Source organism: Pinus tabuliformis, chromosome X (assembly GCF_031772625.1).
Source record: "Pinus tabuliformis cultivar Carrire ecotype Pingquan chromosome X, CPIR1, whole genome shotgun sequence".
NCBI lineage: Eukaryota > Viridiplantae > Streptophyta > Pinopsida > Pinales > Pinaceae > Pinus > Pinus tabuliformis.
This window is the reverse complement of record NC_142308.1, coordinates 1,256,247,420-1,256,319,508: the sequence shown is the minus strand read 5'-3', so window position 1 is coordinate 1,256,319,508 and position 72,089 is coordinate 1,256,247,420. Positions and strand designations below refer to the sequence as shown.

The window sequence follows — 72,089 nt, the reverse complement described above, 5'->3', positions numbered from 1 at the left end:
CCTGCAAAATTTTACTGTAATAGGCCCTTTCAAAGAAATTTTTTGCAACAATTGATAACAAAATAGGTTTGGATACAATACGAAATTTACAAATTTGTTGGTCCTAGTCATTCTTAAACAAATAGCCCTCCAAATTTGGCTTTTAGACCCCATAGTCGTAATTATAGTTTAAACATTATTGTTTCCTTTCAACCACTCTCAAAAATAAAAAATCTCATTCTTTTATTTTCTATTTGTATAAATCTCCAATATAGATCATGAAATATCACAAATCATATTAGTCCTAAGTCTAAAACACTTTGAAATTATTATCATTCATTAGACTTAGTTTCTTTTATTTATTTGCCCCTGTGTCTGAGAACAATTGGTCTACAACATGTGAACAATATACTAGGGTTACACTAGGTATGACTCTTTCATTATCCCTAGGGTCTATCTTGTACCTTCCATTAGCCCTAGGGTCTGACTTGTATATATAAGGCATTGATATTTAAAGGGAGGGTTTTGGGTGGTAATACAAAGCCATAACTAGAGTGTGAAATATCAAAAAGATAAATGAAAATAGAAAGAAAGAGAGAAGAATTAGAAGATCCATACTTGTACTTGATGGTAGTCGTTGATATAGGAGATTTTTGAGACATACAAAAGATGTGAGTGTGGTAATCTCAGTGAAAAAAAACATGTTACCCATCAAAAGTGTCTGACCCCATTCGAGAAAAAATTCTCCTACATATCTCTTCATTCAACAACATGTAGCCCCTGAAAACCACCAGTATAGTTGATACATTGAGCCATTTGATCTCTGCTCCCTATATCAGTCATATGTACCATCGCCCATCTATCGAGAACATAGGTTTGAAGGTGGGGTATCCTACCCAAAAGGTACATTTTTCATTGTGCAATCGGGTGCTTATGCTTGTTTTTCCTTTGGCATCTTGGGTATGGATTATTGAGTGACTTGGAAAAAAGGGATGGATTTGGCTGTAGTTTTGTTTCCTCACCTCAAATGGGGGGGGGGGGGGGGGGGGGGGGTGTTAATCCAAATACTTAGTCTCATGGGATCTTCCCTCTTGCACTCTCGCTTTGGAAAGGGCACTACTTGGGAAACCCTGAATTTCGTAGTGCGGTCCCATTTTCCCCATCCACATTTTTCACTCCCCTCCACACATTACAACACCTATTTATTCATATTCCTTCTCTAGGTCCACAACGCATTAACACAACCCCTCCCCTTGTCCACATGTCTGGGTCAGGCCTAGAAATGTTTCCTCGGAGGTTGATGTAGTTAAAAGAATGTTAAAACATTATCATGGCAGCAAGCAAGAAACAAAAGAAAAATAACATAGTAAAATGCAAAAGATGGTCGAGACATTTAATATAGCACACGAGAAAAAATTGAGCATGAGATCTACCACTTATTATGGCCATCACCCTGGTTCTAAGGGTGCTATGAGTGCCCCCAAACAATTGAGGAACCCATGCACATCCCAACCCCTGGTGGGCAATGAACTGCCCCAACTTAAGGGGGTAATAACTGCTTAAATCTTACATAACATGCTCTCATTTCCTAGAATCGCGACCACTAATACATATAAAATCATTTATCATCATTCACATGACAAATATCAATTAAAGGATGTACCAAGGACCTGCCTTCCCCTTAGGGACTGCGAACACCTAATAGGGTTGTTTATTACCAACTACTACCTAGGGACGGAACACTAAATTTGAAAAGGAATCCCACTATGAAGTCTCAATGTGCCCTTGATAAAAAAGTTTGGTTCACTTAGATGTACCAATGAATTAATGTACCCAATTGAGAGGATGTGAATTGGATACTATAGGTAATTGGTAGGCGGTTTCATCAGGGCTTGTGCAACTTAAGTAGGGCCCATGTCCACAATAGGATCATATTGACACTCATGGGTGAAGCATTGAGTGTAACAGGACCCCCATCATATGTAGAGCTTCATTCCATGACATGGGCACCCTCAACACCTTCAGCAGACTACTCATTGCCCTACATTATTCACGAGATGATGTGCTTGGACCAGTGTCCCCCGACCGGCTTAGCATTATATGGTAGTTAATCCAAGGCCCAGAGGTGGTTTATCTGCTCCCTTGAGACATGGGAGGGAGAGGACCATTGTCAAAGCCCTTAGTACTGGAGCATCACAGGCTATTCTATCAAGAAGAGACCCATGAGAACAATTTTGGTGCCCCAAAGTCAATTTGTGGCCACACATGATGACTTGTATGGAGAGTAAGGAGCCATCCCCTTGTTCATGATTTATTGAGGCCTCTCACACAAGTGGCACCAAGAGGACTCAATATGTCCCTCCTGTTGATTTGGGGTAGCATCGGATGTGCTCTATCCATGAAAATGGGTGGAGAGGCTAAAGCACATGAGATCTCCAAGACCCAGAAATGGTTTGGGGAAATTCTACCCGATTAAGGAGATATTAAAATAATTAATATTTTTAATGGAGTTCCTAAGTCTAAACTTAGGAAAATAAAAATATTAATGGGTATTAATATAAAACTGGGTTAGAAGGTTCTAAATGACATGGATCAAGCCAAATCTAATCTTAGTCGTTGAAGAGTCAATAGAAAAATTATAAGAGGAGGCTTGGTTCGTTGGAGATACACTAGATTGATCAGTCAGTTCGATTTTCTAGAGCGGGGTTTGGTAAGAGAAATCGAACCAGTGATCAGTAGTGCAGCTAGGGGCAGTGAGTGTGAGGCAGAGAGGCAGAGATAGTGCCGGAAGACCAGCGCAGAGGCAGAGAGGCTGACGCAGAGCCAGAGGGAGCCACACAGAGGCTAGCAGTGACTGCCCAAAGGCCAAAAGGGCCTGCATGACCCACGCAGAGGCTGCAGAAGTGATGTAGAGGGCTAGAGATGTTGCACAAAGCTTCAGAGGGCTGACACAAAGGGTTTCAGGCTGATGCAGAGGCAAGGAGGGTTGACGCAGTGCTTCAGATTGTGCTGGAGAGGGTTTCATGGGGCAGACTTTTAGAATATATGCTTCCGAAGAGAGGCATTACTGCCAAATTTTTTATCTCTATCAAGTGAGCCAGTTTGGCACCTAGTGTACTCAAGAAAAGTTGCTTAATAATAAAACCCTCAGAAATGTTGCACCATTTTCCCAGGTTGGGTTTTTCTGGGGACAATTGTCCAAAAATAATGGTGTCCCTTGTGTGTTTGTCTATTTCTTTCAGTTTTTGATCCGTAGATGGTTGAGATTGTATTGTGTTTATTTCAGTATTTATATGGTTAAATAACTTGTTAGTAATTAAACAAGTAGGCGAAATAAACCAGAGAATAAAGGAAACTTTCTAACATGTAATACTTAGAAATTTCAACATCGTATCAGAACGTTGCAGATCATAGGAGAGTTGAAGGCACCAGTTGAATCAAAGAATTTGCAGCAGAAACAGTTGTCCAGAGTGAAAGAAGTTGTTCCTACGAAGAAAGAAACAGAGAAGGGTTGACGTAGAGGTCTTGCGTCATCAGTTCGAGCTAGAGAAGGGGCCAGCACAAAAGCAGTGAGAGGCTCACAAAGAGCCACGTCATCCTGCTCAGGCAAGTAGGAGCGACGCAGTTAGCTAGTGGAACAATTCAACCACTACCAGGATTGTGCACAACCTAAAGGCTCAATTCTTCAGTTGTTGGGGCATAGGAAGCTGTGGGAAGATTGCGGGGAGTGAAGCTAGTGGGGTGTTGTTGTTGTTGAGACAGAACAATACCTAATGGGATAGAACCAAGGTAGAGGGCGTCACATACCTAGGTGGATTTCTAGCCAAAGAATTCTAGATCAGTGTTGAAGGAGCATAGGAGATCAGAGAGGTGCGATTCGACTATTGGCAGAAGAATTTCTAGGAGGGAAATCGAGACTCAAAGGGAGTCTAGAGGAGAACCTCCAGGAGGGAAGTAGAGACTCAGAGGGAGTCACAGAGAGAACTTCCAGGAGGGAAGTAAAGACTTAGAGGAATCGAAAAGAAGAGCAGATATGGCCATGAACAGACTAAGGGATCAGGACAGGTTGGATAAGGTGTCCAACTTTGTGATCTGGGAGGCCAGGATCCTGTCTGTTCTGGATAGACATCGAATCAAGGCCTTCACCTTAAGAACCGTGGCTATCCCAGTCGACCTAGCTAATAAGGAAAGGTATGAGGATGCGATGGCCAAGGCGAAATGCATAATCCTTGATGGGGTCAATGATCATGTGGTTCAACATATTGCTGAGAAGAATACGACAAAGGAAATGTGGGACACCTTGACAACATTGTATGAGGGCATTTTTGTGCAGAGGAAGATGCTAATGGAGAATCAGTTGTGGTCATATCAGATGCAGAAGAGGGAGTAGATAGATCACTTCCACAATAGGTTGCAGGAGATCCGAGACCAACTGACTTCCATAAGGGCCACACCGAATCAGGAATTAATGGTGAGGACCGCCATAAACGTGGTCTCCAAGGAGTGGGAGACATTCGTCCAAAGCATTTTGGGTAGAGAGAATCTTCCAGGATGGGAAGAATTATGGGCAAACCTTCGCCAAGAAGAGATTAGGTGGCTGACCAAGGTGAGAAGTAGCGGTAAAGGAGCCCGGGTCAAGAAAGAGGAGGAAGAGGATGTAGAAAGGGAAGAGGAAGAAAAAGGACATCTCTAAGATAAATTGCTTCAACTGTGGGGAGCTAGGCCATTATGAAACTCAATGTCCCAGGAAGAAGAATAAGGGAGAGGTGTCTAACTCCAAGGCAGCGCCAGCGAAGGCAGAGAAGGAGGTAAAAGATGATGACGATTATGCCATGAGTGCTCATGTACCTCTAGAGAAGAGGTGGGGAGACATTGAGCTGTAGTCAGGAAGATTACAGGAGATGAGGGACAAGATCCTTGAGGTACCCAAACTCTTGAATCAGATTCGGCTATGGGAGGCCCAAAGTGACAGTAGCAGGCTGGTGGATGTCGGTAGAAGTTGATGCAGATGAAGCAGCAAAGAGTGCTAAAGTGCAGGGATCTGTAATAGCAAAGTGGGGATTGCAGCAATGCGAGAGGCATAGAGGAGGTTGCAGTAGTGCAGGAAGGCACAGAGGGGTTTGCAGTGGTGCGACAGGCACAGAGTTGTTGCAACAACGTAGAGATAACAGAGGGAGCACGAGATAGAACAAAGAGAGCTTTAACATCAGGAGTGTTTCTAACCTGAAAAGGATGTTAGTTGTTGGGTATATCATTTACCATCGTCTAAGTAACTGAGTTGTAGTGTAGCAGTGGTAGCAGCAGTGCTATGGGTAGCACGGTGTAGCATGAGGAGAGAGGGCTACAGTGTAGATGCAGTGTTCAGAGAAAGGACCAGCAACACCACAGATGCAGAGGAGCTGCCGTACATATGTAAAAGTGGCAGTGGTAGAGCCATGGAAAGTCATACAAGATGTAGTAGTGTAAAGGATCTTGTGTAGGAAGGCCAAGCATCAGCACAGGTACTGATATCGTATGATCAGAGTGATGCTCAGTTGTGGAGCATTACTAGAGCACATTCCTCGCTAAGAGGGAGTGTTGAGGGAGTGTTGATTTCGGGTAGCATCGAATGTGATCTAGCCATGACAATTGGTGGAAAGGCTAAAGCACATGAGATATCCAAGACCCAAAAATGGTTTGGGGAAATTCTACCTGGTTAAGGAGATATTAAAATAATTAATATTTTTAATAGAGTTCCTAAGTCTAAACTTAGGAAAATAAAAATATTAATGGGTATTAATATAAAATTGGGTTAGAAGGTTCTAAATGACATGGATCAAGACAAATCTAATCTTAGCCATTGATTAGAGATGTAATCTCGGTCGTTGAAGACTCAACATAAAAAGTATAAGAGGAGGCTTGAGGGTTAGTTGGAGATACACCAGATTGATTAGTCAGTTCGATTTTATAGAGCGGGGTTTGCTAAGAGAAATCAAACCAATGATCAGTATTGCAATGAGGGTAAGTGAGTACAAGGCAGAGAGGTAGAGATAGTGTCAGAAGACCAGCGCAGAGGCAGAGAGGTAGACGCAGAGCCAGAGGGAGCCACGCAAAGGCCAGCGATGACTGCGCAGAGGCCAGAAACTTGCGTCACCCCACGCAGAGGCTGCAGAAGTGACGCAGAGGGCCAGAGAGGCTGCACAGAGCCTAAGAGGATTAACGCAGATGGTTTCAGGATGACACAAAGGCCAAGAGGGTTGACGCAATGCTTCATATTGTGCTAGAGAGGGTTTCGCGGGGCAAACTTTCAGAATATCTACTTCCGAAGAGAGGTATTACTACCATATTTTTTTATCTCGGTCGGGTGAGCCAGTTTGGTACCTAGTGTACTCAAGAAAAGTTTCTTAATAATAAAACCCTCAGAATTGTTGCATCGGTTTTCCCAAGTTGGGTTTTTCCGGGTACGATTGTCCAAAAATAACGGTGTCCCTTGTGTGTTTTTCTATTTCTTTAAGTTGTTGATCTGTAAGTGGTTGAAACTGTATTGTGTTTATTTCAGTATTTATATGGTTAAATAACTTGTTATTAATTAAACAAGTAGGCAAAATAAACCAGAGAATATAGAAAAATTTCTAACGGGTAATACTTAGGAATTTCAACACCTCCAATGACCCTACTTCAGAAAGATGCCATCAATACGACTAGCAGTTAGATGGTTATCTCATAATTTGAAAAAGCTACTTGGTTCGATACTGGGATCATAGAATTCAAGCTTAGGGACTTAGCTACAAGACTTCAGAGTTTCACAAGCATCTCGTGTTTTCATCCATAAAAACCCTTGCCTGAGGTGTGCCTGAGAAGGGAAACCCTAGTTTGCATTTCCTTGGCTTGGGGACTTCTTCGAGGGTTCTATGAGCTTAGTATTCACTGGAATAAATCATAAGAATCCCTTTCTTCCCCTTGCCTTGATCTAGGGAGTACCTTTAACCATGATAATTTACAAAACCCTAGGATCACATGCAGGTTTCTTCTAGGTCTCTTATAGGGAGCTAAAACCCTTCTGAAGTGCCATATTATCACATTGAGCTTCCCTCAAACCCTAGAACATCAATTAAAGATGATTGTTTATCTACTGGGACTCCTCACATCATGAAAAGTCCATAAAGAGCATGGGACACTGGTTGTTGTGACTATGGGACACTATCCCATTGTTATCACTTAGTTTACCTCTTTGACCCATATCGTTTCCCACGTTAGGGCCTGCTAGATTCTAGTAACACAACCTACAATATAAAAGTAAATATCTTGCCACATACAAGGAGACAATAATAACAACAAATCTCAATGAGGTTTAGAAGCTCTTGAAGGTGAGAAGAGGAAAAGGAAGGATAGGTGGCAAAGGTAGGGATCAACTAGTGGAGGAAAGAGAGATCAATTTTACTGAAGCCAGGACCAAAAAATTGAACGAAATACGCAAGAGGGACAACAATAGAGATGAAAAATTGAAGCCAAGATATAATAGGTGGCAACATTATTTGAGATAGCAAATGAAAGAGGGGAGATTTGAGAACTCCCGAGCACAAATAGTGAAGGAAAGAAGAAAAAGCTGACAATCTTAGTGTTGAACTAGGGAATGCAATAGACGAGTGGAAGAAAGCATTGCAGCTTGGTTTCAAAACTTGTACTTGATTAGGCGAAAGCTCATTTAACTTATGGGGTTTGTAGTGCCCTGCTCTAGTTGACTGGCAATGATATGTCATTAACATTTATTTAGCCCTAAGGCCCACACTTTATTCTTTGAGGACCTTAGGTTGAGGATCTGGACATATGACTCTATTATTAGTGGTTGTGATGTTTATGTATGTTCTCCATTGATATTATGATGAAGATAGCATTAATGGTTATGTATGTATCTATTGGTATTATGATGATTGTAGCATTTATGGATATGTATGCTCTCTATTGATATCATGATGATAATAGCTTTGATGGATAGGTATGTTTCCATTGATGTTATGATGATGATAACCATGATGAATGTGCCCCCATGTTACCTACTTGCATTAGTTCTGGTTCACAATGAGCAATGATTGTGAATGACTAGGTGATGTTAGTGATGCTATTATGACCATGACTAACACTGAGAAACCTAGTTACTGATGATTATTGAGAATGGCAGGAAACCAGCAGAGGCACTTGCATATGACAAGTTGGTGACACCTGGTTTGATGAAAACCTATATTATTTTATCTTTGAAATTCTAAGTCGATTTTGAAACTTGCTATATATGTTTATCTATATTCTGATGATATGTTAATCGTTGTATGCACAGATTAGTTGCTTGGCAGAATGACTCACATATGGTGATGGGGTTGTACAAGTGGATGGAACTACATGGGAGGGGTGGGACAGTGTCCCTGATCTCACCCACTAGCACTCTCGTCGTGACTTGGGCTGGAAAGGTTGAAACACCTTCTCCTTGAAGATCACGATACCATGAGGGTAGGTCCCAAAGTTGGGTCGCTCATGAGGATTTTATCGGGGGGCATGCGTCAAGGCGGATTCCTTGATCCCCGACACCATTAGTCTCACTATAGCAGGCAACATAAGAGATGATAGTGGTCCATGTCGTTGCACCTGTTATCTCAAAATCAGACCCTGATAGGCTACTGGTCAGGTTGATTCTAAGTAACTATTTCAAACCTACTTTAGGCTGAGACTTAGTCTCATCAACCTGAGAGGGCTCTCTCTGGGTGTAATAATGATTTTGATTAAAAATAAGATGGCTAACTCTTGTAGAACAACTGTGACAAATATGAATGCTGGAAATACATTAAACAAGTATCCATTGGGCCTATGGAGTCAACAACACTTCAATATAGCAAAGATCTGGACCTTACATGGAAGTCAGGGCATTCATCATTTGAATATTCAGAACATACACTCATATGGAACCACACAATTTATAGATGCATACAGGAAATCAGAGCACATTCAGTGAATTCTGAGTGATTATACATCCATACCACTGTAAACAAAACTAAGAAAAGGACAACATCACACATTCTGAATATAAGAAATCCTTCATGAATCCTGAGAAGTAAAATCAAAATTATATTACTGAAAGTGAGTCTTTACATAAGCCAAATACTATGCTTTGTTATAAAGTTTTCCAACCCTTTGTACAATAGATATTCTTCTATATATATAGCTCTTTACATAGCTGAAATTCCTCCTCCAGCATGAGGGGAATTCGAATTCATCTACTATGACACCTATTGATACATAAAACTAATTATTAAATGCAAATGACACCTAACTAGCAGTCCTAGAGACCTAATACAACTAGGAGTGTAACTCCTTATCATGATTCAACAACCTTATCTAAGCATTTAAAGCATTATTTGACAACTTGCAACCTCAAGAAGTCGAATTTGATGAAGCCTCCCACGTGGTCATCTGACTGCTGAAGACAAACCCTAGAAATTAGGGAACATGTTTCCCTGTTTTTAGGTTTAGATCCTTGAAAATTGGCACGTGGAACAGAGCCTTTATCTCTTCATCCATGACACATTTTACAAAAATGAAGGAGGTTTTTGTATCCCATGTTGTCCAAAACAAAAACCTCTCCTGGTTTTTGAAAACATTACTCCAGCTGTCCAGAAACTGTCCTTGAAAAACACGTGGCAAACAGGAAAAATCCGTTTTCTGAAATTAGGGTTTCAAAGAAAGCTTATTATCTCCCAACTGAAAACACTTATGAAGAAATTTAGATAGGTTATTGTATTAGGAGAGTTGATGAAGATAAACCTCCTTCAGAATTCCAAAATACCCTTTCATGTGACCAGAAACTGATTTTGAAAAAACAGGTGTAAAACAGAGAAATATGCCTGTGGAAAACTTGCACCTACAGTAGTTTCGTAGCGCAAGTTTGATCATAAATTCCTCCCATCTTAGAATGGATTTGAAGAAAATGAAAGAGGTTTTTGTAGTTTGGTATGTTAGAAATAAAAGCCTCTTTCAGTTTTCAAAATTAAGTTTTCAGCTGCTCAGAACCCCTTCTGGAAATTTACTAGTAAACGCAGAAAACAGAGTTTTTTCTACTGAAACAGGCTGCTACAGGGGTTTCGTAGCGCGCTACGAAAACGCCTAGTTCAGTGATTTCGTAGCTACTTTCAAAATTTCTCCAAAGTAATGTGAGATATGACTTCTAAACACATGGTGAGGCTTCTAGGACATGGAATGAGGCTGTCAAACTTTGATGGAAAAGAGATATGACCTTGAAAGACTTCTAACACCATGACTAAAAGAAGAAATGACCTAGAGACCCTTTAACACCATGACTAAAAGAAGGGTTTGTAAATGAGAATGACACTAATTGTGATGAGCTGACTCAAAACTTATAAGACTATGATTAGAAACAAGGCAACTTACCAAAGCTTAGAGACAAAGATTTTAGGGTGATAACAGTGGCTCCACTAGGGATAGTGTGCCCTTGTGGTATACTAAGAACTTGCAGCTCCAGTGCCGCTATCCATCCTTTAGAATAAAACTCTGAACCTCTGCCCAATTTTCTCCTCAAGCCTTTATGTTTTCTGAACGAAGAATTCAAACTGCACCTACTGAAATAGATGCTCAGTCAACCTACCCTGAGCTTATTTGCACATTCCTACCTACCCTATCAGCTGCATTCTCCAATTGTAGCTCAAGGAACATGAAACTTCCAATGAAGCCAATCATCAATCTGATCTGAAACTTGGATCTCCTTACTGTGCTTGAAGCATAAATAAACCAGATACTGAAATAACCAAGGAAGCATGAGGTGTAACTGTTCTTCAAGATGAACATATAATTGGAAGCCTGAACAGTAAATATTTTCCATGTAGTCAGTTATAGGGTCAAAAAACACATGGTTAGTTTGATGATTCTCATAACATTCTGGTTGTGCAAACTGATCTTCAACAACAGTGTACAGTTCCTCAATCGTGAAAGAGAAAGGAAGCAACACTCTCTCCTTGTGTTCTGCCATAGAAAGCTTCTGAAAATAATGATCATGATTATGAAGACTATATGCCTGAATTTGACCTTGTAAACCTTCAATGTCTTTCTCAATGTCTTTAGCAACTTCATCCAAAAATTTCATCTTATCCTCTGCCTTACACTCAAATGATTTTAGATAAGAAGACAAGGACAAAGAAAAATTTTCATCTATTTCTTCATTAATATGATCATCATTCCATTGTTTGAAACCTTGAATTGAAGGAAATTTTGCCACCAAATCTGATCTATCTATCTAAAAACATAAACCAAAAGTCTTCAAATGACTTAATGGATTTGGGAGGAAAGCTTTCAATCCATTTTTTACATTTCCCTTGAAATGAATCATAGAACAACATAATGCAAACATCCTCATGCTTAACTCTAAGAAGCTCTGTAAAATCACAAAAATCTGATATATGCTTCAAAGTTAAACTCAAATCTTCTCCATTGAATTTTGGACCATTCCTTAGAAAATATGCATCCTTGGGAAAATGATTTGGGAAACCATGAATTCCTGAAAAATTTATGCATGCATAACTTGAAATAAGAATGGTAGCATCTGGGTCCTTCATAACTCCAGTGAAATCACCATGAATGTATGAATTTCAAATTCTTCAACAATGGAGTCGCCAAGGTAGATTGCAGCCTCAAAAATTCTTCTGAGCTCCTGCTACCTTCAGAAGTTCAGTCTCTTGATTTCGGGAAGGAATAATCTTCAGACTCCCGGCAGACGCACCAAAATGTTATCTCAAAATCAGACCCTGATAGGCTGCTGGTCAGGTTGATTCTAAGTAACTATTTCAAACCTACTTTAGGCTGAGGCTTAGCCTCCTCAACCTGAGAGGGCTCTCTCTGGGTGTAATAATGATTTTGATTAAAAATAAGATGGCTAACTCTTGTAGAACAACTGTGACAAATATGAATGTTGGAAATACATTAAACAAGTATCCATTGGGTCTATGGAGTCAACAACACTTCAATATAGCAAAGATCTGGACCTTACATGGAAGTCAGGGCATTCAGCATTTGAATATTCAGAACATACACTCATATGGAACCACACAGTTTATAGATGCATACAGGAAATCAGAGCACATTCAGTGAATTCTGAGTGATTATGCATCCATACCACTGTAAACAAAACTAAGAAAAGGGCAACATCACACATTCTGAATATAAGAAATCCTTCATGAATCCTGAGAAGTAAAATCAAAATTATATTACTGAAAGTGAGTCTTTACATAAGCCAAATACTATGCTTTGTTATAAAGTTTTCCAACCCTTTGTACAATAGATCTTCTTCTATATATATAGCTCTTTACATAGCTGAAATTCCTCCTCCAGCATGAGGGGAATTCGAATTCATCTACTATGACACCTATTGATACATAAAACTAATTATTAAATGCAAATGACACCTAACTAGCAGTCCTAGAGACCTAATACAACTAGGAGTGTAACTCCTTATCATGATTCAACAACCTTATCTAAGCATTTAAAGCATTATTAGACAACTTGCAACCTCAAGAAGTCGAATTTGATGAAGCCTCCCACGTGGTCATCTGACTGCTGAAGACAAACCCTAGAAATTAGGGAACATGTTTCCCTGTTTTTAGGTTTAGATCCCTGAAAATTGGCACGTGGGACAAAGCCTTTATCTCTTCATCCATGACCCATTTTACGAAACTGAAGGAGGTTTTTGTAGCGCATGTTGTCCAAAACAAAAACCTCTCCTGGTTTTTGAAAATATTACTCCAGCTGTCCAGAAACTGTCCTTGAAAAACACGTGGTAAACAGGAAAAATCCGTTTTCTGAAATTAGGGTTTCAAAGAAAGCTTATTATCTCCCAACTGAAAACACTTATGAAGAAATTGAGATAGATTATTGTATTAAGATATTTGATGAAGATAAACCTCCTTCAGAATTCCAAAATACCCTTTCATGTGACCAGAAACTGATTTTGAAAAAACAGGTGTAAAATAGAGAAATATGCCTGTGGAAAACTTGCACCTACAGCAGTTTCGTAGCGCAAGTTTGATCATAAATTCCTCCCACCTCAGAATGGATTTGAAGAAAATGAAAGAGGTTTTTGTAGTTTGGTATGTTAGGAATAAAAGCCTCTTTCAGTTTTCAAAATTAAGTTTTCAGCTGCTCAGAACCCCTTCTGGAAATTTACTAGTAAATGCAGAAAACAGAGTTTTTTCTGCTGAAACAGGCTGCTACAGGGGTTTCGTAGCACGCTACGAAAACGCCTAGTTCAGTGATTTCGTAGCTACTTTCAAAATTTCTCCAAAGTAATGTGAGATATGACTTCTAAACACATGGTGAGGCTTCTAGGACATGGAATGAGGCTGTCAAACTTTGATGGAAAAGAGATATGACCTTGAAAGACTTCTAACACCATGACTAAAAGAAGAAATGACCTAGAGACCCTTTAACACCATGACTAAAAGAAGGGTTTGTAAATGAGAATGACACTAATTGTGATGAGCTGACTCAAAACTTATAAGACTATGATTAGAAACAAGGCAACTTACCAAAGGTTAGAGACAAAGATTTTAGGGTGATAACAACACCTATACTTTCCCCTCGTAATCACTGAATGCTTGAAGGGCAAGTGGTGTGGCACCCTTGGAATCACAAATAAACTATTAGGCGTAGCACCCTTGTAACTTCAAGGGAAGTTCTTGAAGGGCATGACCAAAATTGGCACCCTTGGAATCATTAAAAATAAATTAATTAATAAATATAATCAAGAAATGAAAACTAGGTAAATTTACATCAAGGGAAAATGATGTTAGAAACTGAGGTAATTAAATCAAAAATAAAACTTGGGTTAAGAGGATCATGGGAAGAAATAAAATATTTTATCTTAAAAACTCTACCCTCCCCAAGTTGGAAAATATTAGGTAGATTATGTAGTTTAATTAGGTAAAAAGGGGAAGAGGGACATAATTGTAATGATAAAGATTAATCCTAAAATAGTTAAACATAGTTAAGAGAAGAGGACGGTGAATTGAAATAAGATTAATAAATTAAATTTTAGAGAAATGTAGAGAACCTCCATGTGGCAACAACCAACATAAGAATATCCATATAGGAGATAACTTGAGTTAAATTAGGGAGTAGATAGGGGATCAAATCTTGACTCATTAATTGACTTTAGTAATGAATAGAAGTTAAGGAGTAACAAGGGGGATCAAGAGGAAACTAGGAGAAGAAATAGGAATCTTGTTGAGGTGAGGAAATATTAGTTTTAAATTAAAATTTAAGTAAATAATTTTGGAGACCCTTGATGAGAGAGTGACACATGGTTGGGTGAATAATCAAACAATTGAATTATAAAAAAATAATTAATTATGCATGACATGCCAAGTGTCACCTATGAGGACTCCTATAAAAGAAGGGGCAAGCCATGGGAGAAGGGACTTTTGGGAACCCTATGGTTGGATGGATGAGACGATGCCAGAGCAGTGATTACAAAAATATAGTGAGTTTGGTGAGGTAGAGGATTTTAGAGAGGGGAATCTTGAGCCAAGGAGTGCTCTACTCTACCAGCTAGTGCATTCCTCCATTGTACAACCTCATTGTAGCTCGGGGGTCTGCAGGGAAGAAAAGTACCCAAGGAGTAGGCTGGGAGGTTAACCGGTGAGTCATCGCATTCGGATCAAGTACGTCACCATTCACTCTTGGAGGTGACCGACAACAAGGGAATACAAGTAACAACAAATCAAGTGGAGTCTCGTCTTCTGGTGAATGGTACATATGTGTTGCAATATTATTTTGTATGATTGCTTTATGGTCTTAGTTAAATGTATGAATATTTTATGATATGTTCAGTGAAATGAATTTTAGGAATGTGTTAGACAGTGCTGAATAAATTTGAATTCCCAACGTTTTTCTCTTCTGGTTGTATTTTATTGTGAATTATTTAAGAAAAAAAAGTATATAGTATAGAAACTGGTCCTTACACTTGGTATCAAAGCTATGTTGATCCCTTAAGACCTATGGGCCCTTGCATGCATGACTAGTTTTGTTAATTATCTTCTTTTGATCAACTATGGCATGGGGAATTTGGGTAAATTGTATGAAAAACAAGCCAACACCACAATTTCTCGCATGTTAATGTCCCAACACCATAACAATTTCTCGCATGTTAATGTCCCATGGCCTGTCATTAAATTTTTCAATTAACAAGAGCAGCAGTCAAGTTGAATATTAGGAAGCCTATTTTAATGTTGCATACTTGGTTGCAAAGGAAGCATAATTGTATCCACTAATATTGGCTTTTCAAAAAGAGTAAGAGACTATTGAATCTTTGACATTTTATTTTTAGACAAGTTTTGAAGATAAACAAAATTAGCTATCATATAAAGAAGGTTCGTCCCTGCAACCGAATACAAGCAGTGCAATATAGGAACCCATTTCACAAGACATATTTCATTATTTTTAACACTCAATCTATTTATAACTTTCTTAAAGTTTGAGTTTATATGTCCATTCTTTTGTTAGTGGTTGAACATCCCTTGAATATTAGTACTGCATCATCATGAAATATTGCCTATAGATCATTTGCAAACCACTGATCTTCCATTATTGTGTTACTATTTTGTTATAACTTATGTATTATATTGACAGTCATGGGTGAAGCATTGAGTGTAAAGGGACCCCCAAGATATGTAGAGCTTCATTCCATGACATGGGTACCCTCAACACCTTCAGCAGACTACTCATTGCCCTACATTATTCACGAGATGATGTGCTTGGACCAGTGTCCCCCGACCGGCTTAGCATTATATGGTAGTTAATCCAAGGCCCAGAGGTGGTTTATCTGCTCCCTTGAGACATGGGAGGGAGAGGACCATTGTCAAAGCCCTTAGTACTGGAGCATCACAGGCTATTCTATCAAGAAGAGACCCATGAGAACAATTTTGGTGCCCCAAAATCAATTTGTGGCCACACATGATGACTTGTATGGAGAATAAGGAGCCATCCCCTTGTTCATGATTTATTGAGGCCTCTCACACAAGTGGCACCAAGAGGACTCAATATGTCCCTCCTGTTGATTTGGGGTAGCATCGGATGTGCTCTATCCATGAAAATGGGAGCTGGAGAGGCTAAAGCACATGAGATCTCCAAGACCCAGAAATGGTTTGGGGAAATTCTACCCGATTAAGGAGATATTAAAATAATTAATATTTTTAATGGAGTTCCTAAGTCTAAACTTAGGAAAATAAAAATATTAATGGGTATTAATATAAAACTGGGTTAGAAGGTTCTAAATGACATGGATCAAGCCAAATCTAATCTTAGTCGTTGAAGAGTCAATAGAAAAAGTATAAGAGGAGGCTTGGTTCGTTGGAGATACACTAGATTGATCAGTCAGTTCGATTTTCTATAGCGGGGTTTGGTAAGAGAAATCGAACCAGTGATCAGTAGTGCAGCGAGGGGCAGTGAGTGTGAGGCAGAGAGGCAGAGATAGTGCCGGAAGACCAGTGCAGAGGCAGAGAGGCTGACGCAGAGCCAGAGGGAGCCACACAGAGGCTAGCAGTGACTGCCCAAAGGCCAAAAGGGCCTGCATGACCCACGCAGAGGCTGCAGAAGTGATGTAGAGGGCTAGAGATGTTGCACAAAGCTTCAGAGGGCTAACACAAAGGGTTTCAGGCTGACGCAGAGGCAAGGAGGGTTGACGCAGTGCTTCAGATTATGCTGGAGAGGGTTTCATGGGGCAGACTTTTAGAATATATGCTTCCGAAGAGAGGCATTACTGCCAAATTTTTTATCTCTATCAAGTGAGCCAGTTTGGCACCTAGTGTACTCAAGAAAAGTTGCTTAATAATAAAACCCTCATAAATGTTGCACCATTTTCCCAGGTTGGGTTTTTCTGGGGACAATTGTCCAAAAATAATGGTGTCCCTTGTGTGTTTGTCTATTTCTTTCAGTTTTTGATCCGTAGATGGTTGAGATTGTATTGTGTTTATTTCAGTATTTATATGGTTAAATAACTTGTTAGTAATTAAACAAGTAGGCGAAATAAAACAGAGAATAAAGGAAACTTTCTAACGGGTAATACTTAGAAATTTCAACATCGTATCAGAACGTTGCAAATCACAGGAGAGCTGAAGGCACCAGTTGAATCAAAGAATTTGCAGCAGAAACAATTGTCCAGAGTGAAAGAAGTTGTTCCTACGAAGAAAGAAACAGAGAAGGGTTGACGTAGAGGTCTTGCGTCATCAGTTCGAGCTAGAGAAGGGGCCAACACAAAAGCAATGAGAGGCTCACAAAGAGCCACGTCATCCTGCTCAGGCAAGTAGGAGTGACGCAGTTAGCTAGTGGAACAATTCAGCCACTACCGGGATTTGCACAACCTAAAGGCTCAATTCTTCAGTTGTTGGGGCATAAGAAGCTGTGGGAAGATTGCGGGGAGTGAAGCTAGTGGGGTGTTGTTGTTGTCGAGACAGAACAATACCTAATGGGATAGAACCAAGGTAGAGGGCGTCACATACCTAGGTGGATTTCTAGCCAAAGAATTCCAGATCAGTTTTGAAGGAGCATAGGAGATCAGAGAGGTGCGATTCGACTATTGGCAGAAGAATTTCTAGGAGGGAAATCGAGACTCAAAGGGAGTCTAGAGGAGAACCTCCAGGAGGGAAGTAGAGACTCAGAGGGAGTCACAGAGAGAACTTCCAGGAGGGAAGTAAAGACTCAGAGGAATCGAAAAGAAGAGCAGATATGGCCATGAACAGACTAAGGGATCAGGACAGGTTGGATAGGGTGTCCAACTTTGTGATATGGGAGGCCAGGATCCTGTCTGTTCTGGATAGACATCGCATCAAGGCCTTCACCTTAAGAACCGTGGCTATCCCAGTCGACCTAGCTGATAAGGAAAGGTATGAGGATGCGATGGCCAAGGCGAAATGCATAATCCTTGATGGGGTCAAGGATCATGTGGTTCAACATATTGCTGAGAAGAATACGACAAAGGAAATGTGGGACACCTTGACAACATTGTATGAGGGCATTTTTGTGCAGAGGAAGATGCTAATGGAGAATCAGTTGTGGTCATACCAGATGCAGAAGAGGGAGCAGATAGATCACTTCCACAATAGGTTGCAGGAGATCCGAGACCAACTGACTTCCATAGGGGCCATGCCGAATCAGGAATTAATGGTGAGGACCGCCATAAACGTGGTCTCCAAGGAGTGGGAGACATTCTTCCAAAGCATTTTGGGTAGAGAGAATCTTCCAGGATGGGAAGAATTATGGGCAAACCTTCGCCAAGAATAGATTAGGTGGCTGACCAAGGTGAGAAGTAGCGGTAAAGGAGCCCGGGTCAAGAAAGAGGAGGAAGAGGATGCAGCAAGGGAAGAGGAAGAAAAAGGAAATCTCTAAGATAAATTGCTTCAACTGTGGGGAGCTAGGCCATTATGAAACTCAATGTCCCAGGAAGAAGAATAAGGGAGAGGTGTCTAACTCCAAGGCAGTGCCAGCGAAGGCAGAGAAGGAGGTAAAAGATGATGACGATTGTGCCATGAGTGCTCATGTACCTCTAGAGAAGAGGTGGGGAGACATTGAGCTGTAGTCAGGAAGACTACAGGAGATGAGGGGCAGGATCCTTGAGGTACCCAAACTCTTGAATCAGATTTGGCTACGGGAGGCCCAAAGTGACAGTAGCAGGCTGGTGGATGTCGGTAGAAGTTGATGCAGATGAAGCGGCAAAGAGTGCTAAAGTGCAGGGATTTGTAACAGCAAAGTGGGGATTGCAGCAATGCGAGAGGCATAGAGGAGGTTGCAGTAGTGCAGGAAGGCACAGAGGGGTTTTCAGTGGTGCGACAGGCACAGAGTTGTTGCAACAACGTAGAGATAACAGAGGGAGCACGAGATAGAACAAAGAGAGCTTTAGCATCAGGAGTGTTTCTAACCTGACAAGGATGTTAGTTGTTGGGTATATCATTTACCATCGTCTAAGTAACTGAGTTGTAGTGTAGCAGTGGTAGCAGCAGTGCTATGGGTAGCACGGTGTAGCATGAGGAGAGAGGGCTATAGTGTAGATGCAGTGTTCAGAGAAAGGACCAGCAGCACCACAGATGCAGAGGAGCTGCCGTACATATGTAGAAATGGCAGTGGTAGAGCCATGGAAAGTCATACAAGATGCAGCAGTGTAAAGGATCTTGTGTAGGAAGGCAAAGCATCAGCACAGGTACTGATGTCGTATTATCAGAGTGATGCTCAGTTGTGGAGCATTACTAGAGCACATTCCTTGCTAAGAGGGAGTGTTGATTTCGGGTAGCATCGAATGTGATCTAGCCATGACAATTGGTGGAAAGGCTAAAGCACATGAGATATCCAAGACCCAAAATGGTTTGGGGAAATTCTACCCGGTTAAGGAGATATTAAAATAATTAATATTTTTAATAGAGTTCCTAAGTCTAAACTTAGGAAAATAAAAATATTAATGGGTATTAATATAAAATTGGGTTAGAAGGTTCTAAATGACATGGATCAAGCCAAATCTAATCTTAGCCATTGATTAGAGATGTAATCTCGGTCGTTGAAGACTCAACATAAAAAGTATAAGAGGAGGCTTGAGGGTTAGTTGGAGATACACCAGATTGATTAGTCAGTTCGATTTTCTAGAGCGGGGTTTGCTAAGAGAAATCAAACCAATGATCAGTATTGCAATGAGGGTAAGTGAGTACAAGGCAGAGAGGTAGAGATAGTGTCAGAAGACCAGCGCAGAGGCAGAGAGGTAGACGCAGAGCTAGAGGGAGCCACGCAAAGGCCAGCGATGACTGTGCAGAGGCCAGAAACTTGCGTCACCCCACGCAGAGGCTGCAGAAGTGACGCAGAGGGAAAGAGAGGCTGCACAGAGCCTAAGAGGATTAACGCAGATGGTTTCAGGATGACACAAAGGCCAAGAGGGTTGACGCAATGCTTCATATTATGCTAGAGAGGGTTTCGCGGGGAAAACTTTCAGAATATCTACTTCCGAAGAGAGGTATTACTACCATATTTTTTATCTCGGTCGGGTGAGCCAGTTTGGTACCTAGTGTACTCAAGAAAAGTTTCTTAATAATAAAACCCTCAGAATTGTTGCATCGGTTTTCCCAAGTTGGGTTTTTCCGGGTACGATTGTCCAAAAATAACGGTGTCCCTTGTGTGTTTTTCTATTTCTTTAAGTTGTTGATCTGTAAGTGGTTGAAACTGTATTGTGTTTATTTCAGTATTTATATGGTTAAATAACTTGTTATTAATTAAACAAGTAGGCAAAATAAACGAGAGAATACAGAAAAATTTGTAACGGGTAATACTTAGAAATTTCAACACCTCCAATGACCCTACTTCAGAAAGATGCCATCAATATGACTAGCAGTTAGATGGTTATCTCATAATTTGCAAAAGCTACTTGGTTCAATACTGGGATCATAGAATTCAAGCTTAGGGACTTAGCTACAAGACTTCAAAGTTTCACAAGCATCTCGTGTTTTCATCCATAAAAACCCTTGCCTGAGGTGTGCCTGAGATGGGAAACCCTAGTTTGCATTTCCTTGGCTTGGGGACTTCTTCGAGGGTTCTATGAGCTTAGTATTCATTGGAATAAATCATAAGAATCCCTTTCTTCCCCTTGCCTTGATCTAGGGAGTACCTTTAACCATGATAATTTACAAAACCCTAGGATCACATGCAGGTTTCTTCTAGGTCTCTTATAGGGAGCTAAAACCCTTCTGAAGTGCCATATTATCACATTGAGCTTCCCTCAAACCCTAGAAAATCAATTAAAGATGATTGTTTATCTACTGGGACTCCTCACATCATGAAAAGTCCATAAAGAGCATGGGAAAATGGTTGTTGTGACTATGGGACACTATCCCATTGTTATCACTTAGTTTACCTCTTTGACCCATATCGTTTCCCGCGTTAGGGCCTGCTAGATTCTAGTAACACAACCTACAATATAAAAGTAAATATCTTGCCACATACAAGGAGACAATAATAACAACAAATCTCAGTGAGGTTGAGAAGTTCTTTAAGGTGAGAAGAGCAAAAGGAAGGATAGGTGGCAAAGGTAGGGATCAACTAGTGGAGGAAAGAGAGATCAATTTTACTGAATCCAGGACCAAAAAATTGAACCAAATACGCAAGAGGGGACAACAATAGAGATGAAAAATTGAAGCCGAGATATAAGAGGTGGCAACATTATTTGAGATAGCAAATGAAAGAGGGGAGAATTGAGAACTCTCGAGCACAAATAGTGAAGGAAAGAAGAAAAAGCTGACAATCTTAGTGTTGAACTAGGGAATGCAATAGACGAGTGGAAGAAAGCATTGCAGCTTGGTTTCAAAACTTGTACTTGATTAGGCGAAAGCTCATTTAACTTATGGGGTTTGTAGTGCCCTGCTCTAGTTGACTGGCAATGATATGTCATTAACATTTATTTAGCCCTAAGGCCCACACTTTATTCTTTGAGGACCTTAGGTTGAGGATCTGGACATATGACTCTATTATTAGTGGTTGTGATGTTTATGTATGTTCTCCATTGATATTATGATGAAGATAGCATTAATGGTTATGTATGTATCTATTGGTATTATGATGATTGTAGCATTTATGGATATGTATGCTCTCTATTGATATCATGATGATAATAGCTTTGATGGATAGGTATGTTTCCATTGATGTTATGATGATGATAACCATGATGAATGTGCCCCCATGTTACCTACTTGCATTAGTTCTGGTTCACAATGAGCAATGATTGTGAATGACTAGGTGATGTTAGTGATGCTATTATGACCATGACTAACACTGAGAAACCTAGTTACTGATGATTATTGAGTATGGCAGGAAACCAGCAGAGGCACTTGCATATGACGAGTTGGTGACACCTGGTTTGATGAAAACCTATATTATTTTATCTTTGAAATTCTAAGTCGATTTTGAAACCTGCTATATATGTTTATCTATATTTTGATGATATGTTAATCGTTGTAGGCACAGATTAGTTGCTTGGCCGAATGACTCACATATGGTGATGGGGTTGTACAAGTGGATGGAACTACATGGGAGGGGTGGGACAGTGTCCCTGATCTCACCCACTAGCACTCTCGTCGTGACTTGGGCTGGAAAGGTTGAAACACCTTCTCCTTGAAGATCACGATACCATGAGGGTAGGTCCCAAAGTTGGGTCGCTCATGAGGATTTTATCGGGGGGCATGCGTCAAGGCGGATTCCTTGATCCCTGACACCATTAGTCTCACTATAGCAGGCAACATAAGAGATGATAGTGGTCCATGTCGTTGCACCTATACTTTCCCCTCGTAATCACTGAATGCTTGAAGGGCAAGTGGTGTGGCACCCTTGGAATCACAAATAAACTATTAGGCGTAGCACCCTTGTAACTTCAAGGGAAGTTCTTGAAGGGCATGACCAAAATTGGCACCCTTGGAATCATTAAAAATAAATTAATTAATAAATATAATCAAGAAATGAAAACTAGGTAAATTTACATCAAGGGAAAATGATGTTAGAAATTGAGGTAATTAAATCAAAAATAAAACTTGGGTTAAGAGGATCATGGGAAGAAATAAAATATTTTATCTTAAAAACTCTACCCTCCCCATGTTGGAAAATATTAGGTAGATTATGTAGTTTAATTAGGTAAAAAGGGGAAGAGGGACATAATTGTAATGATAAAGATTAATCCTAAAATAGTTAAACATAATTAAGAGAAGAGGACGGTGAATTGAAATAAGATTAATAAATTAAATTTTAGAGAAATGTAGAGAACCTCCATGTGGCAACAACCAACATAAGAATATCCATATAGGAGATAACTTGAGTTAAATTAGGGAGTAGATAGGGGATCAAATCTTGACTCATTAATTGACTTTAGTAATGAACAGAAGTTAAGGAGTAACAAGGGGGATCAAGAGGAAACTAGGAGAAGAAATAGGAATCTTGTTGAGGTGAGGAAATATTAGTTTTAAATTAAAATTTAAGTAAATAATTTTGGAGACCCTTGATGAGAGAGTGACACATGGTTGGGTGAATAATCAAACAATTGAATTATAAAAAAATAATTAATTATGCATGACATGCCAAGTGTCACCTATGAGGACTCCTATAAAAGAAGGGGCAAGCCATGGGAGAAGGGACTTTTGGGAACCCTATGGTTGGATGGATGAGACGATGCCAGAGCAGTGATTACAAAACTATAGTGAGTTTGGTGAGATAGAGGATTTTAGAGAGGGGACTCTTGAGCCAAGGAGTGCTCTACTCTACCAGCTAGTGCATTCCTCCATTGTACAACCTCATTGTAGCTCGGGGGTCTGCAGGGAAGAAGAGTACCCAAGGAGTAGGCTGGGAGGTTAACCGGTGAGTCATCGCATTCAGATCAAGTACGTCACCATTCACTCTCGGAGGTGACCGACAACAAGGGAATACAAGTAACAGCAAATCAAGTGGAGTCTCGTCTTCTGGTGAATGGTACATATGTGTTGCAATATTATTTTGTATGATTGCTTTATGGTCTTAGTTAAATGTATGTAAATTTTATGATATGTTCAGTGAAATGAATTTTAGGAATGTGTTAGACAGTGCTGAATAAATTTGAATTCCCAACGTTTTTCTCTTCTGGTTGTATTTTATTGTGAATTATTTATAAAAAAAAAAAGTATATAGTATAGAAATTGGTCCTTACACTTGGTATCAAAGCTATGTTGATCCCTTAAGACCTATGGGCCCTTGCATGCATGACTAGTTTTGTTAATTATCTTCTTTTGATCAACTATGGCATGGGGAATTTGGGTAAATTGTATGAAAAACAAGCCAACACCACAATTTCTCGCATGTTAATGTCCCAACACCATAACAATTTCTCGCATGTTAATTTCCCATGGCCTGTCATTAAATTTTTCAATTAACAAGAGCAGCAGTCAAGTTGAATATTAGGAAGCCTATTTTAATGTTGCATACTTGGTTGCAAAGGAAGCATAATTGTATCCACTAAGATTGGCTTTTCAAAAAGAGTAAGAGACTATTGAATCTTTGACATTTTATTTTTAGACAAGTTTTGAAGATAAACAAAATCAGCTATCATATAAAGAAGGTTCGTCCTTGCAACCGAATACAAGCAGTGCAATATAGGAACCCATTTCACAAGACATATTTCATTATTTTTAACACTCAATCTATTTATAACTTTCTTAAAGTTTGAGTTTATATGTCCATTCTTTTGTTAGTGGTTGAACATCCCTTGAATATTAGTACTGCATCATCATGAAATATTGCCTATAGATCATTTGCAGACCACTGATCTTCCATTATTGTGTTACTATTTTGTTATAACTTATGTATTATAGCATTTCGTTTTTTTTTAAAGCAGAACATTCAGTAGCATCTGAGTTCATGTCCTTTAGCAATTTGAGATGAAAACAATTGATGATTCCTAGAATCCCAATGCAGATGTGTTCCATTTCTTTTATGATTTACTTGCTAGTGATTTTATCCTTAGTAGGAATGTAGAAAAGCCCACACAGCTAAAACTAAGAGCTTGCTTTAGAATGATTGCAAGTTTGACTAGAATTGTACAAAACTTAAGCAGAAAATTGCTAAGTAAAGTGTTCCAAGGGAACACGTCTCACTTGTGATATATATATATATATATATATATATATATATATATATATATATATATATATATATATATATATATAAAAGGTTGGTCCATTTGTGGGTGTATAAAAGAGGCAGGTCAACTGTTTGACAAATTTCCTCAACGAAATTTCACTGCATGGAATGCGATGATTATAGGATATGCACAACATGGGCTAACAAAGGAGGCCCTTGAGCTCTATTCAGAAATTGAAATGACAGGAATGAAACCAAAGACATAAATAGGCATGGATTTTTTGACAATTTGGACCTTTCTGGTTTTACAAAAACATTTCCGAATGGGGATATTATCTGGGAAAGTGTTCCATTGGGAATTCTCAGTTTACATAAGATTTACACCTCAAACCTTTGAAGGTGTTTTCTCTTGTCAAAATTATCTGCCATAATCACATCCTCAACATTCCTTGAAGCAGAATGATACATATGTGCACCCAGCCTGCCCACAAAATATATGAATCAAATCCAGATTTTAAGCTGAGACAGTAAACCTACCTGCCTTGATCAAGCGCCGTTATATTCGCACAAACCGAAAGAACAGTCGGGAAAGTAAAATCATTTGGCCTCAACCCCATCATCAACACTTGCCAAAACACCTTGAGAGCCTCTTCATCTTTCCCATTCAGAGCATACCCTGCAATCATTCCTTTCAGGCATATAGTCAAACACTTGTCCCGCTTCCTCGACAACACGACATTTAGAATACATGTCAATAAGAGCACTACCTACTAAGATATCTGAATCAAACCTTGTCTTGAGAATAGAAGCATGAACATGTCTGCCCTCTTCTAGAGCCACAATTCTGGTGCCTACCTTGACCACGCTAGCAAATGTGAATCATTCAATCTCATTCGTGCTCTTTGCATCCACCCAAATAGTTTTAAGGCTTCCTCTTCGGGTCCATTCTGAGCATACCCAGTGACTATGGTGGTCCATGTGATTACTTCCCTTGATATAAAATAAAAATATATAGTATAGATCCGGTCTTTAGAAAAAGGCTAAGATCTTACCAAATGCCAGCTTACAAGGCAAGCATAAAAAGTAGTTGTGCCTTTAGATCGATCAAAGATCGAGCCTTGCAACAATGAAGTTGAAAAGTAGTTAATCACCAACTTATGACATGTAAAGACAATGTCAACATGCAACAAAATGAAGACAGATCACCAAATCTTCTTAGCTCCAATATGCTTTTCTCTTATGCAACGTTACAGTTTTTCGTAAGCACGAAACCTGTTGCACAATTTCTGGAGAGATGCAACTGAATGTTGCATTGCATTCAGTTTCAAGTCCCTTGACATAGCCTGGTAGTCATTTTCGTGCATCTTAATCAGTCGACCAACATAGACATGCTGCATAGTTGTGAGCCTTTGTAAAGGTGCAGTTTTTCTATCCCTCTGTCTTTTGCCAAATGCAGATTTCAGATCATCCTCTTCTAAGTCACTGCCACTGTCGATAACTTGAAACTCGAGATCCTTAATTTCACCATTGTCTTCATTGGGCAGATTCGGCTCCGGCGGCTTCTGCAAGCTTTCAACCTTGACAATGTTCTCACAACGGCTTACTGCCCCAATCAAATTTGGATTAGAGGCCACCCCGAACGAATGATAGATTCAAATAACGGTGCTAATCTCGTCCCAATTTCCACTTGTCAGTTCTCTGAGCTTTAGAGAGGCGGGCTTGAAAACACGCGGCTTAACCCTTGGAAGACACCTATGCTTTCATCAAATCTAGTAGTGATATTAGATATTCAAGATAAAGGGTTTCTTGAACTGATGTTGAACTGGAAGTGAAAGAATGAGTGGCCTACAAAATAGCATCAAATCTGCCTTTGTGTAACCCACGTTGATTGATACATATAACCCATTTGCAACATATTTTTATTTGTTCTTTTAAAAAGAAACAATTCCCAGATTCATTTTTCTGTTCTCAAAAACATAAAATAATGTCCATTTTCAATAATGCTCCGGGCGAATTCAGCGATATGAGCAAAATTTGATTTGAGAAATCCAATATTGTCATTCTGATTTTGTTTCGTAATGGTTGTTTAGAAATTTACCTGCTTATGAATTAACATTGTCCACAATTTTCATTCTCCTTGTTACATCAAAATCTTTTCCCTTTAATGTCAATTTAGAACTTTGGTTCAGCCCAACAGTTCAGAAAGTTAGAGATGATGATGAAATATAATTATCCATTTAAATTAAGTAAATAAAAATAAGCTCACCCCCCTAATATAAAAATGAAATTATAAAATTATTTTTCAAGATAAGCATTGTATTATGGTGTGAATTCATGAGATTGATGTCATTGCATTTATGGTTTTATTTCTGTGCAACTATAAATGATTATTCACTGACGTTGTTTATATTGTTATGATTCATGCATGTTATATATGTAACTATATGTAGAACTCAGAGGTTCTATTCATAAGTTATTTCCTACGCTGCAATAAAGTGTAAATGAAGAACCCTCTGGATTTGATGTCCTATACTTTTAAAGGAATGGATAATCGGTGCATTCCATTGAAGACTAGACGTTACATAGAGAATATTTGATTATAAACATAATGTTCTACATAGTCAAATAAAATATCTTTTGAATGTTTCGAGGTCAAGACATTATTCATCTAGATGAATTTCTTAGCCATTCCAAATAATGGTTTATAGATTGATTCCAAAAGGTTACATATCAAATGTTTATGTGGTTTTCTTAGGAGGCTAAATGCAAAGCGTGAGCAAGTGCTGAGAGGAAATAGATTGAATAAAAGATACAATATAAGGAAGAAATAAAATAACCTTTGGTTGGTTTGAGACCAAACTTGGTTTGCAAATGGCTAGATGATGTTGCAGGCACATTACAAGGTTTTGAATAATGCAAGCAAAAAAAAAAAACGCATATGGAAACATGGCTAAAGCAATGAAAAAAAAAAACGCATATGGAAATGTGGCTAAAGCAACGAAGAAGACTGGATGAGGAGAGGTGGAGATATCAATATATCTCTAGATATTTTGCATTTGCATTCATGTAAGTGTATTCATGTACTCATACAATCATATATTGAACTTTAGGTCTAGATAATGTTAAAAATAGAAAAAGAGATTTTAGTGTGTCCATATAGTTAGTTTTGAAGTGCTTCAGAATTTGTCTTTCAGTATGTAGTGCAGAATCCCTAATGTGGTCAATAGAACTATTATTTAGCCCAAATTTTATTTAAAGGAAGCTTCCATAAAGGTTGTTAAATGTTTATTTAATGTTTATATGAAGGTTGTTGAAAATGATGGCTTGGAAGTTTATTTGCAGAAGTTATGGAAATTTAAGAAATATATTTGTTAGTTTAAATGCTTATTTAATGAAAGTTTACATGAACATTGTTGAACGAGAGTTGGAAGTTTATGAGCAAAAGTTATGTTTATGAAATATTTTTGTTAGTATGTAATGAGTAGTATGTTTAATTTTATTGAATGATGATAAATAAAGTGATACATGGTTATGAATTTTTTTTTTGTAATGTAATAGGAATATTGTTAAGTAATATGTTTTTTTGTTTTGTTTTGTTTAATATGTAATGTAATAGGAATATTGTTAAGTAATATGTTTAATTTTATTGAATGATGGTTTGGAGTTTTATATGTAAAAGTAATTTTATGAAATATTTTAGTATGCAAATTAATATAAATATTGTTGATTAATATGTTTAATTTTTAAAAGTCAATAAAATGTTAAACTAAAATAATAAAACATGTTTGTTTCATTTAGATTTAAAATGAAACTAAAATTCTAAGAGCAACCATGTTAGAAACATTAAATAGACAAAAGTAAAAGGAAAATGATATATATTAGACCAACTTAAAAAATAAATAAAATAAATAGAATTTAGTTATAAAGAATTATAAACAACAAGTATTGAAGAGCATGAGAATAATAAAAATATGATCAAAATCATTAGCAAGAGAAAATTCTTGGTAAGAGGTCACATTTGAGTATTTCTTGTCTAAGAAACACTAATATTGACTTGGTGGAAGACTAGTAAGTTACAAGTGAAAATGTAATTCCTTACTATGAATATCTTTGGTTTACACAAAGGCGCTGCATTGATAGCCAAATATGAGGGGTGGGGGATTTCTCTTTTTTTTAAAGAGAATCACTAGTATGGATAATGAAGGAAGAATCATTTCAAACTAGTTGTTAGTGATTCATAATTGATCAGCTATGGCTAGCATGATTCACCAACGTGAATCCTAAAACTATTTTTAAGATATAACCTATTTTTATGTGCTTTTGATATTATGTGATTACCAATCATTGTAAATTCAAATTCGAACAAGCTTGGTGTTGCAAATGACCAAAGTCAATAACATGCGAAGGATCTGAAATATAATGACGTAAAATAGAAACTTGAAACACATCATGCATACGTGCTAAAGATGGAGGTAAGGCAAGCCTATATGCCACCGACCCTTTCCTTTCTAAGATTTCAAAAGGTCCCACAAACTATGGAGACAATTTTTCTACCTTTCCAAATTTTATAGAGTTTTTTTTGGGGCCTTACTCTTAGGAACACCCTATCCCCCACTTCATAGCTTCGATCTACCCGATGAGCATAAGCATAGCTCTTTTGTCAATCTTGTGCTTCTTTTAGCATTCTCTTAATCATAGTCAATTTTTCTTCCATCTCTTGCACCACTTCTGGTCCCATTAATACTCAGTCCTCTAGTCGGTCCCAACTGAGAGGTGTTCTGCAGGGTCTTCCATATAAGAACTCAAATAGCGCCATCTTAATGGAACTCTGATAACTACTTTGGAGGATACCAAAAAGATGCATCACCATTTTCCTTACCTATTCCAAGGACTTCGAGACGAAGTCCATTATTAAGAGGGGGTGTATGTAGTGCCCCGCTCTAGTTGACTGGCAATGATATGTCACTAACATTTATTTAGCCCTAAGGCCCACACTTTATTCTTTGAGGACCTCAGGTTGAGGATCCGGACATATGACTCCATTATTAGTGGTTGTGATATTAGTGGTTGTGATGTTTATGTATGTTATCCATTGATATTATGATGAAGATAGCATTAATGGTTATGTATGTATCTATTGGTATTATGCTGATTGTAGCATTTATGGATATGTGTGCTCTCTACTGATATCATGATGATAATAGCTTTGATGGATAGGTATGTTTCCATTGATGTTATGATGATGATAGCCATGATGAATGTGCCCCCATGTTACCTACTTGCATTAGTTCTGGTTCACAATGAGCAATGATTGCGAATGACTAGGTGATGTTAGTGATTCTATTATGACCATGACTAACATTGAGAAACCTTGTTACTGATGATTATTGAGTATGGCAAGAAACCAGTAGAGGCACTCACATATGACGAGTTGGTGACACCTGGTTTGATGAAAATCTATATTATTTTATCTTTGAAATTCTAAGTCGATTTTGAAACCTGCTATATATGTTTATCTATTTTCTGATGATATATTAATCGTTGCAGGCACAGATTAGTTGCTTGGCTGAATGACTCACATATGGGTGATGGGGTTGTACAAGTGGATGGAACTACATGGGAGGGGTGGGACAGTGTCCCTAATCTCACCCATTAGCACTCCTGTCATGACTTGGGCTGGAAAGGTTGAAACACCTTCGCCTTGAAGATCACGATGCCATGAGGGCAGGTCCCAAAGTTGGGTCGCTCATTAGGATTTTACCGGGGGCGCGCATCAAGGCGGATTCCTTGATCCCCGACACCATTAGTCTCACTATAGCAGGCAACATAAGAGATGATAGTGGTCCATGTCGTTGCACCTATACTTTTCCCTCGTAATCACTGAATGCTTGAAGGGCAAGTGGTGTGGCACCCTTGGAACTTCAAGGGAATTTCTTGAATGGCACGACCAACTTGGCACCCTTGGCATCACAAATAAACTATTAGGTGTGGCACCCTTGGAACTTCATGGGAATTTCCTGAAGGGCATGACCAAACTTGGCACCCTTGGAATCATTAAAAATAAATTAATTAATAAATATAATCAAGAAATGAAAACTAGGTAAATTTACATCAAGGGAAAATGATGTTAGAAACTGAGGTAATTAAATCAAAAATAAAACTTGGGTTAAGTGGATCATGGGAAGAAATAAAATATTTTATTAGATATCATTTTGGGATTCAACTGCGTTAAGTAAGTCATTCATGTATGACCATTTCCATGAGAGGTAGTCGTAACTGACTAATTTCTCATGATTTTTGAATAGTTCACTTAGCACTCATTGCATCGGGTGATGCTCACAGGGTGAAGAAGTGGGATTGAAACTAGTGAAATGTGGAGAACGAATCACATAGCATCAATCATCACTTCCGGGGCTTGCACCCGGTAACCAGGACTTCCCAGGAGGTCACCCATCCCAGAACTCCTCTGGCTCAAGCGCGCTTAACTGTGGAGTTTTTCCCCACAATCAAGCCCACTTAGCTTGCTACCCCATTTGCAAAACCTTAGCAAGTATTGTGCCTCATGAACCATTCAAGTAGAGATCCCTTGACTCTTTTTTTGAATTTAAGTATGGGGGTTTACGCAGTGCATTATATTAGATATCATTTTGGGATTCAACTGCGTTAAGTAAGTCATTCATGTATGACCATTTCCATGAGAGGTAGTCGTAACTGACTAATTTCTCATGATTTTTGAATAGTTCACTTAGCACTCATTGCATCGGGTGATGCTCACAGGGGTGAAGAAGTGGGATTGAAACTAGTGAAATGTGGAGAACGAATCACATAGCATCAATCATCACTTCCGGGGCTTGCACCCGGTAACCAGGACTTCCCAGGAGGTCACCCATCCCAGAACTCCTCTGGCTCAAGCGCGCTTAACTGTGGAGTTTTTCCCCACAATCAAGCCCACTTAGCTTGCTACCCCATTTGCAAAACCTTAAGCGCGCTTGAGCCAGAGGAGTTCTGGGATGGGTGACCTCCTGGGAAGTCCTGGTTACCGGGTGCAAGCCCCGGAAGTGATGATTGATGCTATGTGATTCGTTCTCCACATTTCACTAGTTTCAATCCCACTTCTTCACCCTTGTGAGCATCACCCGATGCAATGAGTGCTAAGTGAACTATTCAAAAATCATGAGAAATTAGTCAGTTACGACTACCTCTCATGGAAATGGTCATACATGAATGACTTACTTAACGCAGTTGAATCCCAAAATGATATCTAATATAATGCACTGCGTAAACCCCCATACTTAAATTCAAAAAAAAAAAAAATTATCTTAAAAACTCTACCCTCCCCATCTTGGAAAATATTAGGTAGATTATGTAGTTTAATTAGGTAAAAAGGGGAAAGAGGGATATAATTGTAACGATAAAGATTAATCCTAAAATAGTTAAACCTAATTAAGGGAAGAGGATGGTGAATTAAAATAAGATTAATAAATTAAATTTTAGAGAAATGTAGAGAACCTCCACCAACATAAGAATATCCATCTAAGAGATAACTTGAGTTAAATTAGGGAGTAGATAGGGGATCAAATCTTGACTCATTAATTGACTTTAGTAATGAACACAAATTAAGGAGTAACAAGGGGGATCAAGAGGCAAATAGGAGAAGAAATAGGAATCTTGTTGAGGTGAGGAAAATATTAGTTTTAAATTAAAATTGAAGTAAATAATTTTGGAGACCCTTGATGAGAGAGTGACACATGGGTGGGTGAATAATCAAACAATTGAATTATAAAAAAATAATTAATTATGCATGACGTGCCAAGCGTCACCTATGAGGACTCCTATAAAAGAAGGAGCAAGCCATGGGAGAAGGGACTTTTAAGAACCCTATGGTTGGATGGATGAGACGATGTCAGAGCAGTGATTACGAAACTATAGTGAGTTTGGTGAGGTAGAGGATTTTAGAGAGGGGACTCTTGAGCCAAGGAGTGCATTCCTCCATTGTACAACCTCATTGTAGCTCGGGGGTCCGCGGGGAAGAAGAGTACCCAAGGAGTAGGCTAGGAGGTTAACTGGTGAGTCATCGCATTCGGATCAAGTACGTCATCATTCACTCTCAGAGGTGACCGACAACGAGGGAATACAAGTAACAACAATCAAATGGAGTCTCGTCTTCTGGTGAATGGTACATATGTGTTGCAATATTATTTTGTATGATTGCTTTATGGTATTAGTTAAATGTATGTAAATTTTATGATATGTTCAGTGAAATGAATTTTAGGAATGTGTTAGACAGTGCTGAATAAATTTGAATTCCCAACGTTTTTCTCTTTTGGTTGTATTTTATTGTGAATTATTAAAATATATATCTATCTATATATATATATATTGTATAGAAACTGGTCCTTACAGGGTTCCACCTCCGACCATAATCCACAATCATTAATCAACCAACTCAAGAGGGGCATCGATTTGACCCCATAGTCCTAGTGGAAATAAGGCACACTCCTTATTCCACCAAACGACCGTCTCTTTTACTAAATTCTACAGTTGTTCTTAATTTTTATTATTCAAAAATCCCTAAGAATAGAAAAATATTACCATCAACAATAAAAAGTAAGATAGTGAGTTTCTTTACTTTTATGTTTATATAAGATTTGATGAATCACGTTTTGATTCTAGACTTGTTTTCACGAAAGCATGCCACATTGTTTAAACCTTCCTTGTTGAATACACTCTAGGTGATCCACATATAGGGAATTCTTTCTTGTGGTGCAATATACCACTATATAGTTGGAGAAAGGTTTTTGAGGTGATATTTGTGCCCAACCTCTTGTTGCCACGACGTCTAGATCTTCCTAGTGAGGATTTGCACTAGGCCTGCAAAATTGTATTGTAGCAGACCCTTTCAAAGAAATTTTTTGCAACAATTGATAACAAGATAGGGTTGGATACAAGATGCAATTTGCAACTTTGTTGGTCCCAATCATTCTTAAACAAATAGCCCTCCAAATTTGGCTTTTAGACCCCATAGTTGTCATTCTAGTTTAAACATTATTGTTTCCTTTCAACCACTCTAAAAATAAAAGTAAAAATCTCTCTTTTATTTTCTATTTGCATAAATCTGCAATATATTTCATGAAATATCACAAATCATATTAGTCCTAAGTCTAAAACACTTTGAAATTATTATCATTCATTAGATTTAGTTTCTTTTATTTATTTTCCCCCGTGTCTAAGAACAATTGGCCTACAACGTGTGAACAAGATACTAGGGTTACACTAGGTATGACTCTTCAATTATCCCTAGGGTCTGTCTTGTACCTTCCATTAGCCCTAAGGTATTACTTGTATATATAAGGCATTGAGATTTAAAGGGAGGGTTTTAGGTGGTAATACAAATCCATAACTAGAGTTCAAAATATCAAAAAGATAAATGAAAATAGAAAGAAAGGGAGAAGAATTAGAAGATCCATACTTGTACTTGATGTTAGTTGATTATGTAGGAGCTTGTTGAGACATGGAAATAATGCGAGTGTGGTAATATCAATTCTAACAAAGCATGTTACCCATCAAAAGTGTCTGACCCCATTGGCGAAAAATTCTCCTAGATATCTCCACTCAACAACATGTAGCCCCTGAAAACCACCAGTGTAGTTGATACATTGAGCAATTTGATCTTTGCTCCTTGCTTCAGTCATATGTCCCATCACACGTCTTTCGAGAACATAGGCTTGAAGGTGGGATATCCTACCCAAAAGGTATGTTTTTCATTGTGCAATCGGGTGCTTATGCTTGTTTTTCCTTGGGCATCCTTGGTATGGATTACTGAGTGACTTGGAAAAAAGGAATGGTTTTGACAGTAGTTTTGTTCCCTCACCTAAAACTTGGGGGGTGCTAATCCTCAATCCTGGTCTCGTGGGATCTGCCCAATTTCCCTATGGCTTTGGGAAGGGCTAGTTGGGAAACCCTAAATTTGGTAGTGCGGTCCCATTTTCCCCATCCACATTTTTCACTCCCCTTTGTTGATTTTTGGTAGCATCGGATGTGCTCTAGCCTTGAAATTTGGGGAAGAGGCTAAGGCACATGAGATCTCCAAGACCCATAAATCGTTTGGACAAATTCCACCCGGATGAGAGATATAAAAATAATTAATATTTTTAATGAGACCCTAAGTCTAAACTTAGGAAAATTAAAATATTAATGTGTATTAATATAAAATGGGTGAGAAACTTCTAAATAACGAGTATCAAGCTAGATCTAATCTTAGCCGAATCTTAGCTGTTGGTTAGGGACTTAATATCGGTCGTTGAATCGCCAACGGAAAAAGTATAAAAGGGGGCTTGAGGGTTAGTTGGAGACACACAAAGAGAGATCAAGAATTCGATTTTCTGGGGTTGGGTTTGTTGAGGAAATCGAGTGAGTGATCAATTGCAGTGAGGGGCAGTTCAGCAAGAGGATTTCGATCCAAGGTTGAAGGATACATATCAAAGAGGCAGCAGAGTGTCAGAAGAGACAATGCAGAGCCTAGGAGGGCTAACGAAGAGGCAGCAAGGGTTGACGCAAAGGCTAAGGAGGCCAGTGTAGAGGACGTAGAGGGCCAAAGAAGCTAATGCAAAGGCCGTAGAGGCTGATGCAAAGCATGCAGTGAGCTTCAGAGGCCACGCTGAGGTGATTCAGTGGGACGGACTGAGAGTTGATTGGCTGACACAGAGCCAGAGAGGGTGACGCAGTTCCAGAGGAGTGTGTGGAGCAGCTTTCGTTGTCCAACACAAGGAACAGTCGGAGTCACTGTGGGATTGTTCATCTAGTTGCTGATCAGTCAAAATATCTATCTCCGAATAAAGGTATTGCTACCAAGGATATTCTCTCAAGTTTGATCCATTTCTGCCACCCTAATTGTATTCAGAATCTGTATAATAATAAAACCCTCATATATGTTGCATTAGTTTTCCCGCATTGGGTTTTTCGGGGACAATTGTCCAAAAATAACAGTGTCCCTTGTGTTGTCTTAGTTTATTTCAGTTATTGATCTGTATATTTGTGAAGGTTTCATTTTTGTTTACTTCAATATTTATGTATTTAAATAACTTGTTAATGTAAAGAACAAGTACGAGATAGTAAACCAAAAAATACAGTAGGGGTTTCTAATGTCCTAGATTCAGAAATTTTCACACCCTCCACACATTACAACCCCTAATCCACATTTTTCACTCCCCTCCACGCATTACAACCCCTATTTATTCATGTTCCTTCTCTGGGTCCACAAGGCATTAGCACACCCCCTCCCCTTGACCACATGTCCGGTTCGGGCATAGAAATGTTTCCTCAGAGATTGATGTAGTTAAAAGAATGTGAAGATATTATTATGGCCACAAGCAAGAAACAAAAGAAAAAAACGATTATAAAATGAAAGATATGGTTAGGACATTTGATATAGCACATGGGCAAAATCTGCGCATGAGATATACTCCTTATTATGGCCATCATCCCTGGTTCTGAGGGCGCTATGAGTGCCCCCAAATCATTGAGGAACCCATGCATGTCCCAACCCCTGGTGAGCGATGAATTGCGCCACCTTAAGGGGGTAATAACTACTTATATCTTACACAACATGCTCTCATTTCCTGGAGCCGCGACCAACAATACAAAGAAAAATCAAGAAAAGGCAAAAGGAACATAAAGAATGTGAAAATTCCTAACCCGAAATGCCTATTGTAGTAAACTAATGTTACTTCTCCTACTTGATTAAATCATGCAAGTTATTTACTGTCTTCTATGGTAAATTTCGAAGAAAATACAATTGTAGCCTTCACTTAATTTACATATATGCAGAAACAAAATACTAAGCAAGAAATAAAAATACAACACATAGGACACAATTATTTTTGGACAAATAGTCCCCGAAAAAACCCAATGCGGGAACACTGGTGCAACAGCTCTGAGGGTTTATTATTATGTAGGAGAAATTATGAGTACAATTCTCGGATGCTAAACTAGAAATCTGATACACAGAGAATACTAAACAAAATATTGGTGAAATGATCTCACCCCGTCACTGGAGAATCAGTGACTGATCCCACTGCTTTGGAGGCTCTGCGTCACTCTCTTCGTGGCCACTGCGCAGAACTATGTCACCTTGAGAAGCTTCTATGTCACCCCTCCTCGGTATTACGTTGCCTCTCCTCTGGATCCTCTTCTCGTTGAGAAATTGACTTTCTGCCTCCCAGACTCACATCCTGGCTTCTGGCAACTGAACTTCGCCTTCCCTTAGCATGAACTCGACTTCCTCTCAATGATTGCATTTCCTCTACGTCAGCACTACATAGGCCAGAATCAACCTTCCTTTGGATGTCTTTCTGTCCTCTCTCTCCCTCATACTCTCCGGAAATTTCTTCTCCCAGATTCTCACTGCTCCTCTGCTGCAAGATCTCCTCAATCGATTTTCCTCCTCATAACTTCTTACTTCAAAAAATCAATTTTCTCAATCTCTCTGTGTGTTTTCCAAATGACCCTCAAGCCACTTCTTATATCTTCCTATTGGAAAATCAATGGCCTAGATTACATCTTAATCAAAGGCTCATATCATTTTGGCTTGATTCGTGGATTTTTCTAGAAGTTCCACCCCTGATTAGAATAATACCCATTAATGTTTTAATGTTCCTAAGTTTAGACTTATGAACTCGATTAAAAATATTAATTATTTTAATAAAACCACTTCTGGGTGGAATTTCCCAAAAGGCTTTCTGGGTTCTTTGGAATACCTCTCCCCAAGCCTCCCTGCAAATTTCGAGGCTTAAATCACATTCGATGCTACCACAAATCAATGAAGAATGGTGGAAAAACAAATAATATGGTAACTCATGTATCCACTATTGCTCCCTCCTACATCTATACGCCAAAATAATCATCATTTCCATCCTTGAACCCATGTCATTTGGCCTTGGTACCCCCATGTCCCCATCAATTCATCATCATTCACATGACACCTATCAATTAAAGGATGTACCAGGGCCCTGTCTTTCCCCTTAGGGACTGCGAACACCTAATAGGGTTGTTTATTACCAACTCCTACCTAGGGAGGTAACACCAAATTTGGAAAGGAATCCCTCGATGAAGTCTCAATGTGCCCTTGATAAAAGGTTTGGTTCACTTAGATGTACTAATGAATTATTGTACCTAATTGCGAGGATGTGCATTGGATATTATATGTAATTGGTAGGTGGTTTCATCATGGGTTGGGCAACATAAGTAGGGCCCATGTCCACAATAGGATCATATTGACACTCCTAGGTGAAGCATTGAGAGTCATGGGACTCCCATCATGTGCAGAGCATCATTCAATGACATGGGCATCTCAACACCTTCAACAGTTTGCTCATTGACCTACATTATTCATGAGATGATGCGCTTGGACCAGTGTGCCTCGATCGTCATAGCATTATATGGCAGCTAATACAAGGCCCAGGGGTGGTTTGTCTCCTCCCTTAAGACATGGGAGGGAAAGGAACATTGTCAGAGCCCCTAGTATTGGAGTATCACAGGCTATTTTATCATCAAGAGACCCATGAGACCAATTTTCGTGCCCCAAAATCAATTTGTGGCCCCACATGATGACTTGTATGGAGAGTAAGGAGCCAACCCCTTGTTCATGATTTATGGAGCCCTCTCACATACGTTGGCACCAAGAGGACTCAATGTGGCACTCCAACAACCCTACTTCAGCATGATGTCATCAATGCGGCTAGCAGTTGGATGGTTATCTCGTGATTTGTAAAAGCTACTTGGCCAGCTTGTGACCAAGGCCTGTATTTTTCACATTCTTATAATGTTAGGGTCCTTGAGATAATAATTTGACCTACTAGGTCTCATATAAATAAAACTCAACTTCATTTATACTAGATCATCAACACACTTGGGAATTTTGGCATTCTTGGCAAATCCAAACTTTTTCTTTGGATTAGCTACTAAATGCCATGGATGCATTTATATATTTGGAGAAAAAATTCGATTTTCTTTGGAGCTATCTCTTGATTTGTGGATGGATATACCATATCGTCATCTTGTAAGTGCCCCTTGTTGAGGTTTTATTATTGAAAAATGTATAATATATGGAATTGTTGCAACTAGATTAATGCTATATTGTGCCCTAATTGTTGAAAATTTATTTCAAAATCTATTTGGTTGGCAATTGCACATGTTACTCATAGCATGCCATGTGATGCATGTTTCTAGTCGATGAAATTTTGCTTTACCTACATAAAATTTTGTTTTTCATGATCAAATCCTTTTTTCTTAATATTTTCTTCTCCCAAAGTTATGATCTTCTATTCTTCGACGGCTAAGTTAGGGCATAGAGCAATATTCTCTAGAGAGTGAAAGGGCGTATACTGGGATCATAGACTTCAAGCTTAGGGACTTAGCTACAAGACCTCAAAGTATCACAAGCATCTCTTGTGCTTTCATCCATAAAAATCCTTGCCCGAGGTGTGCCTTAGAAGGGAAACCCTAGTTTGCCTTTTCTTGGCTTAGGGACTTCTTCGAGGGTTGTATGAGCTTATTATTCATTGGAATAAATCATAAGAAGCTCTTTCTTCCCCTTGCCTTGATCTCAGGAGTAACTTTAACCACAATAATTCACAAAACCCTAGATCATGTTCAAGTTTCTTCTAGGTCTCTTATAGGGAGCTAAAACCCTTTTGAAGTTCCATATTATCACATTGAGATTAAGTTAATGTTGAAGTTTCTAATTTTACTTAGTTAGAAACCCTCCATGAACTTTATCTGATTTTTTCCTACCTACTTGTTATTTTCCTTAAAAAGTGATTTACAATGTAAATACTAAAAATAAACACTAGTGCATGCACAACATATTACAGATCAGCAACTAAAAGAAACAGAAACAAACACACCATATGACACCATTATTTTTGGACTAATGTCCCCAAAAAAACCCAATGTGGGAAAACTAGTGTAGCTATCTGAGGGTTTTCTTATTAAGCAATATCAGAGTACAATCTGGGTGCCAAATTGGCCTACCCAATAGAGAATTTCCTTGGCAGTAATACCTCTCAGTTTCTAACAAATCTCATGGCTGAAACCCTGGATAGTCTTTTCGGCAGCTACTCAGCACCAATCTACCCGAGAAACCCTAGCGTCAGCCTCTCTCGGGACTGTGTCAGCCCCTCTTTGCCTCACGTTGGCCCTGTGTCACCCTAAATGGGTTTGCGTCAACGCTGGGAGGCCCTGCGTTAACCCTCTAGCCCTTTGCGTCAACAATGCTAGCCTCTCTGAGGCTCTGCACAGATCCCGGTTACCTCTGCATGGCCCTGCATGAGCCTTGGATGGCTCTGCATCACTCTCCTTGGCTACTACGCTGCTCTCCAGGCACTATCTCTGCCTCTCTATCTCTCTGTACTTAAATTCCCCTCAGCTGCATCTCCTGATCACTAATTCTATGTTTCTTAGCAAACCCTGCTCTAGAGAATAGAATGAATGATCACTTTGGTGTATTCTCCAAGTGACCCTCAAGCCTCCTCTTATACTTTTCCTATTGACATATCAACGGCTGAGATTAAGTCCCTAATCAACGGATTAGATTAGATCTGGCTTGATCCATGTCTGTTGGACCATTCTAACACAATTTCATATTAATACACATTAATATTTTATTTTCCCTAAGTTTAAACTTAGGGACTCCATTAAAAATATTAATTATTTTAATATCTCTGAACTGTTTAGAATCCACCCAAACCCTTTCTGGGTATTGGAAATATCATGTGCCCCAACCTCTCCACCAAATTTCGTGGCTAGAGCACATCTTATGCTACCTCAAATCAACACTTACGAACTCCTACCCCATCACCTAGTACCTCATCATGGGTTGGGAAACTTAAGTAGGGCCCATGTCCACAATAGGATCATATTGACACACCTGGGTGAAGTATTGAGAGTCATGGGACTCCCATCATGTGTAGAGCATCATTCAATGGCATGGGCACCCTCAACACCTTTAGCATTCTGATCATTTCCCTACATTATTCACGAGATGATGCGCTTGGACCAGTGTGCCCTGATCGGCTTAGCATTATAAGGCAGCTAATCCAAAGCCCAGAGGTGGTTTGTGTCCTCGCTTAAGACATGGGAGGGAAATGACCATTGTCAAAGCCCTTAGTATTAGACCATCACAAGCTATTCTATCATCAAGAGACCCATGTATTAGAGCATCACAGGCTATTCTATCATCAAGAGACCAATGAGACCAATTTTCTTGCCCCAAAATCAATTTGCGATCCCACATCATGACTTGTATGGAGAATAAGGAGCCATCCCCTTGTTCATGATTTATGAAGCCCTCTCGCACACAGGGGACTCAATGTGGCGCTCCAACGACCCTACTTCAGTTTGATGTCATCATTGCAACAGTTGGATGGTTATCTCATAATTTGTAAAAGCTACTAGGGCGGCTTGTGACCAAGGCTTGTAGTTTGCACATTTTTATAATGTTAGGGTCCTTGAGATAATAATTTAGCCTACTAGGTGTTTCTGGGAAAACTAGTATTCCTAAATAATGCTAGCCCTTTAGGTTTGGTAGCTACCCTAGAAACAACAGTTTAAAGCAATTCACTGATTCCTTCTATGTGTAACAGATAAGAGAAAGATAATGGAACCAACCTGGAACTTCCGCTTAATCCCTTGCTTGATCTCTCTCCCCTTTGATAGAGCTTGCAACTCCTCCCCGTACTTAACACACTTGGAGAGTACTTGCACAAGTACAACAACAAAGAACCGTCAAAGCATCATGATCTATTACAGCATAAACATTACAGAATCAGATATATAATGAACAAATGATAGATTTCACAAATGATAACATTCACAATTGCACAATCATATGGAAGAAAACTTGAAGAGCTTTATTAATAGAAAGGAGAATTACAACCCAGTTGTCTAATCCAGCATCATCCTCCCAGCTTCAATCCCTCTTCCTCATGAAATAGCAAGATCACACCAACAATACAATGCTCTTTCCTCAATTACAACCTATCAACACTTCCTTGCAATTCACAATATTCCAGCCTCTTGATCTCTTGGACAGGAGATCCTTTTATAGATGTTTGCAAGGGTGTGAGTCATCCATGGGGATTGATTAGTGTCATTCCACTTGTTACAATTGGTTCCACAAGAGAGGGGAATTGGAGATGGTTTCCTAATTCCCTTGGTCATCTTTGGGCGAATTCAGAGAGGCAAGTGGCACAGGAGAAGTTTCTAAAAGATTCCATGAGCAACCAACTAACAAACTGTCCCAGAAATTTGTCCATCCTCGCCCATCGCACCCTATAGAAGGCCTAAACAGTATGCATCGCACCCTGATAGTGTAGCAGTCAGTATGCATCTCACCCTGACAGTGTAGCAGTCAGTATGGTTCAATTTAGGCACTTTCTGGATGATTTCTAAGATGGAACTTTTGGGGAATGATGCACTCAGATGACTAAGTTTCTTTAGGGTATGAAACAACTCTTTTAGGGGTTGATGAGCCCTAATACATCGACATATAAGTTTGGGGTTGATGTGCCCAAATATGTCTATAACAGTTTCCCCTTAAAGCATGAGGTCGTAAATATTCATGTCAGGTGAAATGCTTTATCATGAGGATCTGAAGTTTTGAACTAGAAGGTGACCTACATAAGTTACAATACAATACATCATCATAATATGATTTTTCATGAACTAGCTAAGGGAGGCATTCCCATGCTCAGCTTTATAAATTTCATTTCATGTACATTGATCAGATAGTCGTCTGCAGATACAGACTTGTGATTCTACAGATATAGAGTCGTAATCCATGATTAGGATGACCATCTGTGTAAAGTTTTTGTACATTTGATATCTTCATATCCCTGAATATATCACAGCATGGATGGATGAAACTAGATCCGGGGTCTTCAAACTCATTCAATCTTCGCTCAATGTACAAGTCAAACCATGTGAAGAGATGTTCTGAAGTTGAACATGGAAAGACATCGCCTAATTACCAGCCAATGATGTGAGCTGTTAACAGATGCGAGAGGGATCATCGATAATGATAATGATCCTCAAGGTACTACAGTACAATTCACATGGTGTGAATACATGATCTGATGTCGAACACCACACAAAATCTTTCGGTCGAAGGCCATTGATGTCAACCTATCGCCGGAAGTGAGAAACTTGCCATTGATGTATGCAAGCTTCAAAGCACTGAAAGGGTTGTTTCTAAGTCAACTTCTTGGATAATGAGCTGATGTTGACAAGAAGCAACTCGTCGTAAGAGGGCCTTGATGTATCCCACATCTATGACACGAAACAAAGCAAATGATTTCTGGAGGTGAAAATGAAGTGACAACACAAGGTTCAGGAATGGCGATCATGAAAATATGAAGGTTGGAGGTATTGCAATGTATGAGACATTAACTGGATGATTTCTCAATTGAATGACTTCTCTTGAACATGTCGGCGACACTGAGATGAATTGGTAGCGTTAACCCCAAAAGATGGATGGTATGAAAGACCATTGGTATGATGACCGGTGAACGGAATAACCCAACCCAACTCAATCAGGGAGATGAAGTGAAAGTGTCATGTTCAAGAGCGACTTGCTACCATAAATTCTTCAAGATTTTTCCCTTTTTCCCTAGTCTGTAATATCCTGTTTCCGGGATATCCCTCAAACCCAATCAATCTCTAACCTGATAATCAAACTCTAACCAGATAACACACATGTGATACCGTAGTCGGAAAGATAAAAATAACAGTGATGCAGCATACAATAATGTATACACGGAATATAAGCAGATACTCAAGGAATGCATAAAGAAATGCTAAGCCATTTTATTATACTGATTAATGGAAAGAGTACAGGAGGTGATCAGAAAGATAGCACATCGACTTGCACAAGGCAAGTGAAGAAATACACTCAGAATAGCAAGGAAATGGCCCTTCTCTGAACTGCGTCCAAGCTGTCGGAGAACTGTTGTGCTGCTGCTACTACTGGAATCAAGCGAGGATTTGGGGTTGTTCCCCTCCTCGGAAAATGCTGAAACTCTGGAATCGGCCTCTGCTCAATAAACCTAGAAAAGCCCAGAAAGATTTTCTAAAATAGCTAACCCTCAAAAATCACCCCCTTGAGGATCCACGCAATCCCTCAAGGCTCTGTGTTGCCACTGAATAGAATCCTCCAAAATTCTGCCCAAAACTCTGCCAAAATCCTCCAATATGCAAGGGCTGATCCCTTGCTCAATCTCCCAACTCAAATACTCTATAGAAACCTCAATCCGGAACTCCCACCAAAAGAACTGCATCCCTCTCTTAAGTCTGTGCAGTTATCCAAAAATGCTTAGTTCCTCCTCACTCCCAAGATCAATCCTCCTACAAAAGACTGTTGAAAACTACCTTGCTCGAGTAGGCACTTGAATTCCCCCGGGCTAAGGGTGAGATCTCCAAACGAAGACACTCGTTGCACTAAATAGTGCTACAAACAAGCTAAACAGCCAGCGTGCTCTAAGTCGAAGTGACTAGCTCAAATGCACATAATCCAATGCCAAAATGAGGAGGCTCCTCTCTCCTTTATAGCGTTGGCCCTTCTCAACCCTAAGGCCCACCTCCTCCAATGTAGCTTCCCTCTTGCCACATGTTCTTCTCCATATGCGAAGTCCCTCCAAGTGTCTACGTGGGCCCCTCCTCTACGTGGTCCTTTGGCCCCCTTGGCTCCCCTTTAAGTTACAACGTTGTGCTACTAGGGAGTGACTTTATTCTAAAAGTGAGTTATGTCCCCCTTTCCTCACCTTTTTATTTATTAATAACTATAGAAGGAAAAATTGAGAAAAAATCGAATATTCCAATTAGCCATGGCTAATTAGGAATATTACAGTCTCCCCCGGAAAAATTTTGCTTGTCCTCAAGCAACTAAAGTGATGGATGTTGCAAAATTTTCTCACTCTCCCAAGTGGCATCCTCATCCAGTAAATTCTTCCACCTCACCAAGAATTCCCGGACTATCTTGCTCCGCAGCTACCTCTCCCTGGTATCAATAATAGCCTTTGGCTGCAACACCAAATGCCCCTCGTCATCCGTGGGTGGTAGCTCATCTGTCACTCTCACATGTTATCCCAATGCCTTCTTCAGGCATGATACATGAAAGATGTTATGAATCTTGCTGCTTCGGGCAACTCCAACTGATATGCAACCTGTCCAATCCTGCGTATCACCCTGTATGGCCCATAAAAGCGGGGCTTGAGCTTCTCAGCCCCCTTCTGCTTTAGTGACGACTGTCAGTATGGCTGTAATCATAGGTAGACCAAGTCCCCTACCTCAAACTGTCTCTCCACTTGACCCCTGTCAGCATACAGCTTCTGCTGGTTCTGCACTGTAGCCATATTATCCTTGAGAGATTGGAGGATATCCTGACTCTCTTACATCCAAATCTTGGCTCTCGGAGCCTTGCTAGCACCAAACATCACGTCAGCAAAAGATAAAGGATGATATCCATACAAAGCATAGAATGGTGACATAACAATGGACATGTGATGTGTAGTGTTGTAGTAGTACCCCCCCAAAGCAGCCACTTCAACCATGCTCGCTACTGCCCACTGACATAGTTATGCAAGTAGCCCTCCAACCACTTGTTAACTATCTTTGTCTACCCATCCGTATGTGGGCGATAACTAGTACTTGGTGTCAACTCTGTCCCTACCAACCGGAAAAGATCCTGCCAAAACCCGCCCATGAAACGGCTATCCCTGTCACTGGTGATGGTCTTAGGAAGACCATGTAGCCTGAAGACCTCTCTGAAGAACAGCTCGGCCACTTGCGTTGTTGTGTAGTGTGCGCATATGGCAAAGAAATGTGGCTACTTTTTCAATCGATCAATGACGGAAAATATGCAATCCTTTCCCTATACCATGGGCAACCCTGTGATGAAGTCCATCGAAATACACTCCCATTTCCCCTTCGGAATGGGAAGAGGCTGCAATAATCCTGCGGGATGGCTAATCTCCCCCTTGTGCCTCTAGCAAACATTGCACTCCCAGACATGCTAGAGTATGTCCTCCTTGATTCCCTTCCATGAGAACCTCTCTCTAATGGCCTTGTAGGCTTTGGTAAACCCCTGATGGCCGGCCAATGGTGAATCATGTGATGCCTGAAGTATCTTCTTCTTGAGCTAAGACCCCTCAATCAAGAAGATATGGTCCCTGTAGTAGATGATCTCATCGACCACCCTGTACCTGTCATCCGCTACCTACCCATCTAGAACCTCACATGCAAATTTTTCCTTGGAGTACTCTACTAAGAGTCGAGCCCTCCAGTCTGTGTCCAAGCTCATAAGAGACAACGTGGCTGGTCTACATGAGAGTGCATATGCTACCACGTTGTTCTTACCCTTGACATACTCAATGTCAAAGTCATATGCTTGGATCTTACTGATCCACTTCTGCTGCCTCTCCTATAGCTACTTCTGCTCTAAAAAGAACCTGAGGCTGTTGTGATCAGTCTTCACCCTGAACTTGTTACCCATTAAATACTGTCGGAACTTGGCCAATGCATGCATGATGGCTAGCATCTCCTTGTCGTATATAGAATACAACCTCTCATACGGAAGGAGCTCCCGGCTCTCAAAGGCTATAGGGTGACCTCCCTACATCAACACTGCACCAATCCCCTCTCCCAACGCATCACACTCCAAAACAAATGGTTGTGTAAAATCTGGAAATGCAAGCACTGGGCAGTTGCTCATAACCTCCTTGAGCCTGTCAAAGGCTCGTTGCACTGTATCCAACCAACTGAATGCCCCCTTCCTCGTCAGATCTATCAGGGGTGCAACAAGCTGTGAGAAACTCTTGATGAACTTCCGGTAGTAAGTACAAATGCCAATGAATCCTCGAAGTTCTGTCACATTCCTTGGCTCCGGCCAATCTCTGATGGCCCTGATCTTCTCCTCATGGACCCTCACTTCGTCCACCCCTATGATGTGTCCCAAGTATAACATCTCCATCAACCCAAACTCACACTTGGAGAGCTTGGCATAGAACTGCTGCTCCTCCAAGATGCGCAATACTGTCTCAATGTGTTGGAGATGCTCCTCCCAAGTCCTGCTGTAAATGAGGATATCATCAAAGAACACCAACAAAAACTTCCTTAAGTGACTGTGAAAGATGTGATTCATGCAAGACTGGAATGTAGCTGGGGCGTTGGTTAGCACAAAGGGCATCACCAAAAACTCAAAGTGCCCATAGTGACACCTAAAGGCGGTCTTGGGAATTTCTTGTTCCCTCAAGCGAATATGATGGTACCCAGATCTCAAATCAATCTTTGAGAAGAACCGTGCTCCTATCAGCTCATCCATCAACTCATTGATCCTGGGTATGGGGTACCTGTTCTTCAGTTTCTTCTTGTTTAGGGCCCTGTAGTCAATGCACATCCTCAATGTGTCGTCCTTCTTCTTCACCAACACCACGGAAGAAGCAAAAGGACTCGTGCTCGGTCGAATGTGCCCAAGAGCCAGCAACTCATAAATGGCCCACTCAATCTCATCCTGATAGGACTTGGGATGCCTATAGGGGGTAGTAATCACTGCCTGTATGCCCTGCTCAAGCTCAGTGGTGTGCTCAAACCCCCGGTCTGGTGGCTGTCCTAGCGGAATCTCCCCAAATACTATGGCATGCCGGTAAAGGATGGACTATATCTCTGGGTGCACTGTCTGCCCTGTAGTCCCTACCTCTGATGCACACAGCTCCACTGCCGACTCTATGTCTCCCTTTCAGAAGACTGCCTCCATCCGATGAGCTGAAATAGTCTGAGGCGGATATGTGTGTTGTCCCCGTATCTTCTCATGCCTCCCTGTCTTCTCATCATCCCACTCCATCTCTAGGGCCTTCCAATCTATCGTGACCTTCCCTAGAGTGATAAGCCGCTGAACACCCAGTACTATGTTGGTGTCCGGAATATTGACCACGAAAAAGTGGTCAGTCAGTGTGTAGGTGTCCATCATCACCAATAACTCTAGGACATAACAAGCACACACCATGGTCTGATCAACTAGGACCAAAACTGAAAATCCATCGAAGCTCTCTATCTGTATACCTCTCCTCTCAACCATCTGTGCATTGATGAAGTTGTGGGTTGCCCCACTGTCAACCAGAACTGATACTCGTTGGCCACGTACTGTCCCTCGTACGCACAACATCAAATACTTGGGAACCCCTCGTAATGCTACAAGGACTCCTCCAGTAGGTGCAAAAGCTACACCACCTACTGCTAGTGGTGGAGGCGGCAAGGGACCCTGCACAACATGACTATCTCCTGCCTCCACATCATCCTCCTCATCCTCTTCCCTGTTGCTCTCAGAGAAGACCTCAATAAAGTGTGCTTTGCCAGCAGCACATCTATGTCCTGGTGCCCACAGCTCCTAACAGGTAAAGCACAACCGCTTCTTCTTCAACTCCCTCCTAGCGTCATCATCAATCTATGCTCATCCTGGATTCCCCTTTGGAGGCGGAATCTTCACGTCCTTCCCCTTAGGCTAGAAATCCTGTCTCTAGGGGTAAGGTGTCTAGGTCCTGGGTAAGGCATCCTGTAAATCCCGAGTCCTGCTGATAGCATCCTGGAGTGTGGCTGGTCTGGTGGACCTGACTAGACCCCGAATTGGCTCTGCTAACCCCTCAACAAACATGTAGATCCTCTGTGCCATGGATAGATCTGGCACCATCACTGAAATCCTCAAGAAATCTACAATGTAGATCTTTGGGCTCCCTGTCTTTTTGAGCCTCGTCAGCTCAACAAAGTGTTGTTCCGGATCCCTCCGGTCAAACCTCTCCATCAATCTCTTGGTGAACTCGGCATATGTCATCACTGTGGAATGTCCGAGTGTAACCATCCCGTGGAACCACCAATCCTGGGCCTCACCATCCAAATGTAATGTCGCCACCTTGATGGCCTCTGCCTCCAACATCTGGTTAAGCTAGAAATAAATGTCTAGCTTCTCCACCCAAGACCTTGCTGAACTGTTTGATGAACCATCAAACGTAGGCAAGTGGAATCTACTAGCTATGCAGTGGATGTCTCCATCGTGATAATGCCGGTGTCCTCTATGATGGTCGCGAGGTCTACTATCCCACTAGAGCTGAACAAAGTCTCTGAATGAGAGAGCATCCCTGAACTCCTGCCCATAGGCCTGGTACTCTGCAAAATAATCACCCATATGACCGGGCTCTGCCTCCTATTGGGCTCTGGCCCCCGTGTCTGCTCTTAGGAAAGTGGGCATGGTAGAACGTGTAGGGGCATGTGAGGCCATCTGCTGAGTAGTATCACGCTGAGTGGCAACCTTTTCTAGAAAATGGTGGGGTGTACCTATTACCTCACCAACCTGGAAAACCCGTGGGTTCTCACATTGTCTAGCCTCCACTGCTGTGAATCTTTGTCCCATCACCTCGACCTGCCTCGACAGATCCTGCATTGATTTGAGGAGCATATCCGCAAATCTCTTCCCGTCCTCATCTGCCATTGGATCCTCCCGCTCTGCGTCCACCATAGGTTCCTCCTGTTCTGCGTTCACCACAGGTTCCTCATGTTCTACGTCCACCACCCGAACACAGTCTCCCTCTCCGTAGGTGTTCTCCAACCTACGCCCAGTGTCTCTGTATCTCCTACCTCTGTGATAGATGTAGGGCTTTTCCCCTGGTGTCATAGATTGCTAGCTCCATAGGCTGAGCCAGATCTATGCTCTAATAACACTGTAATATCTCGTTTCAGGGCCCTCAAACCCAATCAATCTCTAACCAGATAATCAAACTCTAACCAGATAACACACATGTGATATAGTAGCCAGAAAGATAAAAATAACAGTGATGCACCATACAATAATGTATACACGGAATATAAGCAGATACTCAAGGAATGCAGAGAGAAATGCTAAGCGATTTTATTATACTGAGTAATGGAAAGAGTACAGGAGGTGATCAGAAAGATAGCACCTCGACTTGCACAAGGCAAGTGAAGAAATACACTCAGAATAGCAAGGAAATGGCCCCTCTCTGAACTGCGTCCAAGCTGTCGAAGAATTGTTGTGCTGCTGCTATTGCTGGAATCAAGTGAGGATTTGGGGTTGTTCCCCTCCTCAGAAAATGTTGAAACTCTGGAATCACCCTCTGCTCAATAAACCCAGAAAAGCCCAAAAAGCTTTTCTAAAATTGCTGACCCCTGAAAATCACCCCCTCGAGGAACCACGCAATCCCTCAAGGCTCTGTGCTGCCACTGAATAGAACCCTCCAAAATTATGCCCGAAACTCTGCCAAAATCCTCCAATATGTAAGGGTTGATCCCTTGCTCAATCTCCCAGCTCAAATCTTCTATAGAAACCTCAATCCAGAACTCCCACCAAAAGAACTACGTCCCTCTCTCAAGGTTGTGCAGTTATCCAAAAATGCTCAGTTCCTCCTCACTCCCAAGATCAATCCTCCTGCAAAAGACTGCTGAAAACTACCTTGCCCGAGTAGGCACTTGAATTCCCCCAGGGCTAAGGGTGAGATCTCCAAACGGAGACACTCATTGCACTAAACAGTGCTACAAACAAGCTAAACAGCCACCATTCTCTAAGTCGAAGTGACTAGCTCAAATACACATAATCCAATGCCAAAATGAGGAGGCTCCTCTCTCCTTTATAGCGTTGGCCATTCTCAACCCCTAAGGCCCACCTCCTCCAACGTAGCTTCCCTCTTGCCATGTGTTCTTCTCCATCTGCGAAGTCCCTCCAAGTGTCTACGTGGGCCCCTCCTCTACGTGGTCCTTTGGCCCCCTGGGCTCCCCTTTAAGTTACAACGTTGTGCTACTAGGGAGTGACTTTATTCTAAAATTGAGTTATGTCCCCCTTTCCTCACCTTTTTATTTATTAATAACTATAGAAGGAAAAATTGAGCAAAAATCGAATATTCCAATTAGCCATGGCTAATTAGGAATATTACACAGTCATTGCTGACCAATACCTCTTTATTTTTGTCAATCTTGAGGAGGATAACATATGCTTGATTAGTAATTTGCCCTTCAGGCAAACCTATCGCTATTTAATTTTTTAACGAGTCTAGCGACAGTGAAACTCAGTCTCGTCTAGATGGACAAGTTTGTTGCTATTATTTTAATGAGTTTAACGATAAGGATAACTCAGTCTTTTTCATGTTTAGAGAGTTTGAAAAGGGACGAAAAGAAAACTCCATAAGTTCTTTTTCGTAAAGTAATCCCTCAGGTCCGAAAAAGGATAAAATAATATAGGAGGGATGAGGTTTCTAATACTTTAACAAGTCGAAAAAGATAAGCACTCGACAATCTTTTCATGTTTAACGAGTCTGAAAAGGGTTTAAAGAGGACTCTATTTTGAGGAACGAGTGGTGTCTAAGGTAGTAACTAGTTCCGGTGATGTTTGAACTTCTCAAAACATGTTGATTTATGTGAAGAGGTTGGCTAATAAGACCACTCACTGCAACTGTTCCTCAAAAATGGTTAAAACAACCAAGTGAAAGCGTATGATCGACCAAAGTGATGGTGACAATGGGATGAAAACAACCATGGCTCATCTGATGAAAAGACTGATAGAATGGCAATCACAAGGTTTAAAAATTGAAATGGGTTCAATTTTAGACAAGCTTGAACCATAGGGAACTATGCTTGGATTTAGTTTCATGTTTACACAAGCTTGAAATGAAAAACTATGCTTGAAAATGGTTTGCATGCCCCCAGCATGATGAAAGGGAGAGTCTCCTGTAACCAAATGGAAGTCATTGCGGTGAAGCAGGACGGTTATCCAACACCTTTTTGGCCTTGTCTAGATAGACAAAGGTGAATGGGGTGATTCCCTTCACATAACCTACAGGGAAACTTAACTTTTACCATTAAGTGCATGCCCCCCAAGCTTCATTACATTCACCTAAGTAGACTACTCATGGCTATCAGGTGGATGGAATGAAGGTTCTTTTACGAGATCAAGTGAAAGACTCGACTGGGATTTTACAAGATCTAATCAAAGACTCGACATCTGATCATATATTCACACCACATGAATTGTATTGTAGTACCTTGAGGGTCATTATCATTATTGGTGATTCCTCTCGCGTCTGTTAACAGCTCACATCATTGGCTGGTAATCAGGCGATGTCTTTCCATGTTCGACTTCAGAACATCTCTTCACATGGATTGACTTGTACATCGAGTGAAGATTGAACGAGTTTGAAAACCCAAGATCTAGTTTCATTCATTCGAGCTGCAATATATTCAGGGATATAAAAACATCAAATGTACAAAGGCTCTACACAGATGGCCATCCTAACCATGGATGATGACTCTATATCTGAAGAATCACCAGTCTGTATCTGCAGACGACTATTTGATCTATGTACATGAAATGAATTTATAAAGCTGAGCATGGGAATGCCTCCCTAAGCTAGATCATGAAAATTATATTATGATGATGTATTGTATTGTAACTTATGCAAGTCACCTTCCAGTTTGAAACTTCAGATCCTCATGATAAAGCATTTCACCCGACATGAATATTTATGACCTCATGATTTAGGGGGAAACTGTTATAGACACATTTGGGCACATCAACCCCAAACTTATATGTCAAAAATTTGTTTATTGGAAAACTAGTATTCCTAAAGAATGCTAGCCCTCTAGGTTTAGCAGCTACCCTAGAAACAACAATTTAAAGCAATTCAATGATTCCTTCTATGTGTAACAGATAAGAAAAAGATAATGGAACCAACCTGGAACTTTCGCTTAACCCCTTGCTTGATCTCTCTTCCCTTTGATAGAGCTTGCAACTCCTCCCCATACTTAACACACTTGGAGAGTACCTACACAAGTACAGCAACAAAGAACCGTCAAAGCATCATGATCTATTACAACATAAACATTACAGAATCAGATATATAATGAACAAATGATAACATTCACAATTGCACAATCATATGGAAGAAAACTGGAAGAGCTTTATTAATAGAAAGGAGAATTACAACCCAGTTGTCTGATCCAGCATTATCCTCCCAGCTTCAATCCCTCTTCACCTCATGAAATAGCAAGATCACACCAACAATACAATGCTCCTTCCTCAATTACAAACTATCAGCCCTTCCTTGCAATTCACAATATTCCAGCCTCTTGATCTCTTGGATGGGAGATCCTTTTATAGATGTTTGCAAGGGTGTGAGTCATCCATGGGGATTGATTAGTGTCATTCCACTTGTTACAATTGGTTCCACAAGAGAGGGGAATTGGAGATGATTCCCTAATTCCCTTGGTCATCTTTGGGCGAATTCAGAGAGACAAGTGGCACAGGAGATGTTTCTAGAAGATTCCATGAGCAACCAACTAACAAACCATCCCGAAAATTTGTCCATCCTCTCCCATTGCACCCTATAGAAGGCCTAAACAATATGCATCACACCCTGACAGTGTAGCAGTCAGTATGGTTCAGTTTAGGCACTTTCTGGATGATTCTTGAGATGGAACTTTTGGGGAATGATGCACTCAGATGACTAAGTTTCTTTAGGGTATGAAACAACTCTTTTAGGGGTTGATGAGCCCTAATACATCGACATATAATTTTGGGGTTTATGTGACCAAATATGTCTATAACAGTAGGTCTCATATAAATAAAAATCAATTTCATTTATATTGGATCATCAACACACTTGGGAATTTTGGGATTCTTGGCAAATCTAAACTTTTTCTTTGCATTAGCTACTAAATTCCATGGATGCATTTTGATATTTGGAGCTGAAATTTGATTTCTTTGTAGCTATATCTTGATTTGTGGATGGATATATCATATTGTCATCTTGTAAGTGCCTCTTGTTGAATTTTTATTCTTGAAAAATGTATAATGTATGGAATTGTTGCAACTAGATTAATGTTATATTAGGCCCTAATTGTTGAAAATTGCACATGTTACTCATAGCATGACATCTGATGCATTTTTCTAGTCGATGAAATCTTGCTTTTCTTACATAAAATTTTGCTTTTCGTGATCAAATCCTTCTTTCTCAATATTTTCTTCTCCCAAAGTGTTCCAATCCTTTATTATTGGACGGCTAGGTTAGGGCATAGAGCGATATTCTCTAGAAAGTGAAAGGGTGGATACTGGGATCATAGGCTTCAAGCATAGGGACTTAGCTACAAGACCTCAAAGTTTCACAAGCATCTCTTGTGTTTTCACCCATAAAAACCCTTGCCCGAGGTGTGCCATAGAAGGGAAACCCTAGTTTGCAATTCCTTGCTGTGGTGACTTCTTCGAGGGTTGTATGAGCTTAGTATTCATTGCAATAAATCATAAGAATCCCTTTCTTCCCCTTGCCTTGATATGGGCAGTACCTTTAACCACGATAATTCAAAAAACCCTAGATCACGTGCAAGTTTCTTATAGGTTTTTTATAGGGAGATAAAAGCCTTTCGAAGTGCCATATTATCACATTGAGGTTCCCCTAAGAATCCCTACCTCATCACGTAGTACCTCAAACCCTAGAACATCAATTAAAGATGATTGTTTATCTACTGGGACTCCTCACATCATGAAAAATAAAAAAAGAGCAAGGGACACCGGTTGTTATGACTGTGGGACATTGTCCCATTGTTATCACTTAGTTTACCTCTTTGACCCATAGCCTTTCCCCCCTTAGGGCCTGCTAGATTCTGATAACACAGCCTACAACATAAAATTAAATGGCTTGCCACATACAAGAAGACTATAACAATAACAAATCTCAATGAGGTTGAGAAGCGAGTGAAGGTGAGAAGAGGACAAGGAAGGACAGCTTGCAAAGGTAGGGATCAACTAGTGGAGGAAAGATAGATCAAATCTACTGAAGCCAGGACCAAAAAAATAAACCAAATATGCAAGTGGGGACAACAATAGAGATGTATAATTGAAGCCAAGAAGTAAGAGGTTACAATATTATTCGAGATACCAAAGGAAAGAGGTGAGAATTGAGAACTCTAGAGCACAAACAGTGAAGGAAAGAACAAAAAGTTGACAATCTTAGTGTTGAACTGGGGGATGCAATAGACAAGTGGAAGAAAGCATTGGAGCATTGGTTAGATATGTGGTCCGATAGCTGCAGTCTATAGGATGCGACAACCAAGACCAAAGTCCTTAATAGGCAATGGAGAGGCACGATGATTGGTCCCATCTAAGAAGAAGCCATCTCAAGTCGGGCCCTACCTGAGAAGATGACCTAGAGAGACCCATTAGTGGTGATGTAGCCAAGGAAATGGGCAAGCAAAATGGGCAAGAAAAAAAAACAGAGAGAGAGGATATAGGAAAAAGGGTTCATTATTAAAAGTATGAATCGGGGTGCTATTATTTTTTTGAGAAACCTTCACCACATAAGGCCTAGGTTTCTCTCACAATGGTCCCTCCCAAAAATAGAGCATCACTCAATTTGGAAGAGCATATTAATTATAGAAATCTTATGAGGCTAGTCTAATCCACAAGCCACTAAAGAAAGGTCACTACTAGAAGGAAAGGATTTCATTCAGCATTCGATGGGTCAGGAAAAGAGAAAAATAGTATCGGAAAGAAAGCATCATGCAACATTCTTATCTCTTACGGTGATATGCGAACATCATGAGGTGGATCTACTATCGCTGATGATTTATGGGAACAATTTTAGAGTAGTGCTATAAAGGTGATCACTTATTGTACTTTCCCCCTCACTTTCCCATCATCTCAATGCAATCTTTGTTCCCCAAATCAACCATATCCATATCTATGCACACGCCTTTGACTATGACCATCATTCTTCATGGAAGTCTCAAAGTTTGTGATGCATTTGAGCTCCCTAATTCAATGACCTACATCCTCCAAGGCAATGGAAAGAGATCTTGCGACCTCCAAGTTAAGAGTAATCAAATCCAAGTCAAGGCACTCTTAGCGCCCCCTTTAATGTCCCATTTGCATCTTTAAGGTACCTTTAAAACGAGGCAACTTCCCCTGGTGCAGGCATGAGGTTAAAGGAGGTCACAAGGAAAATGTGTTGAGTAAGCAAGATGTAAAATCAATTCAGGGATGCATCATAGACTAACCCATTTTCATCTTCAAGGTACCTTCAAAACGAGGTGACTTCCCCTGGTGCAAGCATGAGGTTAAAAGAGGTAACATGGAAAATGTGTTGAGTAAGCAAGATGTAAAAGCAAGTCAAGGACACATCATAGACTAGGGGAAAATCAAGCAAGGATCCTAAAAGCATTGTTTGAATCATCTTTGCACCAAGCAGAGGGAAGTTGTCCACATTCTACTAGTCGTTGGAAAGGACAACGTCCTCATTCAAGCAAGATTGTGCAAACAAAGTGGAATTTTTTACTTCCTAAGAACTCAAGATAATTTTTCAAGCAATGTCAAGCTATTCTTGATGAAACGTTGTACCCTTAGGTCAATTCAGACCTCCTTTTGACAAATCTAACCTCTAATTGGTGGGATGTCTCACCTATTTTCAGTTTTAGGTAATGTAATGAAATAACTTGTAGTTTGACTTAATCGTCAAGCATATTGTGGAAGAAAATTCACTTGTTTTTTGAATTAAAAGGAGGAAAGACGTTGACATCCTAACCTATAAATATAGAAATATCCCTCGTTTGCAGATCATTGTGAATTGTTGAGATCGGATTTCCATAATGTGAAACATTTTCATGAAATCTTTGGCGTTCATCATGAATTATATTTCTTGGTTGATTTCACATATTTCTTAAGGGGATTTGTGGATAACTAAAGCATACTATAAAAACTAACTAGATCAACCCATTTGAAAGGAATCTTTGTCACTTGCTAAGGGATGTCTAGGGATTGAGCCATTTGACTTTTTCTCCCTACATCAGCCATATGCCCCATCGCCCATATTTTGAGAACATAGGTTTGAAGGTGGGAAATCGGGTGCTTATGTTTGTTTTTCCTTGGGCATCCTGGGTATGGATTTTTGAGTAACTTGTTAAAATAGAATGGATTTAACCGTAGTTTTGTTCCCTCTCCTCAAATGGGGGGAGGAGGGGGTTTAATCCTCAATCCTAGTCTCGTGGCATCTCCCCTATTCCCTATGGCTTTGGGAAGGGCATTACTAGGGAAACCTTGAATTTGGTAGTGTGATCCCATATTCCCCATCCACGTTTTCCACTCCCCTCCAGACATCACAACCCCTATTTATTCACATTCCTTCTCTAGGTTCACAAGGCGTTGCCACACCCCCTCCCCTTGTCCACATGTCTGGATCGAGCATGTAAATGTTTCCTCGGATGTTGATGTAGTTAAAATAATATTTAAATATTATCATGGACACAAGCAAGAAAATAAATAAATAAAAATAAATAAATAAATAAAACATTATAAAATTCAAAAGATGGTCGGGACATTTAATATAGCACATGAACAAAATATGAGCATGAGATATACTGCTTATTATGGCCATCACCCTAGTTCCGAGGGCGCCATGAGTACCCCCAAATCATTGAGGAACCCATGCATGTCCCAACCCCTAGTGAGTGATGAACTCCCCCACCTTAAGGAGTTAATAACTACTTATATCTTACACAACAACCTCTCATTTCCTCGAGCCGCGACCAATAATACAAAGAAATATCAAGAAAAGGAAAAAGGAACATAAAGAAGGGTGGCAAAACAAATGATAGGGTAACTCATGTATCCACGATTGCTCCCTCCTACATCTATACACCCAAATAATCATCATTGCCATCCTTGAACCCATGGCATTTGGCCTTGGTACCCCCATGTCCCCATCCATTCATCATCACTCACGTGACACCTATCAATTAAAGGATGTATCAGGGACCTGTCTTTCCCCTTAGGGATTGCAAACACCTAATAGGGTTTTTTATTACCAACTCCTACCTAAGGAGGTAACACTAAATGTGGAAAGGAATCCCACTATGAAGTCTCAATGTGCCCTTGATAAAAAAGTTTGGTTTGTTTAGATGTACCAATGAATTATTGTACCGAATTGTGAGCATGTGCATTGGATAAAATATGTAATTGGTAGGTGGTTTCATCATGGGTTGGGCAACTTAAGTAGGGCCCATGTACACAATAGGATCATATTGACACTCCTGGGTGAAACATTGAGAGTCGTGGGACTCCCATCATGTGTAAAGCATCATTCCATGACATGGGCACCCTCAACACCTTCAACATTTTGCTCATTGCCCCACATTATTCACGAGATGATGTGCTTGAACCATTGTGCTCTGATTGGCTTAGCATTATATGGTAGTTAATCCAAGCCCATAGGTGGTTTGTCTCCTCCCTTGAGACATGGGAGGGAAAGGACTATGAAAATTCCTAGACACTAGGAACCCCTACTACGACAAATCTGAATCTACTTCACCTACTTGATTTTTAAATTACATTCATCAAGTTTTTTCTTCTAAATACTGAAACAAATTACTTCTGCGGACTACAGTAATTAAATATTTTATCTCATGAAACATTAAACATAGAAAATCAAGATACATATGACACTTATTTTTGGACACAATAGTGCCCGGAAAAACCCAATGCGGTAAAATTGGTGCAGCAACTTTGAGGGTTTATTATTATGCAGGAGAAATATCTGAATACAAATCTAGGATGATCATATACCAATCCTTTATAGAGAAAAATACTGGCAGAAAATTTGAGTGAGTTTTATCTCACCTCATTCGGTAGAATTCTGGCTGATCCAGCACAAGACTGGCTAACCCCGGCTATTTCTGCGTTGGCCCTACATAGGCCCTGCATCACCTTCTCTACCCTCTGTGTCATCTCTTGCTGTTGTTTCGACAGTTTCGGCAATTCTGGCTATTTCAGCAGTTTCTGAATTCTGCGTGACAAACAACTTTTCTACATCAGCTCTCCCAGCTACTATGTTGCCTTTGCATTAGCTCTCCCACCTATTCCAACAGTTTCGGCAGTTCCTGACAATTTCGATTGTTCCAACAGTTCTGGATTCTGCATGACAGGAAATTTTTCTGCATCAGCTCTCCCTGCCCAATATGATGACAAAAACTTTCCATTCATCCGAGACTCCATTCAGGGCCATCCTCACCATCGCGGTTGGCTGAGGAGTGGACCCCACTACAGCAAGCTAGTTTCTAGTGTCCTAAAGACGTTGAAGATAGAGGTTCACCCCTTCTCCTTTCTGCATCAAAGTCCACTGCAACTTCTGCTCTAAATACATCTTCTGTTGTTCAGAAGAGCCTTCATATAGAAAAGACAAGGCTTCCCACATCTCTCGGGTTGTATCCTTGCCTTGCAAGTGTGAGACCACATGATCTCGAACTCCATTGAGAATGAGCCTCTTTGCCTTCCCCTGCTCATCATTGTACTTATTCTTTTGATCGTTGTCAACAGGAATGGCCACAACACTATTGACGTAGGCCTCGAGATCATATTCCTCCAGAACAACTAAGATTCTGGTCTTCCATATGACATAGTTGGAAGCTCCTTCCAGCTTGTCCTAATATTTGAGCCCATGTGATGCCATCTCACCCAATTGTCGAACTGACTCCTCTAGTCACTGCTTAGCAATGCTCAGCTGCTCAGCAAGTGAGAAATTTGAACTTTTTGGTGGAAATTTCTTTGAGGAGAAAATTCCCCTTCTATGTGTCTTCATTCATTTCCAATGATTTCTGCCCCGATAGAAACTATGCCCTTCAAGAATTGTGCTGAGGCTCTACGTCACTCCCTCTGCCTCTGCAAACTCACGAACTGGAAATCGTACCTCTCTATTGTCTCACTCAAAGAGAGATTTCCTCGGATCTGCTTCCCGGAAAGGACTACGCAATCCCTTCAAGGGGATTTGAATTGCTGCCAAATGCAACTTTCGGCCTCACTGCATAGCACTTGATCTGCTCTTCCTGTTTCAAAATCAACACTCTCATACCATGTGAAAATTCCTAGACTCTAGGAACCCCTACTATAACAAATTTGAATCTACCTCACCTGCTTGATTTTTAAATTACATTCATCAAGTTATTATTATGAATACTGAAGCAAATTATTTCTGCAGCCTACACTAATTAAATAATTGATCTCATGAAACAGAAAATAGAGCATAGAACAAGATACATAGGACACACTTATTTTTGGACACAAGAGTCCCCGAAAAACCCAATGCGGGAAAACCGATGTAGCAACTCTAAGGGTTTATTATTATGTAGGAGAAATATCTGAATACAAATCTAGGATGCTCATCTAGCAATCCTTTACAGAGAAAAATACAGGCAGAAAATTAGAGAGAGTTTTACTTCTCTTCACCTGGCAGAATTCTGGTTAATCTGGCACAAGACTGGCTAACCCCAACTATTTCTGCACTAGCCTTATGTAGGCCCTGCTTCACCTTCTTTGCCCTCTATGTCAGCTCTCCCGACGATTCTGGCAGTTCCCGACAGTTTCGACTATTCCGACGGTTCTAGATTCTATTTCACAGGCAGCATTTCTGCATCAGCTCTCTCGGCTACTACGCTGACTCTCTGCAAGCTCTCTCTGCCTCTCTATTAGTATTCTCCAAAAACTCCTTTCGGAATCTCTCTGCCCCTCAGTTGCAAGATCTCCCCAATCGATTTTCCTCCTTAGAACTTCTCACCTCAGAAAATCAATTTCCTCAATATCTCTATGTGTCTTTCCAAATGAACCCCAAGCCTCCATTTTATACTTTCCTGTTGAGTCTTCAATGACCGAGATTAAGTTTCTAATCAACGGCTGAGATTAAAATATGACTTGATCCGCCTTCTAGATCATTCTCACCCATATTTTGATTAATACTCATTAATATTTTAATTTTCGTAAGTTTAGACTTAGGAACTCCATTAAAAATATTAATTATTTTAATAAAATACAATCTGGCTGGAATTTCACCAAACGGTTTCTAGGTTCTTTAGAACTCATGTGCCTTAGCCTCTTCACCAATTTTCAAGGCTAGAGCACTTTCAATGCTACCAAAAACTAACAAGGACCATTGTCATAGCCATTAGTATTGGAGCATCACAGGCTATTATATCATCAAGAGACCCATGAGACAAATTTTCGTGCCCCAAAATCAATTTGCGGCCCCAAATGATGACTTGTATGGAGAGTAAGGAGTCATCCCCTTGTTCATGATTTATGGAGCCCTCTCACACATGTTAGTACCAAGAGGACTCAATGTGGCCCTCCACTGACCCTACTTCAACATGATGTCATCAATGCAGCTAGAAGTTGGATGTTTATCTCATAATTTGTTAAAGCTACTTCGTCGGCTTGTGACCAAGGCTTGTATTTTGAACATTTTTATAATGTTAGGGTCCTTGAGATAATAATTTGACCTACTAAGTCTCATATAAATAAAACAAAACTTCATTTATATTGTATCATCAAAACACTTGAGAATTTTGGCGTTCTTGGAAAATCGAACTTTTTCCTTGGATTAGCTACTAAATGCCATGGATGCATTTCGATATTTGGAGCTGAAATTCAATTTTCTTGGAGCTATCTCTTGATTTGTGGATGGATATATCATACTGTCATCTTGTAAGTGCCACTTGTTGAAGTTTAATTCTTGAAAAATGTATAATGTCTAGAATTGTTGCAACTAGGTTAATGCTATATTATGCCCTAATTGTTGAAAATTTATTTCAAAAGCTATTGGTGGTGTTATCACTCAAGGTTTTTCCCAAAAGTTGTAAGAAAGGAAATACTGCCGAGGTAACCACAGACCAAGATTTTAGATACAGAATCTAGCCAATCTATATCCAGAGAGGGCTCTCTCTTTATGATTTAGCTTTGCTTTTAGAAGATATTAGGCTAGTTATGAAGTTCAAGGGTTTTGTTTGAGTTTGGGTGGTGAGATTCAATAGAACAAAGAGGTAAAACTGAGGAATTCAGTCCATTGGGCATGATGGAGTCAAAGAAAAAAGGCTTTCTGGATTTGGTTTCTTAACAGAGGATGGCTTCACAAAGAAAGGTAGTCAAATAGGGAAGAAATAGAGACTGGAAACAGATGGAATGGGCTCAAATGGGTGAAGGGAAGTTAAGAATCCTTCAACATATTGAAAGAGGGAAAATGGATGATTACTGCTAAGGAGCAGTTAAGAATTCCTTGGCAAATAAACACATGAAAGAATCAGGAAACATGAGCAATTAAGATTTCACTGCTTATGCTAATTCTGAAGAAAACACAAAGAATAATAAAGACTGAAAACAGAGTGAAGTGAAGCAAATTCTAAATTAACCTTTTTTTTACCATTCAGATTATGAAACACAGATGATATAATAAATGAGAAAATTGTAAAACAAAAGATATAGGGGACTTATTGATCCAATGGTTGATTCAAGAATTCTGTGACAAGTCCTCTACTTCAATTCTTCATCCAGTAGGCCAAACAACAGTTTGATTTCCAACAGCTCTTTATTCCAAAAATTCAGTATTACAACAAAGTCTAGAAAATCCACACACCACCAACCAACTCAAAACTCTAATGAAGGGGGTATTTATAAAATAAAATATGCACAACAGATATCTCATAACAGCTGTGAGATAATATCTAGGATGACTAATAATAATTTACAAGTAGAATAGAAACAGCTAACTGATGTAGTGCTGGAGGTAGGCCTTTAGGGTTCGGCTTGTAGCTGTCTTCTGTAGTAACTCTATGCCGACTGGCTGTCTTAACTGATGCATTAATTCTGATGTGATATACTTTAATTCTAATCTGCTTTGCCTTTAATTCTGCTCTGATACTCTTTGACTTACTGTAATGCGGATCTGATACACTTTAATGCTGAATTGATACTCTTTAACACTGAACTGACCCCTGCTCGTCGTTGTCTGGCAAAATAGAATTGCTAACGTGTCTCCTCATCTCCTTTTTTCTCTGGCAATTCATGTCTCGGAAGGTCCACTGGTTAGGGTAGCAAAATATCCCTGTACATCTTTATTTCTTTCTTCCGCGAGCCTGGAAGTCCCTTGGTGTCGTTTCGAACTATATAAAAAGAGGAAGAAACTATAAATGGCAGTTTGGCTGAGGCCGCAAGCTCGTTGCTGGAGCTTTTCTGGTTGAAAACATGGAAATATGGACTCGGTTGTTGTTTAAGCCTGGAGCGCCGTTCGCAACGAAAATATAGCAAAATGATATTTTACCCTTCTATTCGGCAAAATGAAGTTTTGGCGGGAATTTATGATTTGAAGGATGAATGACGTTAGCAGGAGGTACGAGACAGATGACATGGCAGTGACGTGGCGGGTGACATCAGCAAAGGACAGATGACATCAACGGATGATGAGGGGGGTGGCAAGCGGTTTTGCCCCGCACAACTTTTGGGGCTGGGCGGTTTCAAGCAGAGGGCGGGCGAGCATTGCTGGAGCGCGACGCATGTCTTTGGTATGGCGGCAAAACCACCGGTTTCCCGCAAGTTAACGTTTGGCGATGGAGGGGGGCGCGAAATGAATGCGGACCGTTAGATGGTGACTGGGTTGATCGAACGACAAACGCACTACGGAGATGGCAGAGGTTTAATGTGTGGGCCCAAAACAAATAATCAGTGTTTTTAATGGTTTTGGGGAACATTTTTATTGTTTCGGGGTTTGGTTATTAATTAACCGAGGTGGTTAATTAACTCCACTAGCATGGCGAGGAGGTTCTTAACAGGTTTCAAATAAACCTGCTAATCCATATTTAAAAAGCGATTAACAGTTTTATGGTTATAATTGACTGGGTTTGGGATATGTATAATATCGAGGATGTATATTTATATAATACGAGGATGGGTACTAATTCACAAGGGATTTATATAATAAAGTTAGAATTAATATGAAATTGAAATGAAAGCGCTAAGTTTAAAATGTTAAAAAACTTAGGCTAAAGGGAAAAAAGAGTTTATATGTGGAATGTAGCCATTTTCTTAAGTACAACAAAGTTTTACTCAGGCAAATGTTATGAAATGAAATGAGTTTTCTTAAGAGAGATATTAAGCAGATCTTAATACCTTTGGGGGAGTTAGTGAATGATTTTTAGGGAAAAGTATGAAGGGGAGTTAGTTATGAAACCTTGCCTCGCTTGAGCTGCTTCAAGTGAAATGTCCGCCTTGTACCTGTGATAGAGGTGAAAGTTAACACATTGAGAGACCTGATCCATCACAAGTATCATTTTGCAACACCAATCTACCTACCCTGCCTACTTTTCCTAGCATTTTTTCTTCTTTTTGGGTGCACTTAGACCAGCAAATCTTTTCAATCTTTTCTTTTCTTTGCATGGTAAGCCTACCTAAGTCTGCACTTATTACATCCAAGGGCTCAGATTGAACTGTTGAGCTCCTTTGTTTCTCTACCTATCTACTTATCTGCCAAGATTAAACAATTTGGTCAGATTTTATTCTCTATCTCTAAAACATGAAATTCAAACATGAACTAGCCAAGATTAAGCTATTTGGCCATTCATCAATTGTGCCATGAATTCAACAAGCTACACACAATGCTTCATTTTACAGAAAATGAAATAGTAGTGGCATTTGGACTTGCACACTTTCCTGGTCTTTTTTTGTTTGGGGTTCATTTCTTTCACTTTTTTGACCATTTTATTATTTTTACCCTTTGATTTTTCTTTTTGGGCATACCCTCTTTACATTTTTTTTTTTTTTTTTTATAATATGAAAAACCTTTGCAACAAGGAAAGGGATGAACATATTATAGAGCTCAACCAGTCAATCATGAAATATGACACCTATTGCTATAGGAGTATAACAGGTGGGCAATTTCACATGCTACTCATAGCATAACATGCGATGAAATTTTGCTTTTCCTATATAAAATTTTGCTTTTCATGATCAAATCCTTTTTTCTCAATATTTGTATGTGATGGTAGTTGATGATGTAGGAGCCTTTTGAGACATGCAAAAGATGTGAGTGTGGTAATCTCTATGCAAAAAAAGCATGTTACCCATCAAAAGTGTCTGACCCCATTGGAGAAAAATTTCTCCTAGATATCTCCTCACTCAACAACATGTAGCCCCTAAAAACCACTAGTGTAGTTGATACATTGAGCCATTTGATCTCTGCTCCCTGCATCAGTCATATGTCCCACCGCCCATCTTTCGATAACATAGGTTTGAAGGTGGGTTATCCTACCCAAAAGGTATGTTTTTCATTGTGAAATTGGGTGCTTATGCTTGTTTTTCCTTGGGCATCCTGTGTATGGATTATTAAGTGACTTGGAAAAAATGAACTACTTTGACCATAGTTTTGTTCCCTAATCTCAAATGGGGGAGGGTTCGGGGGGTTAATCCTCAATCCTAGTCTCGTGGGATCTCCCCTATTTCCCTGTGGCTATTGGAAGGTTACTACTTGGGAATCCCTGAATTTGGTAGTGTGGTCCCATTTTCCCCATCCACATTTTTTACTCCCCTCCACACATTACATTCAGATTCCTTCTTTGGGTCCACAAGGCATTAGCACACACCCTCCCCTTGTCCACATGTTTGGGTCGGTCCTGGAAATGTTTCCTCGGAGGTTGATGTAATTAAAATAATGTTAAAATATTATCATGGCAACAAGCAAGAAACAAAAGAAAAAGAACAATATAAAATGAAAAATATGGTCAAGACATTTAATATAGTACATGGACAAAAACTGAGCATGAGATCTACTCCTTCTTATTTCCATCACCCTAGCTCCGAAGGCGCTATGAGTGCCACCGAATCATTGAGAAACCCAAGCACGTCCCAACCCCTTGTGGGCAATGAACTACCCCACCTTAAGCGGGTAATAACTGCTTATATCTTACAAAAAATGCTCTCATTTCCTGGAGCTGCGACCATTAATACAAAGAATAATAAAAAAAAGGCAAAAGGAACATAAAGAAGGGTCAAAAAACAAATGATAAGGTAACTCATGTATCCATGGTTGCTCCCTCCTACACCTATACACCCAAATCATCATCATTGACATCCTTAAACCCATGGCATTTCGCCTTGGTACCCCCATGTCCCCATCCATTCATCATCATTTAAATGACATCTTTCAATTAAAGGATGTACCAGGGACCTGTCTTTCCCCTTAGGGAATGCGAACACTTAATAGGGTTATTTATTACCAACTCCTACCTAGAGAGGTAACTTGGAAAGGAATCCCACAATGAAGTCCCAATGTGCCCTTGATAAAAAATATTGGTTCACTTAGATGTACCAATAAATTATTGTACCTAATTGTGAGGATGTGCATTGGATATTATATGTAATTGGTAGGTGGTTTCATCATGGGTTGGGAAATTTAAGTAGGGCCCATGTCCACAATAGGATCATATTGACACTCCTGGGTGAAGCATTGAGAGTCATGGGACTCCCATCATGTGTAGAGCATCATTCCATGATGTAGGCACTCACAACACCTTCAGAAGTGCTCATTACCCTACATTATTCACGAGATGATGCATTTGGACTAGTGTGCCCCCGTCGGCTTAGCATTATATGGCAGCTATGTTGATTGGGGTAGCATCAGATGTGCTCTAAGCCTCAAATTTTGTAGGGAGGCTTGGGCACATGCATTCTAAAGAACCTAAAAACCTTTTTGGGAAATTCCACCCAAAGATGATTATATTAAAATAAAAGGAGGCAAATGGACCTCGACAATGAGTGTCATCCACCCTTTCTACACCCATTCTACCCATTGGATCATGTAAAGGTCAATTTGGATGAATTTTGAGCAAAATAGAAGGCCATTTAGGTCTCCAAGCAATCCAAGGGACATTTCGAGTCAAAATAAAGCAAGGAGCATAAAACCATGGTTTGAATCATCTTTGCACCAAGCAAAGGGAGGTCATCCCCATTATACTAGTCGTTGGAAAGGCCAACATCGTCATTAAAGCAAAATTGTGCAAACAAAGTGGAAATTTTGACTTCCTAAGCACTCAAGTTAATTTTTCTAGGAATGTTAAGCTATTTCTTGATGGAAGCTTGTACCCATAGGTGAATTTGGACCTCCTTTTGTCAAATCAAACCTCTAATTGGTGGGATGTCGCACCTATTTTGAGATTAAGTAAGCTAATGAAACAACTTGTAGCTTTAGTTAATCTTGAAGCATATTGTGGATGAAAAGCCACTTGTTTTTTCAAGCAAAAGGAGGAAATATGTTGAGATCCCTATATATAAATAGAGAAATCCCCCTCCTTTGCAGATCGTTTTGAATTGTTGAGATTGTTTTTCCATAATGTGAATCATTTTCATGAAATCTTTGATGTTCATCATGAATTATATTTCTTTGTTGATTACACATATTTCCTAAGGCGATATGTGGATAACTAAAGAATACTACAAGAACTAAATAGATCAATCCATTTGAAAGGAAACTTCGTCACTCGTTTAGGGATGTCTAGGGTTTTACTTGCACATCTCTCTTGTTGGTGTATGGTAGAGTTTGTTTCTTATTTTTGGGACATGCCCTAGTGCTTTCACTAAGGGCTTCAGTTTATTTTACATCAGAGTTGAGCTATTTTTTGAAGGCTTTTCCCTAAGTACAATCCTTTCTTGTAGGGCTTGGTTTCGAAACTTGTTCTTTATTAGGAGTGAGCTCATTTAATTTCTAGGGTTCTACCTCCGGTCATAATCTACAATCATTGATCAAATAATTCAAGAGGGGCATCGATTTGACCCCATAGCCCTAGTGGAAATAAGGCACACTCCTTATTCCACCAAACAACCATCTCTTTTTACTAGGTTTTATTCTTGAAAATGTAAAATGTATGGAATGTTACAACTAGATTAATGCTATATTGTGCCCTAATTGTTGAAAATTTATTTCAAAAGCTATTTGGTTGGAAATTGCACATGTTACTCATAGCATTACATGTGATGCATGTTTCTACTCGATGAAATTTTGCTTTCCCTACATAAAATTTTGCTTTTTGTGGTCAAATCCTTCTTTCTCAATATTTTATTTCCCAAAGTTCTGATCCTCTATTCTTGGATGACTAGGTTAGGGCATAGAGCGATATTCTCTATAGTGAAAGGGTGCATACTCGGATCATAGACTTCAAGCTTAGGGACATATCTACAAGACCTCAAAGTTTCACAAGCATCTCTTGTGTTTCCATCCCTAAAAACCCTCGTCTGAGGTGTGCCTTAGAAGGGAAACCCTAGTTTGCATTTCCTTGTCTTGGGGACTTGTTCGAGGGTTGTATGAGCTTAGAATTCATTGGAATAAACCATAAGAAGCCCTTTCTTCCCCTTGCCTTGATCTTGGGAGTACCTTTAACCACGATAATTCACAAAACCCTAGATCACATGCAGGTTTCTTCTAGGTCTCTTATAGGGAGCTAAAACCCTTCTGAAGTGCCATATTATCACATTGAGCTTCCCTTAAGAAGTCCTACCTCACACCGAGTACCTCAAACCCTAGAACATTAATTAAAGATGATTTTTTTTATCTACTGGGACTCCTCACATCATGAAAAGTCCATAAATACCAAGGGACACTAGTTGTTGTGACTGTGGGACATTGTCCCATTGTTATCACTAAGTTTACCTCTTTGACCCATAGCCTTTCCCTCCTTAGGGCCTGCTAGATTCTGGTAACACAACCTACAACATAAAATTGAATGGCTTGCCACATACAAGGAGACGATAACAATAGAAAATCTCAATGACGTTGAGAAGCGAGTGAAGGTGAGAAGAGGACAAGGAAGGACAGGTGGAAAAGGTACGCATCAACTAGTGGAGGAAAGAGAGATAAATTTTATTGAAGCCAAGACCAAAAAACTGAACCAAATACGCAAGAGGGGACAACAATAAAGATGAAAAATTGAAGAAAAGAAGTAAGAGGTGGCAACATTATTTGAGATAGTGAATGAAGAGGTGAGAATTGAGAACCTAGAGCACAAATAGTAAAGGAAAGAAGAAAAAGTTGACAATCTTAGTGTTGAACTTGGGAATGCAATAGATGAGTGGAAGAAAGCATTGGAGGAATGGTTAGAGATGTGATCCGAGAACAACTGACTTCCATAGGGGTCGCATCAGATCAGGAATTAATGGTGAGGACCACCCTAAACGCAGTCTTCGAGGAGTCGGAGACATTCGTCCAAAGAATTTTGGGTAGAGAGAATCTTCCAGGATGGGAAGAATTATGGGCAGCTCTTCGCCAAGAAGAGATCAGACAATGGACCAAGGCAAGAAGTAGTGGCAAAGGAGCCTGGGTCAAGAAAGAGGAGGAAGAGGATGCAACTCTGGCATCTGCGGCGTAGCATGTTATGAAACCAGCTCAAAAAAAAGATAGAAAAGATAGATCAACGCCTTAGAATTCAGCCTCTTCGAGGGGGCAACCTCCTTTACATTACATAAATGAACAATTCTTGGATGATAAAAATGACAAAACCTCCTTTCTATATATAGGAGTCTAAGGAGTCACAATATAACCCAGCCGACCTAACAATAATAATATAAAGCCACAAAAATAACAATAGAGGGATTCTATGGGGCACATTAATAACAATATGGGGATAATAGGGGCACAAAAATATTAATAAGGGGTACAATTACAATAGTAATGGGGTAATCACTAGTATTATAGGGACCCAACATGCCCCTCTCCTTCAAAAAAGTGTTGTCCTCAACGCTTGAGTAGTTTTGGATACTTCTGTATAAAATTCTCATCCTCCCATGTGGAATCTTCAACGAATAAGTTCTTCCACTTGATAAGATACTCCGAAATTGATCGATTTCGTAGCTGTCGAGTTCTTGTTTCTGTGACTGCTTATGGTTCCAATATAATTTTTCCTTCCTCGTTAAGTTCTGGTAATATTGTTTGAACTGGGAGCTTGTCACCTATAACCTTCTTCAAACATGAAACATGGAAAACTGGGTGCAATCGAGAAGCTGCAGGAAGCTCCAATTTGTATGCCATAGTACCAATCTTTTGCAACACCTTGTATGGACCATAATACTTTGGTGATAATTTATTATCCTTCTTATCTTGCTTGAGGGACATTTTCTTATATGGTTGTAGCCGTAGGAATACCCAATAATCTACATCAAAACTTCTTTCGTTGCGATGTTGATCTGCTTGTTGTTTCATTCTATTCTGTTCCAACACGAGGTTATCCTTTAAGAGTTGGAGGACTTGTTGTTGATGTTCGATGTGATGTTCCACTGCTTGAACCTTAGAATTTTCTCTTAAATATGATGTGATGGATGGTGGCTGATACCCATAAAGTGCCATAAATGGGGTCATTTTTGTTGTTGTATGGAAGGAAGTGTTATACCACCATTCAGCCAGAGGCAACCATTTGACCCATTATGTCTGTTTATCAGATACAAAGCAACGAAGATATCCTTCCAAACATTTGTTTATTATCTCAGTTTGCCCATCAGATTGAGGATGATAAGATGAGCTATGAGCTAACTGAGTACCAAGACAAGAAAATAATTTAGTCCAAAAATTTCCAGTGAAAATGGGATCTCTGTCACTTACAATAATCTTTGGGTTTCCATGTAGCTTTTGAATTGTTTCCATAAATGCAGTAGAAACTGTACTGGCTTTAAATGGATGTGATAATGCACAAAAGTGTGCATACTTGGTAAGTCTGTCAACTACCACCATGATGACACTCTTTCCCTCAGACTTGGGTAAACCTGTGATAAAATCCATTGTAACCTCCTCCCAACGTTGGCTTGGAATGGATAAAGGTTGTAATAGACCCGGTGTCTTAATTGTTTCAACTTTATTTTGTTGGCAAACCAAACATTCCGCCACAAACTTTTGAATATCTGATTTAAGGCCATCCCAAAAAATTTCCTTCTTAACCCTGTGGTAAGTTTTTAAAAATCCTGAGTGCCCTCCTAAGGGAGAAGTGTGCAATTCCATAAGAATCTTTTGTTTTAGATGGGAATTCTTACAAAGGTATAAGCGATCTTTGTACCATAATGAATCATTTTGCCAGCTAAATGTATCAGACGTACTGGAATCTTGTTGTAACTTCTGAATAAGTGCCCACACTTCTTCGTCATTCTTCCATTCCTCCCTTGCTTCGTTTATCCAATCCGGTTGGATAATAGAAATGGCGCACAACAATGCTTCCACATCCTCATCCTTTCTTGAGAGTGCATCTGCCACCACATTTTGCTTCCCTTTTTTGTAGATGATTTCAAAGTCATAACCCAACATCTTTGTGACCCACTTTTGTTGCTCTTCAGAGGATAATCTTTGTTCTAAAAAGTATTTAAGGCTATCATGATCCGTTTTTACCTTGAAGTGTCTTCCCATTAGGTAGGGTCACCATTTCTTAAGTGCATGGAGTATTGCCAACATTTCCTTCTCATAAATAGCTTTGTGTAAAAACTTTCCCTTGATTGGACGACTTTCAAAAGAAATGGGTCTTTCATCTTGCATTAGAACAACACCAATTCCATTTCCTGAAGCATCACATTCACAATAAAGGTTTTTGTGAAGTCTGGTGTAGCTAAGACCGGTGCTTGACACATTGCCTCTTTAAGATGTTCGAAGGCCTTTATTGCTTCCGGAGTCCATGAAAATGCATCTTTCTTCAATAATGTTGTTAGAGGTGCTGCTATTCTCCCATAATTCTTAACAAACTTGCGATAATACAGGTCAAACCAAAATCCTCGCAGATGCTTTATGGATGTGGGGATGTTCCATTCCTTAATGGCTTTAATTTTGCTAGGGTCTACTTTAACCCCTTCATGAGATACAATATGACCCAGATATTCCACCTCTTGGACTCCAAAGAAACATTTGGATCTTTTTGCATATAATTATTTTTCCTCCAATAGTTGTAGCACCCTGTCAACATGTTCAACATGATCCTTCCAAGACTTGATGTAGATTAGTATATCATCAAAAAATACTAACACAAATTTTCTAAGGAATGGTTTGAAAATTGAATTCATCAAACCTTGAAATGTTGAAGGTGCATTGGTAAGGCCAAAAGGCATGACCAAAAATTCATAATGACCCTCATGAGTTTTAAATGTTGTTTTCGGAATGTCTTCAATCTTCATTCTGATTTGATGATATCCTGAACGAAGATCCAACTTGGTGAAGTAAATTGATCCATGCAATTCATCTAGTAATTCATCAATGACAGGAATGGGAAACTTATCTTTAATAGTGAGCTTGTTGAGCTCCCTATAATCCGGACACATGCGCCATGATCCATCCTTCTTGTGCACCAATACTACTAGAGCAGAGAAAGAACTTTGACTCGGTTGAATTATACCAGCCTCTAGCATTTCTGCAACCATACGTTCAATTTCACTCTTTTGGGCATAGGGATATCTGTACGGCCTGATGTTTGGAGGAACACTTCCTGGAATCAGATGAATAGCATGATCATGATCACGCATAGGTGGGAGACCTTTTGGAGTCTCAAATACCTTGGAATGATGGTCCAGGACTTTTTTGAGATCTGGAGAAATAGATGATTCTGAT

The 72,089-nt window shown here is 39.8% G+C and overlaps 1 pseudogene; it reads right to left on the bottom strand.

The window, feature by feature from the left end:
- Positions 1 to 25,852: 25,852 nt before the first annotated feature.
- On the bottom strand, positions 25,853 to 60,328 carry LOC149144549 (uncharacterized; annotated as a pseudogene).
- Positions 60,329 to 72,089: the final 11,761 nt, after the last annotated feature.